Source organism: Rattus rattus, chromosome 1 (genome assembly GCF_011064425.1).
Source record: "Rattus rattus isolate New Zealand chromosome 1, Rrattus_CSIRO_v1, whole genome shotgun sequence".
Lineage (NCBI taxonomy): Eukaryota > Metazoa > Chordata > Mammalia > Rodentia > Muridae > Rattus > Rattus rattus.
The window spans coordinates 204466914-204539002 of record NC_046154.1 but is presented as its reverse complement, the minus strand read 5'-3'; the positions used below and the strand labels follow the sequence as shown (position 1 = coordinate 204539002).

Sequence of the window (72089 nt, the reverse complement as noted above, 5' to 3'; positions counted from 1 at the left end):
CATACAAATCAAAATTAAATACCTTCTTCAAGAGAAAGAAATCAGGGCACAGCCACAGTCTTGAACCAAGCAAAACTAAATTTCAACAGTATAATTCAGTTTGCAATGTCTGGAATCAACTCACGGTCTTTTGGGATCCTCCAAAGTGCCTGGGTCACGTCTCCAGCTCTGTCCTCTACAGCACACAGCTTGTCTTCTAGGCTGTAGCTGATTCCACTCCACTGCTGCTGCTCTTTTGGGTAATCACTCCATGGTACTGGCATTTCAAAAATGCTGGGTCTTCTGTAACTGGGCTGCACTTTCACCATTAGATCTCACAGGCTCTCTTCAGATTGTCAAGCCTCAACTTCTGTGCCATAACTCCTTTAGTCCTGGGTCTTCAACTGCTACTGAGGCTGCACCTTCACCTACCGCCTCTGCTGGGCTCTCACACTGCCAAGCCTCAGCTGTTCTCCATGACCCCTTCCTGCCTTGAAATCCAATACCAAGGTGATTATTTCACATTAGCAAGACTGGCTACCAGCATAAGGTACAACCTTAGCCACCCGTGGAACACAGCTTTTTTGTGCACTCAGGAAACACTTCTAAGATTTTACCTCAGTGATGCCAGTCTCTTCTTCTTCTTCTTCTTTTTTTTTTTTTTTTAATTAACTTGAGTATTTCTTATATACATTTCGAGAGTTATTCCTTTCGGTTTTCGGGCAAACATCTCCTCCACCCCTCCCTTCTTATGGATGTTCCCTCCACCCCTCCCCCATTGCGCCCTCCCCCAACAGTCTAGTTCACTGGGGGGGTTCAGTCTTAGCAGGACCCAGGGCTTCCCCTTCACTGGTGCTCTTACTAGGATATTCATTGCTACCTATGAGGTCAGAGTCCAGGGTCAGTCCAGGTATAGTCTTTAGGTAGTGGCTTAGTCCCTGGAAGCTCTGGTTGCTTGGCATTGTTGTACATATGGGGTCTCGAGCCCCTTCAATCTCTTCCAGTTCTTTCTCTGATTCCTTCAACGGGGGTCCTATTCTCAGTTCAGTGGTTTGCTGCTGGCATTCGCCTCTGTATTTGCTGTATTCTGGCTGTGTCTCTCAGGAGCAAGCTACATCCGGCTCCTGTCGGTCTGCACTTCTTTGCTTCATCCATCTTGTCTAATTGGGTGGCTGTATATGTATGGGCCACATGTGGGGCAGGCTCTGAATGGGTGATCCTTCAGTCTCTGTTTTAATCTTTGACTCTCTCTTCCCTGCCAAGGGTATTCTTATTCCCCTTTTAAAGAAGGAGTGAAGCATTCACATTTTGATCATCCGTCTTGAGTTTCATTTGTTCTAGGCATCTAGGGTAATTCAAGCATTTGGGCTAATAGCCACTTATCAATGAGTGCATACCATGTATGTCTTTCTGTGATTGGGTTAGCTCACTCAGGATGATATTTTCCAGTTCCAACCATTTGCCTACGAATTTCATAAAGTCGTTGTTTTTGATAGCTGAGTAATATTCCATTGTGTAGATGTACCACATTTTCTGTATCCATTCCTCTGTTGAAGGGCATCTGGGTTCTTTCCAGCTTCTGGCTATTATAAATAAGGCTGCAATGAACATAGTGGAGCACGTGTCTTTTTTATATGTTGGGGCATCTTTTGGGTATATGCCCAAGAGAGGTATAGCTGGATCCTCAGGCAGTTCAATGTCCAATTTTCTGAGGAACCTCCAGACTGATTTCCAGAATGGTTGTACCAGTCTGCAATGCCACCTACAATGGAGGAGTGTTCCTCTTTCTCCGCATCCTCGCCAGCATCTGCTGTCACCTGAGTTTTTGATCTTAGCCATTCTCACTGGTGTGAGGTGAAATCTCAGGGTTGTTTTGATTTGCATTTCCCTTATGACTAAAGATGTTGAACATTTCTCTAGGTGTTTCTCAGCCATTCAGCATTCCTCAGCTGTGAATTCTTTGTTTAGCTCTGAACCCAATTTTTTAATAGGGTTATTTGTCTCCCTGCGGTCTAACTTCTTGAGTTCTTTGTATATTTTGGATACAAGGCCTCTATCTGTTGTAGGATTGGTAAAGATCTTTTCCCAATCTGATGGTTGCCGTTTTGTCCTAACCACGGTGTCCTTTGCCTTACAGAAGCTTTGCAGTTTTATGAGATCCCATTTGTCGATTCTTGATCTTAGAGCATAAGCCATTGGTGTTTTGTTCAGGAAATTTTTTTTTCCAGTGCCCATGTGTTCCAGATGCTTCCCTAGTTTTTCTTCTATTAGTTTGAGTGTGTCTGGTTTGATGTGGAGGTCCTTGATCCACTTGGACTTAAGCTTTGTACAGGGTGATAAGCATGGATCGATCTGCATTCTTCTACATGTTGACCTCCAGTTGAACCAGCACCATTTGCTGAAAATGCTATCTTTTTTCCATTGGATGGTTTTGGCTCCTTTGTCAAAAATCAAGTGACCATAGGTGTGTGGGTTCATTTCTGGGTCTTCAATTCTATTCCATTGGTCTATCTGTCTGTCTCTGTACCAATACCATGCAGTTTTTATCACTATTGCTCTGTAATACTGCTTGAGTTCAGGGATAGTGATTCCCCTGAAGTCCTTTTATTGTTGAGGATAGCTTTAGCTATCCTGGGTTTTTGTTATTCCAGATGAATTTGCAAATTGTTCTGTCTAACTCTTTGAAGAATTGGATTGGTATTTTGATGGGGATTGCATTGAATCTGTAGATTGCTTTTGGTAAAATGGCCATTTTTACTATATTAATCCTGCCAATCCATGAGCATGGGAGATCTTTCCATCTTCTGAGGTCTTCTTCAATTTCTTTCTTCAGTGTCTTGAAGTTCTTATTGTACAGATCTTTTACTTGCTTGGTTAAAGTCACACCGAGGTACTTTATGTTATTTGGGTCTATTATGAAGGGTGTCGTTTCCCTAATTTCTTTCTCGGCTTGTTTCTCTTTTGTATAGAGGAAGGCAACCTTGATTTATTTGAGTTAATTTTATACCCAGCCACTTTGCTGAAGTTGTTTATCAGCTTTAGTAGTTCTCTGAATTGGAACTTTTGGGATCACTTAAATATACTATCATATCATCTGCAAATAGTGATATTTTGACTTCTTCTTTTCCGATCTGTATCCCTTGACCTCCTTTTTGTTGTCTGATTGCTCTGGCTAGAACTTCAAGAACTATATTGAATAAGTAGGAGAGAGGGCAGCCTTGTCTAGTCCCTGATTTTAGTGGGATTGCTTCAAGTTTCTCTCCATTTAGTTTAATGTTAGCAACTGGTTTGCTGTATATGGCTTTTACTATGTTTAGGTATGGGCCTTGAATTCCTATTCTTTCCAGGACTTTATCATGAAGGGTGTTGAATTTTGTCAAATGCTTTCTCAGCATCTAATGAAATGATCATGTGGTTTTGTTCTTTCAGTTTGTTTATATAATGGATCACGTTGATGGTTTTCCCTATATTAAACCATCCCTGCATGCCTGGGATGAAGCCTACTTGATCATGGTGGATGACTGTTTTGATGGGCTCTTGGATTCGGTTTGCCAGAATTTTGTTAAGTATTTTTGCATCGATGTTCATAAGGGAAATTGGTCTGAAGTTTTCTTTCTTTGTTGGGTCTTTGTGTGGTTTAGGTATAAGAGTAATTGTGGCTTCGTAGGAGGTATTCAGTAGTGATCCATCTGTTTCAATTTTGTGGAATAGTTTGGATAATATTGGTATGAGGTCTTCTATGAAGGTTTGATAGAATTCTGCACTAAACCCGTGTGGACCTGGGCTCTTTTTGGTTGGGAGACCTTTAATGACTGCTTCTATTTCCTTAGGAGTTATGGGATTGTTTAACTGGTTTATCTGTTCCTGATTTAACTTCGGTACCTGGTATCTGTCTAGGAAATTGTCCATTTCCTGAAGATTTTCAAGTTTTGTTGAATATAGGTTTTTATAGTAAGATCTGATGATTTTTTGAATTTCCTCTGAATCTGTAGTTATGTCTCCCTTTTCATTTCTGATTTTGTTAATTTGGATGCACTCTCTGTGTCCTCTCGTTAGTCTGGCTAAGGGTTTATCTATCTTGTTGATTTTCTCAAAGAACCAACTTTTGGTTCTGTTGATTCTTTCTATGGTCCTTTTTGTTTCTACTTGGTTGATTTCAGCTCTGAGTTTGATTATTTCCTGCCTTCTACTCCTCCTGGGTGTATTTGCTTCTTTTTGTTCTAGAGCTTTTAGGTGTGCTGTCAAGCTGCTGACATATGCTCTTTCCTGTTTCTTTCTGCAGGCACTCAGCGCTATGAGTTTTCCTCTTAGCACAGCTTTCATTGTGTCCCATAAGTTTGGGTATGTTGTACCTTCATTTTCATTAAATTCTAAAAAGTTTTAATTTCTTTCTTTATTTCTTCCTTGACCAGGTTATCATTGAGTAGAGCATTGTTCAATTTCCAAGTATATGTGGGCATTCTTCCTTGATTGTTATTGAAGACCAGTTTTAGGCTGTGGTGGTCCGATAGCACGCATGGGATTATTTCTATCTTTCTGTACCTGTTGAGGCCCGTTTTTTGACCAATTATATGGTCAGTTTTGGAGAAAGTACCATGAGGAGCTGAGAAGAAGGTATATCCTTTTGCTTTAGGATAGAATGTTCTATAAATATCCGTTAAGTCCATTTGGCTCATGACTTCTCTTAGTCTGTCTACATCTCTGTTTAATTTCTGTTTCCATGATCTGTCCATTGATGAGAGTGGGGTGTTGAAATCTCCTACTATTATTGTGTGAGGTGCAATGTGTGTTTTGAGCTTTAGTAAGGTTTCTTTTACGTATGTAGGTGCCCTTGTATTTGGGGCATAGATATTTAGGATTGAGAGTTCATCTTGGTGGATTTTTCCTTTGATGAATATGAAGTGTCCTTCCTTATCTTTTTTGATGACTTTTAGTTGAAAATTGATTTTATTTGATATTAGAATGGCTACTCCAGCTTGCTTCTTCCGACCATTTGCTTGGAAAGTTGTTTTCCAGCCTTTCACTCTGAGGTAGTGTCTGTCTTTGTCTCTGAGGTGTGTTTCCTGTAGGCAGCAGAATGCAGGGTCCTCGTTGTATCCAGTTTGTTAATCTATGTCTTTTTATTGGGGAGTTGAGGCCATTGATGTTGAGAGATATTAAGGAATAGTGATTATTGCTTCCTGTTATATTCATATTTGGATGTGAGGTTATGTTTGTGTGATTTCATTCTCTTTGTTTTGTTGCCAAGACGATTAGTTTCTTGCTTCTTCTAGGGTATAGCTTGCCTCCTTATGTTGGGCTTTACCATTTATTATCCTTTGTAGTGCTGGATTTGTAGAAAGATACTGTGTAAATTTGGTTTTGTCATGGAATATCTTGGTTTCTCCATCTATGTTAATTTGAGAGTTTTGCAGGATACAGTAACCTGGGCTGGCATTTGTGTTCTCTTAGGGTCTGTATGACATCAGTCCAGGATCTTCTGGCCTTCATAGTTTCTGGTGAGAAGTCTGGTGTGATTCTGATAGGTCTGCCTTTATATGTTACTTGACCTTTTCCCCTTACTGCTTTTAATATTCTTTCTTTATTTTGTGCGTTTGATGTTTTGACTATTATGTGACGGGAGGTGTTTCTTTTCTGGTCCAATCTATTTGGAGTTCTGTAGGCTTCTTGTATGCCTATGGGTATCTCTTTTTTAGGTTAGGGAAGTTTTCTTCTATGATTTTGTTGAAGATATTTACTGGTCCTTTGAGCTGGGAGTCTTCACTCTCTTCTATACCTATTATCCTTAGGTTTGATCTTCTCATTGAGTCCTGGATTTCCTGTATGTTTTGGACCAGTACCTTTTTCCACTTTACATTATCTTTGACAGTTGAGTCAATGATTTCTATGGAATCTTCTGCTCCTGAGATTCTCTCTTCCATCTCTTGTATTCTGTTGGTGAAGCTTGTATCTACAGCTCCTTGTCTCTTCTTTTGGTTTTCAATATCCAGGGTTGTTTCCATGTGTTCTTTCTTGATTGCTTCTATTTCCATTTTTAATTCCTTCAACTGTTTGACTGTGTTTTCCTGGAATTCTTTCAGGGATTTTTGTGTCTCCTCTCTATGGGCTTCTACTTGTTTATTTATGATTTCCTGATATTCTTTCAGGGATTTTTGTGTCTCCTCTCTATGGGCTTCTACTTGTTTATTTATGTTTTCCTGGAATTCTTTCAGGCATTTTTGCGATTCCTCTCTGTAGGCTTCTACTTGTTTATTAATGTTTTCCTGTGTCTCTCTAAGGGAGTTCTTCACGTCTTTCTTGAAGTCCTCCAGCATCATGATCAAATATGATTTTGAAACTAGATCTTGCTTTTCTGGTGTGTTTGGACATTCCATGTTTGTTTTGGTGGGAGAATTGGGCTCCGATGATGCCATGTAGTCTTGGTTTCTGTTGCTTGGGTTCCTGCGCTTGCCTCTCGCTATCAGATTATCTCTAGTGTTATTTTGTTCTGCTATTTCTGACAGTGGCTAGACTGTCCTATAAGCCTGTGTGTCAGGAGTGCTGTAGACCTGTTTTACTGTTTTCTTTCAGCCAGTTATGGGGACAGAGTGTTCTGCTTTCGTGCGTGTAGTTTTTCCTCTCTACAGGTCTTCAGCTGTTCCTGTGGGCCTGTGTCTTGAGTTCACCAGGCAGGTCACTTGCAGCAGACAAGTTGGTCTTACCTGTGGTCCCGAGGCTCAAGTTCGCTCTCGGGGTGCTGCCCACGGGCTCTCTGCGGCGGCAGCAACCAGGAAGATCTGCGCCGCCCCTTCTGGGAGCTTCAGTGCACCAGGGTTCCAGATGGCCTTTGGTGTTTTCCTCTGGCGTCCGAAATGTGTGTGCGTAGAGCAGTCTCTTCTGGTTTCCCAGGCTTGTCTGCCTCTCTGAAGGTTTAGCGCTCCCTCCCATGGGATTTGGGTGCAGAGAACTGTTTATCCGGTCTGTTTCCTTCAGGTTCCGGCGGTGTCTCAGGCAGGGCTCCTGCTGCTCCTGGGCCCTCCCCCACGGGAGCCCAGAGGCGTTATACAGTTTCCTCTTGGGCCAGGGATGTGGGCAGGGGTGGGCAGTGTTGGTGGTCTCTTCCGCTCTGCAGCCTCAGGAGTGCCCACCTGACCAGGCAGTGAGGTCTCTCTCCCCGCCAGTCTCTTCTTAATCACTGCTAATTTCATAGCTCCCGCTGACCAGCATCCATTGTCTCACTAACTCAAAGGTTTCTCTTCAATGGTACTGGTCTCTTGTTAATCAGAACTGATTGTTCAACCCAGCTGACCAGAACGATAGACTTAAAATAGCAAAGAGACCAGATAGAAAACTCAATCTGCCCTCTGAAATGTCACAAACCAAGCCTCCATCTTCTGCAATGCTCTCAACACTCTCATCTTCCAAGCTCCTGCAGAACATCCATCCCACTGAGGTCTCAACACTCAATGGTTCTTTAAGCCCCAAGTTCCAAAGTTCTTTTATAATCCTCCCTCAAACACAGTCAGGTCTGTCACAGCAATAACCTCACCATGCTGGTTCCAATTCGTCTTAGGTTTTCCGTTGTAATGAATCATCACAACTGAAAGAGCAAGTCGGTGAGGAAAGGGTTTACTCCATGTTGTAGTCCACTGAAGGAAGTCAGGACAGGAGCTCAAGCAGGGCAGGAAACCTGGAGGCAGGAGCTAATGCAGAGGCCATGGAGGGGTGCCGCTTAATGGCTTGCTCCTTGTGACTTGCTTACCTTGCTTTCTTATAGAACCCAGGCCTACCAGCCCAGGGATGGCATCACCCACAATGGGCTGGGCCCTCTCCCATGGATCACTGATTGAGAAAATGCCTTCCAGCTGGATCTCGTGGAAGCGTTTTCTTAACTGAGGCCCCTTCCTCTCTGACGGCTCTGTAATGTGTCAAGTTGACACAAAAGCAGCCAGTACAACAGCATAGCAAGATGAGATGTACCCCAGAATGTAAAAAACGAACATTTTGGGGCTGGAGAGGTGGTTCAGTGGTTAAGAGCACTGTCTGCTCTTACAGAGGCCCTGAGTTCAATTTCCACCATGACTACAGCCAAGCTACTCTCATAGGCATTTTCGATTTCCCTATGACTAACTGCTTTACAGATTTTTGGGCTCCATTTTTCTTGACTTCTTAGAAGGTTGCAGGTGGGCCGTGGTCAGTCCACACTCCTTGACACATTTTTTTCGTTGGTATTCTGAGTTCACCTAGGCTTCTCTCCTGCCTACCTACCAGCTCCTACTCACTCACCTAAGATAGACTTTTCACTGTTCAGATGTGTTGTTAGTGTGCCCCAGAGCCCAGACTTGCACCTCTCTCTCCCTCTCTCTCTCTCTCTCTCTCTCTCTCTCTCTCTCTCTCTCTCTCTCTCTCTCTCTGTCTCTCCTTCCTCCCTTAGTAAATAAGTTGATCCAAAGTCTTTCCATGATATCTTTATGCTAATAATTTCTGAGCGCATAAATTCATCCCAGATTCATATACCTGACTGCCAACCTGACATTTTCATTTGAGTATCACTCAGAATTCCTGAGTTGGTCTGAAGCTGAGCTGACATTCTCTATAATAAACCTCAGTGTTCTACCTTGTCCCCTGCCTGAAATTACACATCTTTCTATCATTAAAAGCAACCAGCTTACTTCCAATGCTGTCCATTTTACTCTGTTATTAAGACAGCCATGGAGTAACATGGTTAAATACAAACTTAATATACACAGGGCCTGGCTCATTCCCCAGAATTAAGCAAGTGGCTAATAATACATGTCTTCCCTTTGTTAAAAACACTTCAGGTATATTCACGTTGCACTGAGAAAAGACTAGATCACGGTCTTAGTTAGGGTTTCATTGCTGTGAAGAGACACCATGACCAAGGAAATTCATATAAAGGTAAACATTTAATGGGGGCTGGCTTACAGTTTCAGAGGTTCAGTCCATTAGCATCATGGTGGGAGCATGGCGGCTTCCAGGCAGACATGGTGCTGGAAGAGCCAAGAGTTCTACATCTTGTTCCAAAGGCAAACAGGAGGGTCTTTTTCTGCACTGAGCAGAGCTTCAGCACTAGGAGCCCTCAAAGCCCACCTACACAGCGACACACTTCCTCCCACAAGACCACACCTCCTAGTGGTGCCACTTCCCATGGGCCACACATATTCAATCCACCACCACTACCTCTCCTCAATGCCCTGTCATGGATTCCTGTGCTTCTACAACTTCTTGCTGCCTTGGCCACCAGCTGCCTGTTCCTACAACACTGTGTACTTACAGTTTGTCTTAAGTATTGAGTGGGGTCCCCTGACATGAACGCCTTTCTTAGGACATAGATAAAATCAGTTAATCTTTCCAGTCATTTTATGTAAAATTGCATTCCCTAGCGCTGATATCATAGCAGTTGTTACTTTGTAGCACACTATGTAACGTTCATTCGGCTCAATTTCTTTACTTCACAATATGTTGAGTGATGGAGGTAAGTTTTATTTATTTGGTCATTACATTTCTGCAGGTGGTACAGTACACATTAAAAAAGCACTCGGTGGACTTCAAATGAAGATTACGCAACTCAATACATTTTAAATCATAAGTTTCCTTTCACCCTGATGAGAAAGAAAGTTTTTTGGATCATTCCACCTCATCTGTGTCTCCTGCCCCTGCGTTCTCTTACCTGTATCTCTGTAAATACATAACCTCTCAAAGCAGACCCATTTTCCACAGAGTGCAGTGGTTCCCAACCTTCCAAAACGCTGTAACCTTTTGATAGAGTTCCTCATGCTGGGGTGATCCCCAACCATAAAATTATTTCATCGCTACTTCACAACTGTAATTTTGGCACTGTAATGGTATCTGATATGTGACTCCCAAAGGGGTCATGTTGCACAGGTTGTGAACCCCTGATCAAGTGGTTTTCTACCCTGTTCCTTAGGATTATTCTGCTTGGCAAATGGGTGAAAGTTGAGAATATCATCCTGAGTGAGGTAACCCAGAGCCAGAAAGATACACATAGTAGGTACCCACCTGTAAGTGGGCATTAGCCATAAAGTGTAAGATAACCATGCTATAATCCACAACCCCCAAAATGTGGGTAGGGGTTATGAAGGTGAAGATCAGGTGTGGAGGACAAGGGCGGGGAGAGCACAGAGATTGAGGGCCAAAAGTGCCCCCAGACACAGCAGGTAGTGAACCTGGGCTCACTGCATGAGACTGAGCACCAAAGCAGGCTCTATGGTTGTGGAAAGATCAGGAGAAAGAAGCAACCGCCAGCCAGGTCTAAGGCGTGTGCGAGCCCATAGGCATTCAGTGGTAGAGCCAGACCGACAGGACCCAAGTCAAGCTGGCAGCAGGTCTGTGACTGAACACGGCGTGTGCTCCACTTTCAGTTGCTAATATGAAAAAAGCTGACTCTAAATTCTATTTATTTTATGTGTAAGGGAGTTTTGCCTGCACGGGTGTGTCTAGCACCTTTGGAAGCTGGAAGGGAAGCATCAGACCCTTTGGAAATGTAGTCACAGACAGTTGTGGGCTGCCATATGGGTGCTGGAACTTGAACCTGGGTCTTCTCTGGAAGAGGAATAAGTGCTCTCAACCACTGAACCATCTCTCCGGCTCTGAAAGCCGATTCGAACCCCAAAGTGCAGTGACTTCACAAAATGATCACTAAATCTCTTTAAAAAAAAAAAAAAGGGATAAGTGACACAAAAAGAGAAAGAGGAAAACTTGTGAACACGAAGCCCAGTGCACAGAAGCAAATGCTAGGACAGACTTGACGAGGCCAACAAGTAGGGTGTTCACTGTTCTCGTGTGTTCTGCAAGGCCCCTCAGCTTTAAACCCAAACTATATCAGGTGATTTGTCATGTGACAGGAAGGTCACTAGTGGGGTGTCATATTAAGAAGGATACATTAAACAAAGTGACAAGGAAAACACCCTTCACTGTGGCAGCATATATCTACCTTGTAGTACCTGGAACTCTGAAGCAGAAGGATAATAAATTGAGACCAGCCTGGCTTCCCACCAAGACCCTCTCCTAAAATCTGGAACAGGAAGAAATCAGCGAACCTGGAGTCTAGCTGGAAGGAGTAGAGATGAACAAAGGACGTGCATTTTAAACAGAGCCCAGTCTGAGAGTAGGGTAGCTGGTGATTCTGGTAAAGCAGTTTCAACCGGATTTAAGCGTGCTTTGTAGATTGAAAAGGAACTGTGACTTTAAGAAGTTTGAGCGAGAAGGACATGAAGGAGGAGAGTGAAGAGGTGAGGTCTGGGAATGAGAGCTGTTGCCACATAGGATTCTGGTGACTACATTTATAGACAGAGCACATCAGTGACCTAAACACAGGAGCAGCAAATCTCAAGTGACGTCGTGTGGAGCCAACTTTTCCTAGGGGGCGAAAATAATGTCTGGACATATCTGTTTACCCCTGGTACATTGCACCTGAACTGAGCTTCCTGTAAGTGGGCCGTATCATCTAGAGCAGTGGTTCTCAGCCTCCCTAAGGCTGTGACCCTTTAATACAGTTCCTCATGCTGTGGCTAACCCCCAGCCATAAAATGATTTTTGTGAATACCACGTAACTCTAATTTTGCTGCCGTCATGGACTGTATGAATATCAGTGTTTTCGGATGGTTCTTTGACCCTCAACGGGTCAGGAGCCTCGGGTTGAGAATCACGGATCATCACTGAGCAAGCAGGCAGGGGTTTAGACCGTGTTGTGTTGCTATCTCGAAATACTGAAGCTGGGAACTTAGAAGAGCAGTTACCACGTGGTCTGGAAGCTGAAGGACAGAGTGCTGGCTCTGCTGAAGGTGGCAGATGGCAGCAAAGGCACCCGGTGTGGAGAGGGTCACAAGGCTACACAGGAAACCAGAGCACAGGGGTGGCCAGCCTGGCTCTTTCAAGTAACCCTCTCTGTGGTTACTTGAACAAGTCTCACAAGAGCTATTAAATTCCTTCTGAGGATGTCCCCAGTGACTCAGTTGTCTTGTACTGGGCCCCCACCTTGATAGACCCACCATCTGTCACCATATTCAATACTGTGCTTGCCACACAAAGGCCCCTGGGGACCATTCTACACCCGACTCATAACAATTCCACGTATTTATTTATTTTTGTAGAAACCGCCCTATTGGCGTACAGGTTGATTCTATTTAGTGTTCGCCATGCATCACGAATGGCTCCATGCACACTACTTTCTTGGGATTTTCTCCTGGTGGCTCAGGAGAGAGAGAGAGGAAAGCAGCTATTGTGGACATGGTAAAATCACAGGCTTGGTCCTGGAGAGGCTTGCCAAGGGAGCTGTGAGGAAAAGCAACATGACTGATAATTGTTTGCATTCACTTTGATTTGAGGATTTGAGGGAATCTTGATTGTAAGAATAAATATTTATTTGAGAATAAATATCACTCAGCTGATGAGATGGCCTTGCAGGGAAAGGCGGCGTCAACTTGCTGTCAAGCCTGACATCCTAATTCTATCTCCCAGCAAGCCTGGTGGGAGAAGAGAACCAGCTACTGTAAGTTGTCCTACGATAGCCACTCCTATTCTGTAGCACACATGTGCATGTGCACAAGCATACATACGCAGGCACATGCACATGTGCACACACACTCAAATGTAAAAAGAATAAGTGTTATGGTCATAGCATATAAGACAGCTCCTAGCTACAGGATGCGTGTTTTCTAAGACAACATGAAAACAGTACCCCCTGCACAAAGGCAGTCAGTGAACAGGCAGTGTGCTGAACGGTAGAGTTGAAAGGCTGAGAGTGCTGTGAGGATGGGGTGAGGGCATGGATCACCTAGTTATGCTGTAACTAGGATTTAAAGTTAGCTATGTGAGGATTTTAACAGGGACCTGAATCCCTTTGGATATGCATTAGAAAGCTATTTCTGGTCGTCACAAACACCATGCATAGTGTACAGAAAGGAATGAGACTTGCTGAGTCACTGCTGCAAAAGAAAGATAAGAGTGTGAACCACGGGATATCAGGGGACGTGGGGCAGACGTTGAGAACACAACGGGAATGGTGAGCGCTGACAGGTAAACAGGAGCTGGGATTGTTCTGCAATGCAGGTGGAGAACACAGATAAAACAGCTGAGGCAGCTCAAAGTTCATGTGACACTTCTGGGTTACTGGGTGAGGAAGCAAAGGTTTTTTTTAGACACAAAATTGGTGCTGGCCACGGAGGCTTACTGGGCCAGAGCATTAGCATGCAGCCGTGATAGCTAATGGAGAAACTCTTACTGTCTGCTGACTCTTCTGCTCATTTTCACGTCACCTGGGAAAAGTATACAGCCAAGAACATAAAGGATGCATGAGAGTAAATAAATGAGCTGCCCAAACCCAGCTCTGAACTGGAGACAGGCCCAAAAGGCCACATGTAGAAAGAAGAACAGATCATTACGAGCCTGGGGATGTAACTGTCTAGGTAAGTTCTCACATGTGTCTCAAAAACCCACAGCAAACCAAACAAGCAACTGACACAACAACAAAACCACTCTGCAAAACCATGATAAACAACAATAAATGTAAACAAACCAATTTCATGAAACCATGATAACGTGGCATGACAGTCGCTGTTGTCTTCCAAATGGAGCCCAAGACTTTAAGCCTGATAAATAAAGCAGTCACTCTTGAAGCCTAATGAAGATACGAAACAGAAAACTGGTTATAATTGTAGACAAAACCTAAGCACTGACTTGTAGCAGCTGTGAATTACCTTCATCCTTAAGGATCTTTAATAATGTAAATGCCATAAGAACTGCCTGAGTATTGGTTAACCTTTTCTCTGGATATCTAATATATGATATGGAATTGAGGACCAAGTGTCCTGATGCTTAGCATTAAATCAAATGAACAGGAAAGAAAATGAAACCAAAATTTGTACAACAATGAACTGATCAACTATGTAAAAATATAACATTTTTTAATCAATATTGGGTTTCTTAAAGGGAAAAAGTGACAAATGACTCCAGATAGTGGGATAATTCTGTATATGCACATGTACAAACCCTCTAGTCTATTAAAAGATTGTATCAACTGCTTTCAGGTCAGAACCTGTTGCCATACTTTTGTGTTAACAGACTTAAGGAAGGCCTTGTGAAGAGAAGCCCTGGTAAGTCGATATTTGTATTGAAATGAGTTAGGCCATGAATGGATGGGTCTCTCTTTGAAGACTGATCTTGTTTTGGAAGGATGGGGCTTGTATTCAATGTGTTAATATCATGCTGTCTTAAAATACATGTTCCAAATTGTCCTATTGCACCAATCTCATCAGGTCAGAGACAGAGGGAATAATCTGCAACGACCCTCCATTCTCAGTCTTCTGAAATGCGGCATCACAGCGCATCCGTTTAACACTAGCTACTTGTTATCTCTCACATTACCAAGACAGTACAGAGACTAACCAGGCCGCTTGGTGTTCTCTATCGCTACTCAAAAGGCACTGACCACCCAGCTCTGAGAAACAACTTGTGAGGTCTGTAGGAAGGCACTGAAAACCATATCTTAGTTTCTCTTAAAAGCATCAGCTGTCAATTATGAAAAGGCGACGGCCAATGAGCTGAGACAGGAAACAGGAAGTGGGACACTGGCAGGAAGTGAAAGGATTCTGGGAAATAGTGAGACTTAAAGGAGACACAGGGAGAGATGCAGAGGAAACCGGAAGGGAAGAATTGGGCGGGGACTGAAGAAGAAGTCCCACGTGGAAGGCATAGAATAAGAGCTAGTCAGGGAATAGCCTAGGCATTTATTAATAAATAAATAGTCTCGGAGTTGTCACTGTGGGAGCAGGGGCTGGGAAAGAGGAAAAAACGATTTACGTTTTTACACTGTGTATGTCACCATGGATGTTCATTACACTAATAGTGATTCCAAAATCTTAAACAGGTCAGGACTAATAAATGTCTCTAATGTCCACAGTGGGATGAAGAAAAATACTACAGTTCTGTGAACACTAATTAAGATATGTTTGTACGAGTTGAGGATTTTCTACCAGAAAACAAGAAGGCTAGGCTGAAAGTTAAGGATTTTACTTAGAAATAAACCAAATCTTAGGTCAGGATGTAGTAGCTCAGTGCGAACACATTTGTTTAGTCTTCAACATTACATGAGCAGAACAAGCGAATTAACTTGTTATTGATGTTTGCCTGTCCCTTACCTTGTTTTAGAAGGATCCGATGCCTGCATATTAGTTGTCCATTTCATAGGAAGCATCAACACAGTGTATACTTACTTGTCTTAGGGTTTACTGCTGTGAACGGACACCATGACCAAGGCAACTCTTATAAGGACAACATTTCATTGAGGCTGGCTTACAGGTTCAGAGAATCAGTCCATTATCAAGGCAGGAGCATGGCAGCATCCAGGCAGGAAGTGTGCAGGAGGAGCTGAGAGTTCTACATTTTCATCTGAAGGCTGCTAGCAGAATACTGACTTCTGGCAGCTAGGATGAGGGTCTTAGAGCCCACACCCACAGTGACACAACTACTCCAACAAGATCACACCTTCTAATAGTGCCACTCCCTGGGCTAAGCATATATGAACCATAACAATACTCTTCTTGCTGATGTCAAAGAGGTTGAATTTCTGTACTTTTTTATAGACAGATATGATTTATATCTGATCCACAACTTTGGGCACCCAGTATGGTAAAATCACATTGATGAATCCAGTGTTTCCTTTTGTTAGGGGATTTATTTTTATTTTATGTGAGTCTGTCCACAAGCAGGTCTGCGCATTGTGTGTGCATTTGGTGCCAGCAGAGGTGGTCGGAACTCCCTGGCCCTGGAGTTAGACCGTCGTGAGCCAACATACGGGTGATAGGAAATGAAGTTGGGGCCTCTATCAAACCATTCACGGCTGAGCCATCTTTCTGGCACTCAAATCCCGTGTTTCAGCCAAAGGTGCTGATTTAAACTTTTGTACTAAAGTTAGAAAAATATAGCTCCTTTAAAAAGGCGTTCCCAATTAAGAAGCCCACATTTGCAGTACTTGGGATGACAATGCAGATGAAGTCACAGTAAGATTTCGAAAATCTGACACTCTCATACAGCCTAAGCATGGGAAATCACTTTTCCTAGTCACTGGCAGTATCTCACACTTCCTGTCTTAGGCTCCGCTTTGGGCCCCTGGCTCTCAATAGAGACGGAGACGGCGAGGGAAAACCTTACCTCTAGCACATCCTTGCAGAAGATTCTGCTTTTCCAGGGGTTGTTTTCAGTTTACTTCCAGAAAACTGCAATGACTGAAATCTACCCGGTCAAGCGTTTTTGGTTTGGTTTGGTTTTGTTTTAAATTTAGTATGCTACACTAACTCCTGTCATGAGAATTTATCTTAGGCCAGAATGTTTTCTTTAAATGGCACATACACACAAGTGTCTCCCAAGAGCATATGCCCAGTTTTATCCCAAGAGTCTTTCAATGCAGTAAGTTTATCTAGTCTGTTGCTTGCAGCCATACTATACAGTGTTGACAATCTGCTTATTCATGTGGGCATGAGCTTGACATGTAATGTTTAATAATATTTAAAACTAACACCTTAAGGTATTGGAGTAACACGTTCAGCACCTTAAATTCCAACCAAGAGGAGCCAAAATGACAAAGTTAGGAAGCTATCCTCATTAAAAAAAATACTTCAGAGTACCTTCAAAACACTGTGTACCCTCCAGCCACATCGCTACCGTGCACCCACCACTGCTCGAGAAGACCAGTAACCAAGTCGCTAACCAGTATGCTCAGCATAGTGGGATAGCCTCCCAGAGCAACTGCAGGTGAGATTGATCTTCATAGTATCCCTTTCCACATCAGAGACAGGCACCAAAGAGCCCCACAGCCATAACACAAGCCGTGGTGAATGGGAAGCTCCTGTGATAGACCTGAGGGGGCCCACAGGGCATAAACTTCATTAAGGAGGCATGGATTGTGGAGTCACTTAAGCTAGAGTAGTGGCCAGACTGTAGCAGCAGATCTTTCTGTTTGTGAAGTTAGAAATAATGTTTCTGATGGCTGTGGGTGACTCTTGGCGGTGGACCACCGGATGTCGGTCTGTCAGCACAGCAATCTGGGGAGGCTGGTTAGATGGGCTGTTTCAGCTGTCCTTTAATATGCTAAATGTAACTTTAATTCATTTGCGATGTGATCATTTGAATGAGTTAGGTCTAAAATTCATTGGAAACTATTATTGTATAAAATGGGGTATGGCACCAAATGGCACATTTTAGTCACGTGACGTGCAGAATAGAAGAAAGGGAGCAAAGGGAGCAAGTGACCGCTACTCAGAAAAGAGTAGGATGAGATTGAAAAGGCTTCAGTACTCATACTCAATAAAAAGGAATCTGGCTTTATAAAAATACATAAAATAGTCATGGATTCATACCATTAATTTACATAAGATATTTTCATATAAAACAAAGTTATAAAATACTTTTAAGGATGCATTTTTTTTATATGAAAGTTATTCCCGGTATAAAATTTTTATAATGTTTTTGTAATTTTGGTTCATCTATATAAATAAAGCATCTTTTTTTCTTCTTTTTAAACTTTGTAAGTCTGTTTAAAAACATAGGATTCTGTGTCTTTTAAATAGAAGCCCAGCTGAGGTAGTATGTGGAAACTTTTCCTTGGTCCCCTCCAGTCTATGTGTCCGAATCACAAGGCTGTCGGTCTGGAGTCCTGTAAGTGTGCAATATCTGTTGATAAGTACACCTGTGATTTTCTTCCCGAAAATCTGTCCTTTCTTTTTCATCTTCTGACTCAGAGTCCAGCTCTGGTGGGGAAAGTGATTTCCCGTGACAGGGCCTTGGCTGACAGTCTGGTGGTTGTGCGAAGCTCGACAAGGCATCCAGTTGCGGTCTCCTCAGAGGTTTTCCGAAGGTTCCTGAAAGAAAAGAGACCCCATGAGCACATGGGTCCTTCTGCTAGCAGAGAAATGAACCCTGAGAGGGACAAGCATGTTCCCTTTAACACAATAAGCTTCCCTATAAGTCCCCATGCAGTGAAGTCCTCCCAGTGAAGGGATTATTTACAGAATACAGCACAGCTCAGCTGCACACCCATGTTTTTAAAACTATCAAATAAATGCTTCCATTTTCATCTTTCTCATGATCCCTAGGAACGTCAATCACTCAACAATGAAGTTCCTGAAGTCTGTCGACAGAAAAATGCCCCTGAACAGCCCTTGCTTGAGGAATTGTGAGCCCATGATTCTCCATGAAGGAGGACCTCATAGTAAGAAGCAGTACTGCCTGAATCCAATTGGCGCTCTCTCAAGACTCTGGCCCCGCCCTTTCAACTACAGCAAAACATCATCCAGTTAACTCAAATTCCTTCCCTAGATCTACAAAACATACTTCATTTTCTTCCCCTTCAGGGAGGTACATAAATAATCATACTGGGACAAAGGGTAAACACTCAAGTAGAATGGTCTGGAATTCTCCTTTAAAAACAAACCAAGAACACGAGAACACACCACGGCAGGTTGAGGCTTGTTTTTCCCTGATGGCTTCACTCCATAAAAAGAGCATCAGCTCTCTGTTCTTCCCCACAACGGTTGCCACACATGAGACCAAAAAATTCACACCCTACCCACGGTGCTGGCTGCTGTCTGGATGTGCTGGCTTGCACAACAGGCACCGCAGACCTTCTCTCTCGGCTGAAGGTCGTCCTGCTTGTCCGAAGCTAAGCTAGGTAGGATGTTGCTTTCCCCGGCCTGCACTGTGAGTTCAGTCAGAAGCCACGAGACATATGAAACCACAACCATGCAGAGTATACGGCTCCACCCCTCAGGCTGCCGGGACCCAAAACCACTTTTTCCACAGGGCTGACAAGCTCAGCTCCTAAGTCATTCTCCAAAGTCTTGTCTCCTCCATGCCACACACAGTATGATCCAGAAAGCTCCCAGGCTCAGGTACAGATGAAATACATAACCACACACAATTCCCACCCCAGGGCACTTCAGAGACTCGGAGGATTTATAGCTCACGGGATCTCACAGTGGCATCGGGAGGAATGAAGCCATTGACCAACGCTCTGAGTTTGAGTCAGAGAAGTGAGTTAATTCCCAGCTCGATAAACGTACCCATGAAAGAGTTACTTGAGGTAGCCAATCCTGGTTCCGGACTTGTACTAAAATCCACGGATGACTTGTTTAGACGCAGAGTCTGAACCGCAGGTCCCTCGTTCTGGAACGCGGAGTTCATGAGCTTTCTAGAATGTGGCCACGGGATGCTCTTGAGGCTCCGTTCACAGGGTTCCTCTGAGGGATGAGCACATGAGAAGCAGTCCTTCTTCGTGTAGCTCGACTCACAGTGGTCCATTAAAGCGATCCTCGGGTCAGAACTGCAACCTTTTCAAGTTGGGATCCACAACAAAAAAAGAGACGGAGTTAGCATGCCGAGAAGCCTTTCCGAGAAACAGCTGTGTTCAAGCAAGGTAAACCATACCTGGAAGATACACTTCAAATGGATCTGGGCCGTACAGATTCCCCTTCAGATACACAGGGCCTGAGGAGCTCACAAATGGGCAGAGAAATGGATCAGGGGCCGCTTCCACATCCGCTTCACTGCTGTCGTCAAAATGGCAGGTCCCTTTAAAACACAAGCCTCTGTCACTGAACCAGCGGTTGTCAACAGTCTCTCTGAGTCTGCACTTCCTGTACTTAGAGAGGCAAACTGTGCTGGAATGTGGTAAGAAGGAGAAAGTGGACACACACGAACACAGGAATTCTTCAAACTTCCTGAGGCCTGTGCATCTGGGCTCACAACAGCCTACTGATGCTACCCTTGGTTCAGAACTGTAAGTCCTTTGAGTTAGGATCCACCGGTTCAAGGCATCCAGACAGAGGCCCGATTCCCTATTGAGTTAGGTGTGTCAACCTTGCGGCTAGCCCCATTCCAGTTTTAAGGGAAATGGGTCTGTGTCTACAGCCAGGGTTCAAATCCTCAGGACTATTGCTTTCCTGTAAAATGTCACAACTGACTAGAACCAGGGACTGACATTTGGTTAGTCAGCTCTTAGTGCCCTACATCAAAGAGCCAAAAACAAAACAAAACCATCTCAGGGTAGTTCACTCAAACAACAGAATGAAACAACAGTCGGTAAGGAGTGGGAGGACTAGAAGGGGGACCACAGACAGGAGCTTACTGGAGTTGCCATGGCAACAAAGGATGGACGCTCTGTGGTCTCAGAGAGAAGCACACTGTAGCTCAGCAATGTTTGGAGGCCCTGGAGCTGCTCTGAGCCATTTCTATAGCACCGCCTGTCCCTTAAATGGTTTTATTCACGTGTTCTCAATTAGCCTCACTACCTGACTGGGGTTGGATCTCTGCTCTTTGCCAATCTTCACACTCTTCATGCTTGGACCTTGTCTATGTATCTGCTCTTACTGTCTTGCCAAGCACGTCTGCATAGTTGGTCTCCCTGTCTGCCTGCCTGTCTGTCTGTCTGTCTGTCGTCCCACCCCCAGCTGCCCTGTGAGCATCTGTCTCACCAGTGACTAACTAAAGCTGAGGGGAATCACACTTCCTTTCCAATCATACAGTCCAACATAGAGCAAATAGAAAGACTCAGTACAGGCCTGTGCTACACAGAAGGTGCTGAGAAAAGCCAGCAGCACTTTGTCAAAGCAGAGTCGGTGACATGTGCCAAGCATGTGTATGTTCCTTTAAGCCACCTCTCTGGGCAGTGTTGCAACCCCCTGTGCATGGAGGGAGTAATGCATGGGTGGAGACGCGACTACACCACGCTTCCTCCGCTGTTAGGCTCAGGTACATAAGGCACCTACAGTGGGGTGACATCTGCTTGCTGCTGTAGTCTTTAAGTGGCCTCGGACACCATGCAGGAGATGCCAACTGAGGACATTCAGTACCAACGAACATCACGATGGAAAGGAAATAGGACAGTCCTCTGAGAAACTAAATTTGACCGATTTGTCTACCTTCTTTAACCATAAAAAAAAAAAAGGTGCTTTTCAAGAATTTAAGAAAGGATAATGTGAGTGTGTGTGTGTGTGTGTGTGTGTGTGTCTGTGTAAACATAAAAGAGCAGATCCCCCCCCCCGGAACTGAAATTAGAGGCAGTTCTGAGCCACTGGGAAGCGAACCAAAGTCCTCCGGAGCAGCAGTAAGTGCTCTTAACAGCTGAGCCATCTCTCCAGGCCACAGGCATTGGAATTTTGTGGGGATTGCCACGAATCTGTAGATTGCTCCTGATGGTATAGCCATTTGCCTCAATATTGATTTTTCCAGTCCCCGAGCATGGGAGGTCTGTCCATTTTCTACTACTTCCTTCAGTTTCTTTGTCCTGCTTCTTACTTGTGTTAGTCTTTCGCTTTCTTGTTTAGATTTACTCTCTGAGCAGCTATAAAAGGGCCCTAGTCCTACTCAGAGCAGGTTGTCCTCTTTCTCTGAAAATTCACTTGCTGTGTGTCCGTCCACAGCATCCAGTCTTTAATAAAACTTTTATGTCCACTCTCAGAGAGCATGGGGATGGGGGTGGGGGGATTGTAGCTTTGCTTGTAACCTCAGGCCAGGCCATCATCACTGTTAACAATTCCTTCTGCAGATTACTATGTCACCCAGGACCCTTTCTGTGATCGCAGACATCTCAGACACTCACCAGCACTGTCGTGTTGTGGCAAGAAAAATCCACCTCCCGAAGAAGTGACGAACTGGTGGTGGCTTCCGTTCTCCGAGGAGATGTACCCATCCTGCCTGTCAGCTAATGTCCCCTGAGATGATAAATAACTAGGGATATCGGCGGGCAAGTTGGTCTCATCTGTAAACCGAACAATAGTATTTCATCAGCAGTTGTGCCTGCCATGGCTGGCGAGGGCAGTACAATACAGGCCATTCTGGTCTCTATAACATCAATGGGTCAGGGAAGATTTATTCCGGAAAACCCAGGAATGGCCCGTGACGGCTTTTCAGCTCTACTATCCTAGTTAATTTTTACTTCATTACCCAGCAGATACAGCCCTGCCCAAATTTCAACACGACATGTTAAGTAGGAAACGACTCAAAACCACAAACCCAGGGCCTTGACCACTCTGTTTCATCAATAGCAGTCTATCCTCATAACATACAAAATGCCGCGTGCACACGTGCACACATGTGCACACAGATCATGGGGCAGGGCTGCTGGAGAATGAGCTGACTCACAGGTGACTCCTGCCTCCCTAAGCCCATCCTGGAGAAGGGCTATTTCACTCTGCTTGGATTTTCTGTCTCGGACACCAGGATATTCTGATGAGGATTTAATAAAAAGGATTCACCTTTGTGCAATTCAGTCTTTCGGACTGGTTTCATTTTTTTAGCTGACCACATCCCTGCAGCTTGCAGTGAATGAGTCCACCTCCTGAGAGGGACTCAGACTGGGAGACGCGTTCTAGAAGAGAACGTCTATGAAACCACACACACACACACACACACACACACACACACACACACGCACACACACGACTTACGTTCTGAGTCATGCCCGTGTTTACACACCTGTGTTGGTAATGCTGCAGTCTTCGTTCCTCCGCCTTGTGTGGTATATAATGACCACCCATACGAGGGACGTGCCCACCACACAGCAAACCACGGCTATGATGACCACGCCCACGGTGGCCCACCCGTCACCGTCCAGCGACGGGGCAGTCATGTGAGGGGAGTCGCAGGTCGGAGTAGGGATCACACTGAGGCGAACATTGCCTCTCTCAGTACCGAGGGTATTGGACATCTCGCACGTGTATTTCCCCGCGTCACTGACGTCCGAGTCCACGATGATCAGCAGCTGATTGCCTGCTGCGAAAAAGTGCCTCTCGGTCACCACCAAAGGGCTGTCATCTTTTGTCCAGTTCAGCCGAGGGGGCGGGCTCCCTCCAGCAATGCACTGCAGGACTGCTGTTTCTCCCTTGGTGACAGTTCTGTCTAACAGGGGTCGCAAAAACGACGGTGTCTCTGAAAGCACAAGGTTTTAATTTCCTAAATAAGAGCGGGTTCCACGTAAGACCTAGCAGGTGAACTTACTTACATCGGATGCTCCTACAGCTCGCCGGACAAGTGTATTAAACAGACACCAAACAAAGCGACCTTGGGTCACATCACTACTCGCACCAGGTCAAATCGACTAATTTTTATCACGACCTCCCTCAGAGGTGCCAAGGTTAGCAAATTTTTTAAATCTAGAAAATGTATAAAAAAATAACTTGTCTCGGATGCTTTTAGAGATTTCCCTTTATTACTTTGTGTACTATGTGCATGTGGGTCTGTGTTTGGGAATGTGGAGGCCAGAGGTGACAGGCTCCGTGGAGCTGGAGTCAGAGGCCACTGTAAACCGTCCAGTGTGGGTGCTGGAACCAAGTGGTCCGCAACAGCACGCACTCTTACCTACAGAGCCATCTCTCCAGCCCCACACTTAATTCTTTTAAAACTAAGTTTCTCGTGCCAGACACCAAGGTCTGTATGAAAATCTTGGAACTGCTTCTATTATCTGGCATAATGTATCTTGGTGGCTTATTACAACCCAAGATACATCAATCATGAACATCTTCCCAATCTGACAAACAGGTGAGAAGAAGGACCTGAAATTCTCCAGAGACCTGGGAGAAGGAACAGGAGAACAGGTCTTCCCAATCTACCTATAGGTGCTTCCTTACACAGTCTTTACAACACCGAGGTGACCGATGGTTGGGAATAATCCCTGTGCACAAGGACAACCCTAGAGATTGTACTTGGAGTCAAGGGGGCAGATTCATCTCCCTGGCCACAGACATGAATGTGTCCTATGTCCCTGGGTTCAGAGCTACCCAGAGGCTGTTTAGTTTTCTGAAGGCAGAGCTCTCTGACTCTTCACCCCTACCGCCAGCAGCTTCTAGCATTTGGTGTGTGTGGGGTGGTGTCTCTGAGTGAGTTGGGGCATTCAAGATGACCTTGGAGTCTTAAGAAACTGCCTCACCTAGCACGGTCAGGGTTGCGTTTGCAGAGACGCTCCCCGCACTGTTTTGAGCCGTGCAGCTGTATACCCCGATGTCCTCAATCTTCACGTCCACGATGAAGAACACGTCATCCTCAGGCATCACGTGCATGCGTCTCTCCCGGGCAGCTGGGAAGTCTATACCTCCATCCTTCTGCCAGGCTATCTGCGGGGCCGGGTGTCCCACGGCAGCACACTCCAGGCGGGCCATGGCCCCAGCACGGATGGTGAGGTCCATGGGGGTCTTGGTAAAGGAAGGCAACACTGAAATCACAAAAACCAATGTATGTGTGAGGTAGGCAGTGCAGGTGCGACATCACTCCTCTTCCCAGGGGCTCACAGAGATAGCTGGCTCCCGTAAGGAAGGGTTCTTTCTACCTCAAAGACAGAGCTGTGGAAATGAAATGGCTCAGGGGTTACACAGGCGCAGGTGAAATGGGAGTCAGGATTACACAGGGTCCCAGGATCCCCTCATGAAGAGCCTCCTGGCATTCTCTGGCCACATTTGAGTTTTCTCAGGTATTTGTGAGATCTTGGGCAGATCAATGCCCTGTACTGTGACCATCTATTTCTTCCTGTCCTGCAGGACCTAAGTTTTGTGACTTTAATCCCGTTTTACACTCTAAATTCTCCTACATGCCAGGCCTTGGAAAGTGCCTGCTGAATGAATTCAATAATGAATCATCACCTAAATCTTCTACCAGGCAGACATTAACAGTTAAAATGATAAAGTGCAGAGCATCAAAAATACAATCTTTGAATTGTAGGACTGTATGCCTGCGGTACAAACGGTGCTACAGGACTACTGTCTATTAACAGTGGCTGCTATAAGTGCCTTCCTGAGCACTACCCAAATGACAAGGCACTCCACCAAGCCCCTGACACACGAATTATCTAATCTATGAATCATGACCTTTCTGTGAAGTGACACTTGGCATCTATATTTTATTTTTACGTGCACTTGTGTCTTGCCTGCACGTCTGTCCGTGTGAGGGAGTTACAGGCAGTTGTCGGCTGCTCTGTGGGTGGTGGGAATTGAGCACGGCTTCTTTAGAAGAGCAGCCAGTGCTCTTAACCTCTGAGCCATCCCTCCAGCCCCATCTCTTAAGATGAGAGATACAAGAAGGAGGGTAAGTCAGTTGCTAAGAGTCACATAACCATATACCAGGAGTGGCAGGATTCACACCCAGAGCTCAGTTAAAGTTCATATGCTTTAAAGATATATTCTGTGGCCCTTTACATGACAGTGTCCCAGAGAGTGGTGTCTGGTTCATTTTAATCCTGGTCCAACCTGCTACATTTAATGAGATATAAATAATCACCAACAGTGATTTTGTGATCAAGAGGCGGGGAAGGAGCTGGGTGGGAAACCATGAGAAAGGAAAGGGGGAGGGGTTGGGGAGGGAGAGTTGGGGAGGGCGGGGAGGGGTGGGGCAGAGGACAGGGAGCAGATAGACACTATTGCTGTCTGTAAACAGTGGCGGAGAGCGATCACTCACTGTTGATGGTGAGCCTGGCTTTGACGGAGTACGATGAACCGAAGTGGTTGGAGATGACGCACTGGTACTTCCCTTCGCTGGCGAATTCCACGTTGCGGAGCCTCAGGATGGTGGTGTACTCCATCAGCTCGCCTCCCTGGGCCCGGAGGTGCGCATAGTTCTCCATTTCAGCGTCCTGAAGCGCTTCGTTGTCTTTCTTCCAAGCGAACGTCATAGGGGAGTCGCTGCTGCTAGCGGCCGAGCAGGTGAAACTCACGTCGGAGCCCTTTATGGCTGACTGTGTTTCCGGCTGGACCGTGATCTGGGGTTTGGGAAAGTCATCTGTTTAAAACGGAAAGGAGGAAACAAATGTCATGAGGGACTGAGAGTGCACCGGCGTTCAGACACCAACACCAAGAAAGAGTCTACGGCTGCTAGGGTTTATCCCATGCCTGGGTTTTACAAACACAGAAGCTGACCCAGGAAGGAGCAACCACGAGAATGTGCATATGCTAACTGTCCAATGGCGACAAAATTTCCATCGTTATTTCCCTGAGAGAAGTGTTACCTTAAAATGATCGTAAAGGTTTATGCCACGTGTCTGGTGTTCTGCGTAAGCCCAGGAGGAGCAGATAAGAAGTCATGAGGGATACCCTAGCCCCTATTTAAATGAGTGAGGTAGTGGGTATCCCTGCCTGACAGCAATTACAGGGCTATTTCAGGAGCCTGTGGAGGGGATTTGCAATACTTCCAACACAAAGAAGTGGTTTAGTTTGATGATGGAGCCACCAGGTAGCCTGATCTCACCAGGTAGTACTGAACTGTCACAGTGTATCCCATGCACACATATAATTACGATATTAACTACCATTAAACATAAGAATAAATATATATACATTATACAGACATTCATGTGTGTGTGTGTATATATATATATATGTATATATATATATTCTTAAGTTTGGTTATGTATGTTATAGTACACATTATATATAATATATACATTCATATATCTTATATATAGATACACACATATATACATATATGTGGTATACATAGCATACATTTATGTTATATATACACATTATATACATATATATTATATATAATGTGTATGTATATACAATGCACGCACACATATATATTTGTTTTGTTTTTGGTTTTGTTTTGCTTTTCTTTAAGAAAAAGTGGGGTCTCACTATGTGGCTTTGGCTGTCCTGGAACTCGTTTAGCAGAGCAGGCTGACCTCAAATCCACAGAAATCCGCCTGCTATGCCTCTAGAGTGCTGGGATTAAAGGTGTTTGCCACCACCACCCAATAAGAGTATTTTTTTTTTTTAGGGAATACAGAAAAGCAGCTTAAACACCTTCAGGCTCACGATGATCTTTGAACGTTATTCTCAACAACTACAACCCTTGCCTAGGCTTGCCATCAAAAACATAAAGTAAAACAAACGCAAGCAAATAATCCTAACCCTACCATATCATCAAGACCGGTTGTGCCTACAGAGGGCCTGGGTTTGGTTGCCAGCACCTTCTAATGGTAACTCCAGCTCCTGGGGTCCTATTTCCTCTTCTGGCCCTATAGGCACTTGCATAGACATGGTGCACAGACAGACAGACAGGCACGCACATGCATAAACAAATTAAGAAAAGACAGCAATGAACAAAAAGCAAGCAAACAAGCGAAAAAGCCAAAATAAATAGAAGCAAATGGAAAAGCACGTGCAGGCTGGTGCTCTGCTAGGGCCTGAAGCGGGCCAGTCCATCAATCACCCTGCGGCACAGCATGTCAGGGATACATTGTAATTAAAACGGGGCAACTCTCATTCTACAGTTATTTTTAGCTCCCGGTTACTTTTCGGAAGAGTTACCTTTTTTGAACTTCAGTTTCTCAGAGATGGTCTACACAAACCCTGAAGGAAACTACCAGATCTCCCAACACAGACTTTTGGAGAACGGGTAATCAGAAAACACAAGCTTTCAGGGCCACGAGCTGAAGCAGGGTGCTGCTCTGACCACGGCTTGGCTGCCGGCTTCCTACCCTACGCCTGTGGGTTGTTAAATAGGATGGTTTCTCTGTGGATTTCCATCCCATACGTCAGTGTTCTGATTCACAACGGAGAAGAAAAGGAAAAGACAAAGGCTACAGGTGATGCCGATGGGTTTGTCTCACAGCACACAGAGTTCATATATCCAGGCCAAGGAACTGTGACACTGTGAGCTTAAAGTATAAAGAAGGAGTAACGTAGGCCCTTACGGATGATTGCCCAAAGCTTACTTGCATCCAAAACCCACATCAGAGGTTTTATTTCCAAAGAACTGCTGACACCATGAAATTCTGCAACCTAAAAATATATATTAATATATTATATGATGTATACAATATATTAATATATAATATGTGTTATATATAATATGCAATACATGATTATATACACATAACATTATACACACATTATTATATGTATATATAGGCAAAGCAGTGCTTAGTCACGTTTAAATGTCAGTATAAAATATGGGTCTGTAGTATCTTCTCACACGTGCTTCAATACAAGCAAATTTAAATTTTGTATTCTATACACACACTTATTTTTGTAAAGTTTTCCCTGTAAGTGAGGAGCAGTCTAGTGTATGTGACAGAAAGCTGAATCAGAGATGAAAACTGAATTTTATTTATTTATTTTTAACCCTGGTCTGCTCCTATCTTGCTACAGGAGCTCTGGGAGTTTTCAGATACTGAGATTCGTGATTGCCAAGGCAATGGATCTTTAAGTTATTTACAATAAATTCAAACCTGCCATTCCTCCTAATGCTTCACCCATGTCTCGGCAGCCCTAATTCCTTAGTTCCTTTTTTTCCCTATATAGCCTCTCAAAAAAACAAAACAAACAAAAAAACAAAACCAAACAAACAAAACACACGAACAAAACCAAGGGATAAAGAGCAGAAAGAAAACTGCCCCCAAAATACCACAAGACTGGGCCCATCGATATTTCTACCTTGGGTGTGGGAGGAGCTCATTGCTGCCCCTACCCGTCCTTGAGAGCTTTAGGCAGTTAATGGTTACTGAGGGGGGGAGAGTCACAAAGCTACACTGCATTGTCCTTTCACAAGTAAATAATTCACCCATCCCTGCTCGTGCAGACAACACTGATTAAACACAGTGGGCTGCCAAAAAGACACTTGGAGCTGGATCCTGGAAGAAGGGGGTTCGGGGTGGGGGAAGGGCTGAGAAAGAACAATTAGGGGTGTGTGTGTGTGTGTGTGTGTATGAATTTTTGTCTTTGTGAAAATAAATTTTAAAAGATAGCATACTGATTTTTCAAGGGGGGGGGCAAATAGCAATTAAGTTTTCAAGGTCCCTGGACTGGTAGCTCAGAGTTATGACCCCACCTACTTAGAAGGCTGGACTGTAGAGTTAGTTCTCACTGAGACCCCCACATTAAAAAGTTAAAAGCAAAAAACAAAAAACAAAAAAAAAAAAACAAAAACCGGTGAGGGGTGGGGAGCTGGTGGTGCGGCTCAGTGGTAGAGCACACACAAGACCCCAGGTATGATTGCCACTAACACAGAGACAAATGCAGCTCCCAGGTCTAGGGACCAGCTTTGAAAGCTACTACTAGGAACTGCAGTTTTCCATCTCTAAAACCAAGAGAGCAAGCCTCAATGTAGTATCCCAACAGACAAAGGTGTATATGCCATTTCCAGAAGCAATACCAAAACCCAGTAAAGCTCTCCACAGCCTGGGTGCAGGAAGGTGGGGGAAGTGAAGTATGGCAAGTCCGGCCTACTCAGCTCTTTCAAGCTCCAATTTCCTTCCTGCCAGCAAACCACGCTGATGCTAAAACAAATACGAAAACTCTACCGACATCTGTAAAACTTTAACGAGCAGCAGACTATAGATCCACTTCATCTACCTCAGCAGAAAAGGAAAAGCTTATTAAGAGAACACAGATCTCTTCAAAACAATTATTTGGACAAATGAGTGGGGAAAGAAAAGAATTAATAAAAATCAATGATGATGCTTTACTCACCACACACAAAGCCATCTGGGCTGACAGTAAAAATACTTCTCCCTTTCAGCGGCTGAGGGTGGGCGCAACTGGCGTTCACGAAGCTCTGAAAGTTGTTCTCTGCCACCCACTGTGGGAGCCATTTTAGCTGGCAATCACACAAAAGGCTTGATGTATTTAGATGCCTGAGGAGAGGAATTACGTTCAGTTTGTTTGGTATGAAATGCAGATTTCTAAAACGTAAATCAAACGTACGTAAATATGAGCCAAGTGGGGGATCTGGAAACCAAAGGCGTGATGCTATAAATATGCTATAGTCTACCGTAAATACAAGAAATGGAGCTAGCAGGGCCCTTGGTCTTTGCTGTTCTTACTGTCCTATTGAGGAATAAGTACCAATACATCAGAAATTCCTGGCTAATGGAAAAGGAGAACTATATTTAGGAACCATACTATATATGGTCTTACAAATTTAAGCTGCAAATTCAAAACAGAAAAAGAAATTCCAGTCGCAACCAACGGAACAAATGGCCCTCTCCCCTTGTTTCCCGGTATAACCATTAATAATGTTAAGAATGTGCTAGACACTTTTCGTAGAGGTCATATCACATGACTTTCCTCCTTGGGGCGGAAAAGGGAAAACTTACAGTTGCTGAAGTTTCTTCATTTGGGAAAACGCATTGCTTTGCAGAGACATGATGGCATTGCCACTGAGGTCACTGGAAAACAGCAAATCGAACCCGTCAGTGAACTTACGGCCAGGGTGTGTCCTTAAGGTCTGGGCCACACCCTACTACCCACCCCCATTCACCAACCAAATACTTCCCGTTGAAATGTGTGAATGGGACAAGCGCAGAGCAGCTTCTCACAGAGTTCTGACCAAGGCACCCAGCGACTGGTTCTGTCACAGGGTAGACGTTATTTTTGTCACCCTCCCAGGGCGACCACTCCTCAGGGCTCAGGCTGATCTGCCTGCTGTATCACTATATTTCTCATTATTCGAATTTGCCACTAATTAAGAGCACAACCTAGGAGACATGGTTGGTAGCGCCCTTTCTGTGAGTCGTGCTGTGTCGTGTGATTTAGAATACATCATTGCAGGTATTCCTAAAGCAACTCAGTTCAAGATGGCTTGACGGCGTAGCTTGGCACGAAAGGGGAAGGAGGTTGCTGAGCCCAGTATTTTCGAGTCCAGCCTAATTCTGTCCCACAGAGCTCACCACTGCTAAGGCAGCCATGTTCAGAGGGATGTACTTATTAGAGCAAATAATGTTTCATCTATGTCGATATCTATAAAATGAGAGGATGTTTTGTGTTGGCTTTATTTTTAACTGGGACTTTATAGCAGTTTGAATTAAACTACCAGCCACAATGGTTGCTTAACCATTAAAACCACCACCACCACCACCACCACCATCATCACGGTTCACAGAATACAAAGGGGATCTTGAATGAGACGCATAGAAATAGAAAAGGAAGACTAAAAGTGCCAGACTTGGATAGGGAACGAGTCTGGGAGACTCGGGGAAGGCTAAAAGAAAATTGAATCAGAGGTTAATACTCTGCTGATCCACTAATTCCACTTTCCCAGAAATGGAACGGGCCAGCTGACAAAACCCTTTGGCTAGTTTTCCTTTGAAAACAATCTGTTTCAATAACAGCAATCCTGGCTTGACTCTGTGGTGCTCAGTTCTGCAGACTCATTCTGCAGTTCCCACTGCTGCCCTGTCGTAGGTGGGGCTGGCAATCCATGTCTCCCTCCAAACGACCGGTACAGTGTCGGGAGAAGCCCGTAAGGTTGCCAACAGACAGATTACACCCGAATAGATTGTCCGGGTGAGGTACAACCCAAATGTTCACTTACATGATAACATGTGCCAAGCTAACACATAGGAAAACTTTTGGCTACAAGCATTCCTCAATAAAGCAAGGACACCCCAACCTACACTGTGACCCGACTATCCAAATAGGAAACTAATAGTTAGTTGGGTCAGCTGTCGTAATATTAAGTATCTTCTTTAAGTAGCTGAGAACCCTCCGCCTGGAAATCTATTTCAAAAATGTGGGTCAAAGGTGCCTGAGAGCGGCATGAGTTTGGGATGACGACCGGAGGGTTCGAGGGCTAAAGGGATATAGGATATAGGGGGAAAGGGGGATAAAGAGATCTAGGATCTCTGTGAAGCCAGAAAAAGGCTAACCCTGTGTTTCCCTGGCAGTCCGCAACTGATGAGTAGAGACCAGGAAACAGTAACAGAGAAAGCTAGGCTGTCCGTTTTACAGCAAGCAATTACAACTACAGAGGTTCTCAAGATACTGCCATCGACCTTCCACTCTCAAGGATAACTTCTTGAACTTTAAAATTCAAGTCATCTTAACTTAGAAACAATCAGAATCCATGAATCTTCGGGGATTCTAGATAACTTTTTAAAATGATAGCAACAGCTACTGAACAGTATTCTTGTTAAGTACTGGGTGGGTATGTATGTATATATATATATGTGTGTGTGTGTGTGTGTGTGTGTGTATGTATATATTCATTCTCCAGACTATATCCTAAGAAAGCACACAGGTAAACTACTGACGGCAGACAGAAAGCAAGATGATAAATGACAGGCAGATGTGTAAATGGCTTTCCCAGCATGGGGAGAATATTGGCACAACTGTTTTATAAACAGAAACCCTCTTGGACCACCCTTAGGGGAACTAAATTCCAGCTACTCACAGGTGTTCCAACGTGTCCAAACCAGCGAAGGCCTTTTTGGTAATAGATCGAATCCGGTTTCCCTGGAGAATTCTGGAGGGGTAGGAGGTGGAAGGAGATATAATCGCATTGTAGTTAATTGTAAAAAGCCATTTTAGGAGCAGAACTGTTATTAAAAAGGACTATTCTCATTTTCGAGCAATAGTGTTGTCTTAAATTAAACAATGTAACTTGCAATGTTGCTCTAAGCATCTTGTTCAGTAACATTCTCTAACAGGGGTTTCCAAGCACTCAACAGACAGCTCCCTGTAGGAGCTTGGACAGGAAATGCCCCAGTGAGCTCATGTATTTGGACATGTGGTCCCCAGCTGGACGTACTGCTATAGGAAGCTCTGGATACAAAGCCTTGCTGGAGTTAGCATGGGTTGGGCTTCGAGAGTTTACAGCCTGGCACTTCCAGTTCCTGTGTGTGCGGCAGAGATGTGGTCTCTCAACTTCCTGCTACCGACAGCCGCCATGGCGTTCCTACCACTGTGGACAGCTAGCTGTCTAGAGCCATAGGCCAAAATAAACTCTCAAGTTGCTTTTGGTGAGCTCTGATCACAGCAATAGAAGAGTCACAGTACACTCAGCAGACGCGGGTGCTACATAAGTTTCCCTGGGGATCACACAGCCCACCCCACCCAGTGCAGTTTGCTCCCCACTTCTCCGTAAATGCCCTTCTTCATCAACCGAAACCAGAACAATCTACAGGATCATCTCATTGCCAAACACAAGCTGTTTGCATCCCTCCTGGACCCTGATGCAGCGTAGGACTGATGGACAGTGTACTCATTTGAGAATTCACAACTATAGCATAGTGTGAAGCCCTTCAAAATGCTGGCATAAAGACAGTCGCTTCTACAGAGTGATCATTTCTGATGTGTAACAGTCAACACAATTTGCACGTGCTTATCTGGATATCAAAATGAGTAGTCAAACAAATTCCAGGATTGAATTTTCTTCCTTTCATCAAAGGAAGAGAGACAAGGTAACTAATATTCACAGGTCATGAACAATACCACTCGCTTGGAGGAAGGACCAAGGGCACAAACACATGTCATACCTACTCCTAACTCTATAACGTCAGCGGATGGATCTGACTTCAATTAAGACAATAATTTTAAGTCATAGAGGAGGCAAATTATACTCACAGTTGCCTCAGTTTGTCCAGCCCAGAGAATGCTCCATTCATGTCTTCGATGGTCCATGAAATTTCATTGTTCCTCAGATCCCTACAGAAAACACAGTATTCTCTTTAGAGACACTTTTCAGAAACCTCAGATGCTACCCAGGTGGCATGCCATTTATATCAGAAGCCTCCACCTTCTTTACCCACTTCAGAAGAAGAAACTCAGTTCTCCAAGGTGCCTCTCAACCTTTTAAAAACTTCCCCAAACCGAGATAGTAACCCTGGCCCTTCTATAAAGATGGCTAAACTCTTCGGTCTCGAATAACTTGAAAAATACATTAAAATTTAAAACCAAGTTCCCATCACAAAGACAGACACGAGCCAAAGCATAGAGCATGTCTTTCCACTCTGTAATGTTTCAGATGGAACAGAACGCAGATTTGTGAGTGCAAAATCCTGAAGCCCATGGCACAGCATTAAATTAACGTTGGAGAGATTTTTCAAAAGGTCAGTTAATTCAATACGTTTTTTTCCTTAGGACAGAAGTCAGGGGGTGGGAACCAGAAGAATAAACATTCAGCTCCCTTAAAGCCGTTCTACAGTCCTCTTTGCTCTGACTTATTTTTAATCTATATTTTATAAAGAAAAAAATTAGTGGACTTAAAATTTTTTTTTTTCTTCAGCAGTTCTGGACTTCCTAGCAAGGCTGTGAAGGAGGGAGGCTGCAATCACCGGGCAGGCTGATCAGCGTCCTTTCAAAATCCCTTTAAGAAACACACATGGATGAAATGGATCTATTCTAATCAGACTGCTCTGGGAAAGATTAAGAGCCCACTTTTGAGGCTGTACACATTTCCTCAACAACAAAGGAAATCTGTTGGGAGAAAAGTGGGCACATTTAGGAACCAATTAGGCTCGTGTACCAAGAGCAAAATGTGTAACTTACAAAGTCTTTAAACTGGAAAGCCCCCGGAAGGCACAATCAGCAATGTAGCTGACTTTGTTATTCCCAATGTGGAGGGCATTTAGTAGGCTTAGGCCAAGGAAGCTGGAATCGTCTAGCCTCGATAAGTGGTTGAAAGTCAGGTCTCTGCAAAGAACAACAACAACAACAACAAAAAGCTTTTATCTTTCCATTCAACATGCTAATCTGTTTTCTAAAGACATGTAATAAATGTAACTACAATAATCACATTTTAACATTCTGCCTTCCAGTATCCAGGTAAACATTACTTCTAATCCCAGTAATTAAAATTAGATAAATAGTCCATGAAACAATGACTTCTTTTGTCAACTTGACAAAGAGCAGCCTTGGTGTCATTGTATCACAACCGAAAATACAGTATCAAGGGCACCCAGGAAAGTCGCTGTCGCCTTGGCAACTTTGTTACCAAAATTTCACAGATGAGCGGTAAGAAACTCATGCTCCAGCAGGATCCCTGCTCTTGAACCTGAGGAGAATAAAAGGCAACTTACAGCTCACTGAGTTTCTGGCAGAACTCCCAGGCATCCGGGCTGATCCTGTTGATGGCATTCTGGCTCAGATGAAGCTCCCGTAGCATCAACAAGCCATAGAGCCAGCCTTTGGTAATCTCGGTTAGGTTGTTATGGTCCAGCTGCCTGCATGTACAGTGAGAACCAAAGGTGGGATTCAGAGTCCACTATCTACTCCTCTCTTCAAAGACATGCATGGCGGGCTGCACACAACTTACGACATAGCCCTAATGTCGTTAATGTCGTAATGTGTCTAGATATTTGACTTTGCTATAGAAGGAGATCAGCAAAAGATTTATGCAATTCACCTGAAACATAACTAAATGATTATGATTGTAGGGCATGAGGATTTAATGAGGCTCTTCAAAGGAGAGCTACCTAGTGTCCACGGAGGATTCGGGGGTCATTGTATCTGAGTTGGGAACCGCGAGAACCCACACTTACAGGATTTCCATGTTGCTCAGCCCCCAAAAAGCTCCATCCATGAGCTTAGTCACTCCATTTCTTTGCATTTTCAGGGACTTCAATGCGCCAAGCCCCTGGAATGTGAGTCCATCCACGTTCTTAATCTTGTTTCTGTTCAGTTCACTGTGTTGGACATTACAATGAAGCCGTTAATTCATGTGTCAATTAAATCCTAAAGGTAATAAAATGGGTCATACACTGCAATACATCTAACCCAGTCAGCGCTAAAGCTGCAAGAATGTTTTGAATTTCCCAGGCGTTTTATTGATAAGAATTTCATTTCTTTCCCCTCCAATGTATTACAGGGAGTGAATGTCTATGTAAAACACATGATATATATATATATTTGGAATAATACAGGAAACACGTTAGATTTTCACTTCTAAACTGTGGTCCACACAGGATAGCAGTTAACAAATTAATATTCGTCCTTCGTTGATGCAGAATGAGAGTGATAACCATTCCAGGAAAGCAGGAGGGCTACCCCGGAGTGGTGTAGAAACCCTGCTCTGTGTGTATGCAAAGCTGGTTAGCATCATTTCCAATTAAAGTTCAGTTCGGTACTTTCCTGTAGGCTACAACACTCTCTATTTCTGCTGAACACTAGAACCACCTAGGGAGCTTTAAAAGTTCCCGAAGCCCGAACTGCAAACCCCAGAGGTTTAAGTATAACTGGTGTAGGGTGCAGCCTGGGCTCTGGGGTTTTGAAAAGCTCCCCAAATCTCTGTAATGTGCAGCCAAGGTTGAAAAGTGCCGTTGCGGGAGCCTTTTCACAAACCATTCTACCATTCTTAACAAGACAGTTCTTTACAGCCACTTAGGCTATCAAAGCATCCCGGAGTTGGTCTTATTATTCTCATAAACCACAGCTATTGAGAGACGCTGTGGTTTCCCCAGGTCCACAATGGCACCTTTGTGAAGGGGCAACACGGTGATCACCCTGCTCCTTCATCCACAGTCTAACACATGTCCTGTCAGGCAGCGGCTGGCATGAGGTAATTGGCAAGCCTTTTCCTCATCAGGAGATTCCACCCTTGCGACATGAAAGGGAGAGCAGTCACCTGCTTGCCTCTAAACTTCTCTTGTCCCACTGTGGGCATCAGACAGAGACCCCAGAGGTTTAGAGGAAATAAGATATCCAAGAGGCCACATTCACTTACAGGTGCTGCAGCTGAGGCAATTTAAACATTTTGGGGGGGATGGCTGAGATGCGGTTCCTGTTCAGCTTCAGCACCAGGAGAGTGCTCCCCAAATTGTCAAAATACCCCGGTTCCATGGACGTAACTCGGTTGCTATTGATATACCTGTGGAGAGTTTGAAGGTTAGCAGAGGCTTACTCGGGCTTCTTGGGCACGTTAAATTCAATCTCCCCATTGCAGAGAGTCTCCAGAGAACCTGACCATAAGTGCACCCTTACAATTGTTACTACTGAGTTCCCCGTGAACAAATGAAGGTTTACACCTATGGGCTGGGATATGCGTCCGTGGCAGAGTGCTCACCTGGAATGTGTGAAGAAGCCCTGGGTTTCATATCCAGGACCAGAAAAATAGTAACTAAAAATAGGATTCATCCATTGTAGTTTTAATACGAAATGTCCCGTGTAGGCTCATGAGTTCCAACACTTACTGTCCAGCAGGTGGCACTCTTTCGGAAGGTTGTAGAACCTTTGGGAGGTAGGGCCTAGCTGGAAGTAGACCACAGAGGGCGGGACTTGGAGTTCTATAATCTGGCCTGACTTCCTGACCACAATGTGACAGGGCTGCCTGCCACTTCTCCCAGCATGCCCTCCCTGCCAGGGTAACACTGTGCCCTTGAACTGTCAGTCAGAATCAGCCCTCCTCCCCTCAAATGGCATCTTGTTAGGAATTGGATAAAGGCAGCAGGCAAAGTAACTAATACCCATATACAGACAGCAAAGACGGACAGACCTCTGAAGGAGACAAATATTTGTTACATATATATACTGCGTTATATATACTTTGTGTGGAATTTGTTACTAATGCCCTAGTTTGGGGCATTTTTAAAGATTGTGATACAAAATTGTAAGAAAGAAGATTGAACCTATTCAACCTATTCAAGTCGATAAGAAAGTTATATTCCAATCAACAGCAGTAAAATTGGGTTCCCTGAATCATAAGCACGCCCCCGCCCCAAGTTATAACAACGTTGTCACTGTGGGGGTAATTTTACTCACAGATACTTGAGTTGTAAGGGTGGAAATGCTGTTCTAAGTTCTGAAATGTTGTTGTTGCTCAGGTCCAAAGTCTCCAGGGACTGAAATGCTTCCAGCTGCTCAGGGAGGATTTTGTCAATGGCGTTCCCTGCCCTGTAATTAAAACACAATCCCAGCAACCGGTCACCAGTACGATCCAAAGGGAGAAGAAAAGCACCAATGCCTGACCTGTTCTTCAGAAGTGTGAAAAACTAACCGTACTTCTCAAACAGCAACATGGCCCTGCATGCTCTGAGGTCATACTAGAGCATATGAAGAACGTTCTTATACCAATCTGACAGGATAGTAAGCATATATAGTTGTTGTGCTTTTAAACACAACTAATGGATCTTTTTCTTTCAGATTATTTTTCTATGTCTTCCTGTTTTATTAGATAATAAAGGAACATCTAGCACAGAGTGGGCACACCAGGCTACACTCCCTCATTCCACATTCCATATGTATGTATGTATGTATGCATGCATATATTAGTCTTGCTCCATATATATATATGTATATATATGTATATATAATTATATATTATAGTCTCATTCCCCATTATACATAATATAATACAATGAGTATTTAAAGTACATATATGTACACCCATATATTTAAAGTTAGTACTATTAGTGGGATAGAGCTCACATGTGGAGATCAGAAGGGAACTTTGGGAAGTCAAGTTTGTCACTTCCACGTCTGTGTTTCCATGGGTTCTGGGGATCCTGGTCAGCTGGGTAGGCTTGTAGGCAGGCACATCTACCTTCAGAACCATCCAGCCAACTCTATTTCTTCTTGATACCTAGTCCGATTCTTTTTTAGATTGTACTCTCACACCACAGTGCCATCAGCTCCCAATCCTTACCACTCTGTGGCTGCTTTGGTTCCTGGCTAGAAAGAGCCCCTGTTTTTACAACAAGTTACTAAGCTGCCAGAGGCTTCCATACCAGAGAAAGAGCTACTGGGTCTTCTGTGTTACAAAGAAGAGCGACCAGCCTGAACAGTCCCTAATGACAGACAGATTAGGGCACACTTGATATTACCAGTCTGAACAACAGATGTGGAACAAAGTAGACCACAAGGATAGCAGTCACTGGCCACTGGCTACATACAGTTCTTTAAATGTACACACACACACACACACACACACACACACACACACACACACACACACACATACAGAGTACATGTCACAGAGTATGAAGGCACACACTTCTAATGCCACCACCATTCAGGATGCAGTGACAGATGTTCTGGGTCATCCCAGGTATATAAGAAGACTATGTCTCTACAATCAACAACAATAAATGCATCCCTTTATTATAACATCCATATTTCAAGAATATACCTGACAGCATCAAATGAGACAGAGCCGTCCCACCATTTTTCTACTGCATTTCAAATGGGGAAATGCCCAGCCATATTCTTACAGATAGGCATACGTACTAGGGCTGCTTAGTACTATTACTATGTAGCACTGTACTAATTTCTTAGTGACCGTCTTAGAAAGCGGGGACGAACTGAACATGCGAGCCAGCCCAACTGTCACCTAAGTTCAGGTAGCAAGGACATTTTGTTCCCATTAATTAATTTATTCACTTTATATCCCTATTGCCACCCTCCTCCTCTAGGCCCCCCCTCCCATGCTCCATTCTCCCTTCCCCCTCCCCTTCTCTGCTGGCCCCGCTGGGTATGCCCTCCATCATATCTAGTCACTGCCTAGGTGAGCCATCTCCCCCTTATACCCTAAGGAAAAGCCACGCAATCTGAAGGTTTTGCACAGGGCTCTGCACCTTACAACCACCTCACTCCACTAGTTCTGCAGTCTGCAGTGACTCTTCCCCCAAGGGAATTAGAAAGTTCACTTTCTATGTGTTCTCCTTATTTGGAAAATAGCCCCCATGTATGTATGTTGCTTACTAATAACTCGGACACGTCTCCCCATCTCAGAGGTTAGGTAGACCTCTTTCATGGGCTCCCAAATTTTACACTGCACCTTACTATAACATGCACATCACTAGTCTCTTCCAACTCCTTTGAGGCAGAAATTGGTGTTCACACCACTGAGTTGGAACATGGTGAAACCAGAAATAATGGTGCACACATTAGGTGTCAGTCAATACCTGCAATGGTGCACACATTAGGGGCCAAGACCTACAATGGTGCACACATTAGGTATCAGTCAATACCTGCAATGGTGCACACATTAGGTGCCAAGACCTACAATGGTGCAAAACATTAGGTATCAGTCAAGAACTACAATGGTGCACACATTAGGTATCAGTCAATACCTGCAATGGTGCACACATTAGGTGCCAAGACCTACAATGGTGCACACATTAGGTATCAGTCAAGAACTACAATGGTGCACACATTAGGTATCAGTCAATACCTGCAATGGTGCACACATTAGGTGCCAAGACCTACAATGGTGCACACATTAGGTATCAGTCAAGAACTACAATGGTGCACACATTAGGTATCAGTCAATACCTGCAATGGTGCACACATTAGGTGCCAAGACCTACAATGGTGCACACATTAGGTATCAGTCAAGACCTACAATGATGCACACATTAGGTGTCAAGACCTGCAATGGTGCACACATTAGGTATCAAGACTTACAATAGTGCACACATTAGGTGTCAAGAGCCACCATGATGCACACATTAGGTGTCAATCAAGACTTGCAATGGTGCACACATTAGGTGTCAAGGCCTACGTTAAACACGGTTCACAGATTACACCATCCACTCATGAAGTAATTTCTCTCTTACAAATATAATAGATAATCTAAAGTTGGGAAACTAGGGCTTTCTGCATAACCAGTCCAACCACTTCTGAGCCACCTCACAGAGCAAGTCTGGGTTGGTCCCAGTTGATCCCAGGTTTCTTTTACAGAACAGAAAGCATCAGTGGTATTCTGGCAATTAATTCTCTGGACACTTTCCTCAAAAGGATCTGCCACTTCTTACCCTGACCCCCCCGCCCCCCCAAAAAACAGCGCAGAGCTCAAACTCTGCAACTCTATTTTCAAACTCCCTGATCCATCATCACCGGGAAAAGCCAGGGGCCCTTGCAATCTTGCCATCTGTGCCTGCCCTTTTCTCCTGGAGGAGAGAGGACTCTAGAGATCTGTGTGCTCTGTACCCGTTCCAGTTAGAAGAAGGTTGGCTTCCCCAGACCACAGGGGCCAGGTGCTGCTTTCTCCACAGCAGTAAGGAGGACTCCAGAGACGCAGGCTGTGAACAACACTGTAAAGCCTCTCACGCTGCAGCTAAAACCCTTGGTCTATTCCCTTTCAGAATTTTAGGGTTATTGTCTGCTTGATCTTTAAGACCCAAATCATCAGAGAATGTACACACACACACACACACACACACACACACACAGAGAGAGAGAGAGAGAGAGAGAGAGAGAGAGAGAGAGAGAGAGAGAGAGAGAGAGAGATCCCAATTAAAGGTTTGACAGACACCTTAAAAGCTGAGATAAGGTAAAGTTCAAAAGGAAGAAAGTAAGTCAGCAGTTCTACATACAAGCCACAGATTCCCAAGTTCCTTGGATTCCCATAAAGTCTTACAGACTTTGTTTAGAGTCTAGTCATCCATGACCTCTGATTCTGACCATTTCCCACATCTGGATTTGCCAGAGCACAAACTCCTTGATCTAGCTGTGAGGTACAAGTGAGACAATTAGTCAATCTCTCGGTCCCGGAGATGGAGGCAGGCAATCCGAGCCAAGCCAAGAGGCCTTAGGGTCAGGGTATAAGGGATGAACAAAACCACAATTTGGGGGGCAGAAGTTTTCTCTTAAATACAGAGCCCAATGTTTCTATCAGCAGGATGTCCTCCTCCCAGCCACCCAGCAGCTGAAACGCCCAGACCCACCCCTGTCTATCTCACATCTCCCTTCAAGTCTGCACCTGGTTTGGGCCAGGCTGTCTGGGGCTCGACTAACCTAAAGTTAAATGCTCTTTTGCAACAACGACAGCAAAACAATAGTGTAGTGTTTGGTTTTGTTATTATTAGGATATTTTTGTTCCCTAATAAATGGTGCACATTAGTTTTCCTGAAGTAAGGAGAGGGAGACCCACCAGGTGTCTATCATATTGGTCAAATAAGGCTACAGGTTAGATAACAAGCCATTCAACCTTTGGTTTATATATTCGTTTGTTTATAAGGTAATTATGAACAAGGTATTAAAACTGCCAATTACTTGAGTGACGAATAAAATTTTCCTTGCAGTAAAAGTATGGTCCAGCCAAAGCCAGCAATTTCCTGAACTGCACAGCTCCTAAATTGTAGTGTGAAAGTGTTCTGCTCTAGATGGCGTGTGCACAGTGTGCTCTTTGTCAGCCTCTCTGCCCAGCACAAAAATCCCTTACATCCCGCCAGGATAATAGGCCCTGTATCACAAACATTTAAATCTGCCCTAATGGAACTGAATGAAATCCAAATTGGAGTTTCTTATTACCTTAGACTAACTGGCGAATTACCACCTGATAGGTACCAGTTTAAAACGAAAACAAACAAATAAAAAAAAAACCCACCTCACCTTATATCATGAAAGAGCGTTTTAAAGAGAGAAACGTAACTACATTTAAAAAAAAGAAAAGAAAAAAATTCTCATATCACCTGAAACTCTCAAAATAAATGTAAGTCGGTGATTGGGTCCTAAACAACTGCTTGCAGAAGACAAAGATCCAATTCAGGCGCAACTTCAGCTTCTCTCCGAAGAGGGATACATGCCAAAATTCATCAACGCACCGAAAAGCACCACAGCCGATTCAGACTGGGGCAGAATGTGTGCCGTGCTTGACTACAAACGAACTCCTTGTCCATCACTAAACATTACGTGCACAAGGCATCTTTCCATCGCCCAAATAACAAGGCCTGGAGGGTGTTTCAGCCCTGCACAAACCCATCGGAGACTAGGACTATTTAGTCCTCCATTTGTTGATGGTACAGAGAGTTCCACGGTCAAATCACTGCTGAGGTGACTTATAATTAGTCCCTTCAAGACAAACAGCCCTTTGGGGCATGGCTGGTGGGGAGACCGAGACGGCTGCATCCTTCCAGCTTCCAAAGAGGCCACAGGACAAACAGTAGCCTCGGGTATTTCAACCTTGGCTTCCGACATCCAAAAATAATGGCTTCACTTTGTCACCAATGCCATCTACCAGGAAACTTTGCCAAAACGAAGAGGCAAATATGGCACACCAATTTTCTCTGATGATATTTACTCAAGAGTGCTGGAGAGAAGGGGTTGGGGATTTAGCTCAGTGGTAGAGCACTTGCCTAGCAAGCGCAGGGCCCTGGGTTCGGTCCCCAGCTCCGGAAAAAAAAGAAAAGAAAAAAAAAAAAAAGAGTGCTGGAGAGAGACCTCATCATGAATAAGATCATGATGCCCTTGACTTCCCTGAAGCCTCAGGTCTAGCAGGGGAACTGAGAGACAGAGGTCGGTGGTAGGGTTGGTGCTATGAGAAGGAAGGTAGGGACAGCAGCAACACGCAGGTACCAAGACACCTCAAAGACAGTGGGAAGACCATGGCGAGGTCAGCAAAATTTGCCAAGGGAGTCACTGATGAGATTTCAGGGGTGCAGAATCAGCCTGGCAAGGGGGAGGGCAGCCCAGTGTTGCTGTGAACAAAAGCAGGGCCCCAGGTCAGCTGCTCAAACAGGAGAGAATGAAGCAGAGAGTCTTTTCAAGGAATTGGAGTGTGCCTGACTGGCCAAGATACAGTGCTCACAGCTATAGACAGAAAGGTAGACATTCAGGACCGAGCTAGCTGGGAGTGAAGACTCACAGGTTAAGGCCACTTGCTCCTCTCCCAGAGGATGTGAGTTTAGATCCAAGGACTCACAACCAAGGGATCACAATCTCCTGTAACTGGGGATCCTTGGCTCCAACACCCTATCCTGAGGACATCTGCACCCATGTGACATACACACGCAGATACGCACGTACACATAAATAAAAATAACAAATCTTCAATCAAAAAGAGTAGGGTAGCTATTGTGAAGGGTGTTGTTTCCCTGACTTCTTTCTCAGCCTGTTTATCCTTTGAGTAGAGGAAGGCTATTGATCTGTTTGAGTTAATTTTATATCCAGCCACTTTGCGGAAGTTGTTTATCAGGTTTAGGTGTTCTGTGGTGGATTTTTCGGGCGTCACTTAAGTATACTCTGATATCATCTGCAAATAGTGATATTTTTACTTCTTCCTTTCCAATTTGTATCCCTTTGACCTCTTTTTTGTTGTCTAATTGCTCTGGCTAGTATGTCAAGTACTATACTGATAAAGATGAGGATGCTTGCAGCTAATCATTGAACTGAGCATGGGACCCCAATGGAGGAGTTAGGGAAAGGACTGAAGGAGCTGAAGGGGTTTGCAACCCCATAGGGAGAACAATATCAACCAACCAGACCCCACCAGAGCTCCCAGGGACTAAACCACCAACCAAAGAGTACACATGGAGCGACCCATAGCTCCAGCTGCATATGTAGCAGAGGATGGCCTTGTTTGGCATCAATAGGAGGAAAAGCCCTTGGTCCTGTGAAGGCTCATTTCCCCAGTGTAGGGGAATGACAGGGTGTTGAGGTGGGAGTGGGAGCATCTTCATAGAAGCAGGGGGTGGGGGAGGGGATAACATTTAAAATGTAAATACAAAATATATCCAATAAGAATACACACACACACACACACACACACACACACACACACCCCAAAAAGAGTAGGGTGGCTGAGATGAGCCTAGGTCAGGTCAGACCCTAAGAATCAGGTCAAGCAATGGGATCTCCTGTAGGGAGAGGCCTGGGGCTTGCGAGTGACTGGGTGCAGTCATTGCTGGTGTCATACAATAGATACTTTGGCAGGAGTGGGTAAAAAACCAGCTGAAGGGCGGGCAAGAAGAGATGAGGGATGCCATGTGTGAAGCTTCCAAATCAATAGAGAGGACAGAAGATGACAGTGTGGTTCCATGGCAATGCTCTGCTTAGACGTTATGTTTGGGGGTCGTGTACCACCCCTCTGGCATTCTAGAGTGAAGCCAAGGCTTTGTTCCCTCCTGCACACAAGTTGGGGTTCCCCACTCTACAGCTCTGGGTCTCGGACCAAGTTCAACTCCAGAGGAGCTCCCATTCACTCTGTTACTCCTGTGTTTGGTGTCGGGTGTGAGGTACGAGGCTCCCTGTTGCACGGCAGGTATGAAGCATTTCGAATGGAAAGGACCAACAGCAACATTTCAGCATGCCCAGAGCTTGTGGGAAAACGGTGGCTCGCACTATCTCCACAAACTAGCAATGTGCTCCTTCAATCCCACACTCAGTAACCCAGGCGTAAACCCAGGCGGAGTCACTAACAGCAGATTACAACTGAGGCCAGGAAATGTACAATGGTCTCAGAAGCACTCAACACAAGCTGTGGAGTGGATTTAAATGCTGATTATTTACTTCCAGTGTAGAAAAGGGACTTTTAGAACGGAATCGTCTTTGTTGGTGAGGAGCAGGAATAGCAGGTGTTTTTTTTTCATACCGGAATTCCTGAACCAATCAAGCTCTTGCTCCTTGATAGGGAAGGAACCTCTGCCAATAGTTTCGACTGTCTCCAACCTATTGCGCCAGATGAAAGGCGGCTCAAGACCTCACAGGCCGAATGCGTCAGGGCGCGCCATCTTGGCTACGTAAGGAGGCTGTGCGCAGGAGGCTCTCTCCCTTTGAGAGGATGGGAAACTGTGTTTTAGATGTTGCAGGGACTCTCTACTTGGAATGTCTCACCTCACTTAAATCCCTCCAGTTCTATTTTTCTGCTGCCTCTAACAACTGCTGAACCTGTGGCCATTCCATGCAAACACCACCATGCAAGCACATTAAATATACAGACAGTCCAGCCTAGCCATGGGAAAACATTGATCTCCATGTACACTTATGAGCAACCAGCTTAACACCCTATATAAAGAAATCACAAGCTACTAATGAAAACACAGCATTGTCCAAAGACATTAAAGGGCATTTCCAACCTTACACACACACACACACTCCCTGCCCCACCATCCCCACCCCCTTTCAGGAAAGGTTTCCTTGAGCCTTCTTGAAAACTATTTTGGCTGAATCAACTAACTCCCCACAGGATCAGTCTTCTTTTAAAAGAAAACGTTGGCCGGCGAGATCTGAGTCTCTCCATACAGATGAAAATAAACAACAGCCTTTGCTCTGCCTCTGTGAACAAGATAACGAGGAAGTTTCATTAAGAGAACACACGTGTTCAGACTGGCCCGCTAGCACCGTGCCATCACGTAAGAGGGCCGACCAGTGGAAGCTTCTGGACAGAGTCTTGACTAAGAACCAATGCCGCTAACCAGCGAGGGAGCTGTGGTGTGAGGAGAAGACTGTCACTGCTTTTCAGCTAAGAGCCAGATCAACACGAAGTATAATTATCTTCTGGATCACGAGCGGGATAAAGATGGCTACAGCAAAGTATTTTAGCAGCGGTCCCACAATAATCAGCGCTGTGTAGGACTGCCAGGTATAACACACGTTAGGACGAAAAACAAAATCTGCGTCAAAAGCCCATTCACGCCACATACAACACAACCCTTCACTGGTCCCGGGTGTAAGCTCAGGTTGGTCCTCTGTGGGAACAGGAGTTGACAAGAGATTCTAAAAGAGGATGATGAAGGAGGAAGTTACTGCAAACTTGATTTAATGTGAAATAACTTAAGTGCAAAGTGCAATAAAGCCAATCCTGGGACCAGAGAGATGGCTCAGCAGGTAACAGCGCTTGTTGTCAAGCCTGGCTCTGAACCCTGGGACCCACATGGCTGCTCTCTAGTCCCCATACTGTTCCCTGACCTCCGCACACATGCTGTATGCATTCATGGGAAGAACAATCCATGCCTCAGTGCACCAGAAAATGCTCCACGCCCCTCTCTGTCCCCCAAGAGGGCAGGAAAGCAAACACACCCACGGTAACACATACGGAGCAACTGGCTCAAAGTTAAGGCCCTTTGATACAGCAATTCAAACTGTGGTGCCTGAGAGGACTTTAATCTCTTCCTGGTTCAATGTCTTGCTTTGCTGTACTTGGTGAACCCAGAGAGAAATGGAACGCAAAGATCTCACCCAGCCATCGCCAGCTGAAAAATCAAGATTTAGACGATGATGCACTGCGAACGACCAGGTTTGCTACAGAGGCTTCGGAAAAGACTCGCAGTGTCACCCAGCACTGTGTCTGGCTCCAGAGTCTTCTTTCACAATGTGCCCCTGTACCCCTGATCCTTACTGGTATCAGTTTATGCTCGCATTTTTCCCAGACCTCATCTCCCATTAGCTTCTCCACGTTTGGTAATGACGTGAGTCTGTCAGTTTGGTGGCACACTGTGTTCAGACAAGAAGCGGTTGTCCTTCAGGACCAGGAAGGCTCGGGGCTCACAGGAGGGGTGTTAGAAGCCAGGTCCCTTCACCCCAGTGTTGTTCAAACCTGAGCTAACATCAGAGCTGGAAGAGGGTCTTCTTGAGGCAGGGTGGTAGAGTTCTACACCACTGGGGTTCTATTCAGTGTGTGTGTGCAGGGGAAGATGGCTCTAAGAGTCTGTGTTTCTACCATGTTCTCAGGAGTGTCCTGCTGCTAGGAGTCCTGAGGCAGGACGACGGTCAGTCATCTTGAGAGGCCCTCCCTTCAAGCTTCCCTCCTCTCAGAGCTTCTTGTCACAGTCCCAACATGTTGAAATTTTACAGCAAGGTTCCACTGGAAGCCTTTTATCTTTATCTGGCACACAGTTTCACTGTGCTGGCACACAGTAGGCCCTGTGCTGGCACACAGTAGGCCCTTTCAAGAGATCTATGCTGCTTCTCAGTTCTCATTTTGGTTTTTTGGTTTTTTTGTTTTGTTTGTTTTTTTGTTTTTGTTTTGTTTTTTTGTTTTTGGTTTTTTGCTTTTTTGTTTTTTTTTTTGTTGTTTTTTTTTTTTTTTTTTTTTTTTTTTGTTTGTTTTTTTTTGGCCTATATCTTTCGTAAATCTCTTCCGTTCAATGTCTACCAATGTCTTTTGGTGGAACCCAACGCACAGAGGAGCAGTGCTTCCTTGGGCAGTATTCCCAACCTTCTCGATCCTCCAGCCTGCTCTATCCACACCTTTGTCCTTCGGTTCCCTCTCCCAGCACGATTATTTCTCTGTTAAAATGACTCTGTACTCTTACCTTCAATTTTACAGCCTGGTGAGTATTTGCACTTTCAACCTCCCGAGCGTTCTATCCTTGCATGTTTTCACCAGGTTCCTCTGTCTGTGGTGGATCTGGTTCCCCCGCTAGCGTGCCCACCTCCCTTCTTTCCACTTACTTTCAGACTCTAACTTTCAAAAGCAGCAGATATTCGTTCCTATTTCCTATATCCGTTCTTTTAAAAGAAAAAAAAAGACCTTACTAAAACCAGGCAGGGCAGAAGGCCCATGTCCTCCTAGCATTCGGGAGGCTGAGGCAGAAGACATTGGGTTCAGAAGCCGTTCTGAGCTATTCAGCAAGAACTTATCTCAAAACCAAAAACCAAACCAAACTAAAACAAAACAAAGTCAAAAGGGGGTTGGGTGTGGCTGTAGCTAAGGTGGCAGAGTTCTTGCCTCACAAGCACCATCTCTGGATCTGGTCTCCAGAACCACATACATAAAGCACAGTGGCACCCTCCATTAATCCCAGTTCTCAGAAGAAGAAAGCAGGACGATCAGAAGTTCAAAGTCATCCTCTGACAGCTAGGAAGGGCATCGAGGACATGAGAGCCTGTCTCATAAAGAAAGTAGGGAATATAAGCTCACTAAAGACTTCAGGTAGACATGTTGTTGAACGGTAAGCATCCACATAGGTGACACAGAGGAGCCATTTCCCGCTGGGGTGCCCTTGAGGGAGGTTTTCTTAGCAATCCTCCAGCCTGAGGATTATTACGGGTATAAGCATGATTGTCGCCTGAGAAAGCGAATGGAAGAGGAAACAATGTAACGTCAGCATTCATGTTTGACTCAGTTTCCCTGACTAAGACAAAGCCCTCCATCCCAAACTCTACACTCTGCTCAAGTTGTTCTGGACATAAACTTCCAATCCTGTGTTGTCAGATGCAGGGCAGTCGCTGGGCTGTGAGCCGGGAATGAGAATGCGGAGATCAGGTTACTTCTTATAAATATGAGTTTTAGCTTAATTGTCTTTTCAGTCATATGGTGCACCTCTACCTTTATAGGCTTTGAATCTCTGAAATATCCTGAGGATCAGTAGCACATGCACATGTGTGTACACACACATGAACACACGTGTGCACACACACATGCATTCTCACACACAAGAACACATGTACGTGTATATGTGTGTGTACACATGCATGTGCACATATATCACACGCACACATATCACACACACACACACACACACACACACACACACACACACACACACACACACACAGAGTAGCTCTCACTTTCTCCCTACTTAAGTCTACGATTTATCCATTTGCTTGCAAACTTTTTGTGATATTTTCATTTAGCCTGTTATCTTCTCTTTGTTCCTGTTGGTTTTTACTTTGGCTGTTTTCTTTTCTTTCTTTTTATTCCTCTCATTTTTAGATGGCTACATGAGGGAACAGAGCAGAGTAGATGTGCTTGGTGTAACATTCTTAACACACAAACTCAATCTACTCAGTAACACGATATTTACATTGTCCTTATCAGTGAGCAAATGATAGACCGCTAACTCTGCTTCCCGAACAAACTGCTTTATTGGCTGGTACAAGGGACTGTCACTTAATAATAAAAACAAAAGAGTGCCCCTGTTTGAAATGACAAGCCAATAACCAGGCATCATAGAGAGATTCAGTGTACATGTATACACCAGGCTAAATTAATTCTATTTTATTTTCTGATTTGGTTCACAAAGAAACAGGCAGAGTGTCTGGCTCTCAGAGGTCCCTCTGAGCAGACACAGAAAATGTGTTTGTGACCCCAGAGGCAGGCATGCTCACACCCCTGTTCTGCGTTCATACTGATAGTGAGCTCAGGGATACTTATCCTCACAGAGGCCCTCCTGAGCAGGACTGGCCAAGCCTGGAAGTCATGCAAGAAAGAGGCATGAGAAATTTAAGACTAGACATAGAAGGAGCCATGAACATAGGGATGCCTATTGTCTGGCACTGAGAAACTGAGGCAGGGGAACTAGGAGAGAGCTGGGTCTACAGAGTGAGACCCTGTTCCAACAAACAAACAATAGCACAAGGAACAATGACGGACAGAGGCGGTATAAAAATAAACAAGCAAACAACAAAACAAACTTACATTTAAAAGCATCAAATGCCCACCACAGAGAGGTAAGTTCTAGCAATCACAACCACAGAGTCTACCTCTCTGGAAATGGTGCTTACCAGAACATGCCTCCGCCCAAGATGATTTTAGGGGCTTCATGGAAAGATCCAAGAATTTCTCTTTCAGGGATTCTTTTATTCCCATAAAGAAAAGTGCCTCTTCCGGTTCCAAGTTATTACAATTGTGCAAGACATTAATAGAAAATTTTAAAAATGGGTTCCAACAGTTATATAACATATAAACCTGTTTCTAACTCTTTGCAAATTCTCTTTGATAATATACAGCATAGGGGGAAAGGAAAAAGAATAACTCAATGAACTGACTACCTGCCCAATTCTGTAAGCATATTTTCATCTTGCAAGAATCTTGCCACCTATTCTAGGCCGATGTTATGTGTGGGATTACAAAGAAAAAAAGTAACCAAATTCAAAGCCCCTCTTCTGTGACAGATAGACGTGCACATATACATACACATATATGTGTGCTCATATATATGTATATGTGTGTATTCGTTTTGACTATTGTACATTATATTTCTTTGCTATGAAAAATGTAAACTGCGCATACGTAACAAATTTGACAGTTCATGAATAAACACTAAACCTATTCTATGCTCTAAAGTACCTGAGGTGTGACTATTCCCTTAAAATCTCATTCAACCTTAGTCTACGGAGCCTTCTATATCCTGGCTGAAGACACACAGCAAGGGAATGAGACAGTCAGGCAGGTGGTATTAAGCGGTAGAAAGGAGGTGTTTGCATTTATAATTGCCTTCCCTTTCATGTTTTGAATTTTGTATTTAAGCAATTTTCATCCCAAAGAAAGAAGAGGCAGGCACTGTTGGTTACAACACTGTCTGATTGTTTTGGTCTCCAGCAAACAAGAGTCCTGAACCTTTGGCCTTCGGAAGCCATCACAGAAGCTGAGGTAAGAAAATGAAGAGGCGAAAGTAACCAGACCAGAATGGAGCCGCATGTTGAATCTTGCCACCCAATCAAGCAAAGCTCACTGGCTGGAACTTTGTTTTGTCTGTCTTGGCAGAACAAGTCTCACTTGGCATAGAGATGCTTCCTGGTAGAAGCCATCTCACTGCTTCAAAGCAGCACTTGAAATGGCTAACCCAAAGTGGGGAGGAATGAGAAAAGGAGGCAGGCTGTGGCAGCACAGAGCACTGTCGAAAGCGTTCTGTAGGGCATACTCAAGGGAGTGGAAGTCGATTCTAGGGGCTTCACCATAGACCACTGGGGAAAGATCGCCCAATAGGTCACTGCTGCCAAATCTAAAACTCTTGTTTTGAAGGGAGAAAAAGCAAGTTGAATAAGGAAAGACAAAATTCTGAGGTGGAAGACCAGAAAAGCTAACTGTACGGCTAACGAGGAGCAAGTCATCCATTCAGATCTCTATCCATCCAACAAACGTGTCCTACCGTGCACACCGTGTCATAATGGATATAAAAGTAGAACTGATATCAGTAGGGGGTCCATTTTGAAGGGAATAACAGAAATATAAATCATAAATACAGCAAGGAGAAATATATTTTCAGACACACTTAAAAATGTAAACAGTGGCTGGGTATGGTGAAACAGGCCTTTATCCCCACCCTCAGGAGACATAAGCAGACAGATCTCTCAGAGTTCTCAGCAAGCTGGGTCCACATACTGGATTCCAGAAGAGCCAAGGCTATGCAGTGAGACCCTCACTCAAAACAAAGAAGCAAACAAACAAACTCCCACAAAGGTGGTTCCTACGCTGAGGAATGGCAGGCAGCAAAGTGATCATCATGTGCAGGGTAAAGCAATGTAAAGACTCCTGGGGCTGGAACAACGAGGCCCATCCTTGGATCTAAGGGATGACTCCAGAGAGTGTCCAGTTTGATGAGAGCTCACAGAGCACTGTACATCTAGACGAAGATTCTGAGCTTGACCTACCACGCTGGGAAAGACTCTGAAAGCCCTTAAAAGCCATGTGACAATGAAAGACACACATTTTCAAATTCAGTCATTCTAAGCAGAGAATTGAAAATCCAGTTAAGCTTGGATTCTGGGGACAGGTTAGTTTAATGTGCAAAAGTGAGGGTAAACTCACGCTGTGGTTACCAATACAGCTCTGTGCACAGTAAATTCTTCTATGTACACGCTGTATGTAAACCCTTTAAAGCCCAATGGAAGAATTCCACATAAGGTATCGAGATGCTTATGTGTTTACTTTGTTGGGCTTTCCCTCCAGGAACACAACAGTACCTGGTTTCCACGCAGGAAAGAAGGGCAGGGGCCTCTAAAGCAAGCCTCCCTGCACAGGAAGACACCGGTCCATTTGTACATCAGCAGGACAGCGCCAGCTTGGGAGGAATTTTACAGTTGAGTTGGTCAAATTCCATCGTCTCCTCCGCAGCCAGATGTGGGCAAGCACTGGGTATGGTTTGTGCCCACCTAATCAAAACAAAGCTGTTGGCTTGACTCCCCTCAGAAACCTATGTTTTACTCTTGGCTACAGTTGATCCTCAAGTCTGTTAATTAATACGACAAACTAGCAACCTCTCTTCAAATATTGACTCAACGAGGGTTTTGGTTAAAACAACTATTTGTGTCTTTACTACCTAGGTATAAAATTATTCAGGTATGTTACTACTTGAAATTTTTATAATGGTTTGCCTTCCATACGTGACTTGATTTCTGAGCTATGAACCTATTAAAATCACTAACACTGTATTTAAAAGCTACAAAGTAAGCCCGATGAAGTCTTCAGATAAACTCGGTATCATATGGCCAAGCAACAGTATTTCAAGTGAACCCCAAACTAATCCAGGAGTCTGATTTTTGGAATGCATGAGAATGTGTAGTTAATATGGGTTGTTTTCACTATATAAATAACGGAACCTATGTTTCTCCAGACTTAAGATAGCATGACATCCCAGTGAAAACATCAGGTGTGGAAATATTCTAAGATTAAAAATGCAGTTAACAGCAAACCTAACCTACTGGCCATCCAAGCTTAGGCTAAACCTGTCTTAAAGCCGCTCAAACATATATTCACCTCTCACTACAGAGAGGCAAAACCATCTCACAGAAAACCTACCTTACAACTAGGTGTTGTCTCGTGTAACTTATTATATGCACTAAATGCAGAAAGCAGGACCGATGTTGGAGTGCACTCTTGAACCACTGTCCAGGCTAAATACTGAGCTGAAACACTAAGTTAGGGAGAAACTGTACTTCAATCTCAATTTGCTCCACTCTGGGCACAATCCAGAAGCCAATGCTCTGTGTCACTCCCAGAGAAGAACAAGCTCCGTATGGGCCTCTAACATACCCTAGGGCTTGGAATACAGAACAGCCATATGATCTGTGGGTGACAGGTAGGTCACAACTGTTGGTTCTCAAAGCCACGTATGATACTTGATTTTGAAAATGAACAGTATGTTGACTATCTAAAAAAGAGAGAGAAGAGAGAGAGAGAGAGAGAGAGAGAGAGAGAGAGAGAGAGAGAGCCCTAGAGTGAGAGGGAGGGAGAGGAGGGAAAGGGGGAGGAGAGAGAGGAGGGGGAGGAGGGGGAAGAAGAGGGGGAGAAGAAGGGGAGGAGAAGGAGGAGGGGACAAGTCCTACACTGTAGCCTTCCATTCTGCTGCTTAAAAAACAAGAAGTTAAGAACTCATCCTTGACTCCGTCCAAACCAGCCAATAAGACAGAACCTCCATGAGCTCATCCTCCCAACTCATCCACATTTTCTCCCTGACATTAATGTCTTGTCCAGGTAGCAATCTCTGCCCTAGAAGCCTGGGGTGCCCACAACTCCCTGGACATAACCCCCTCTCTTTGATGGTCTTTTACCAGCTTTCCTTTCTACTGCTCAGAGCCACTGCAGCGCACACACCAGACACTCTTTCCTTGCTCTCACTTATTACACAATTGACTTTGTTATTAGGGGATCATCCAATAAACAAACTTCAGTCATAAAAGTTATTACTGTCATCTTGTGCTTTATTCTGACCATGGCAAGAAGGCTCCAGATTCACTGTTAGTTCACTCTAAATATAAAGCACATCCTCTCTCTCCCTCGTCTACGGCTGCCAAGACAGTCCTTAAATCCCACCTTCCTCCTGTGGCCCTCGTGCTCAGGAATCCATGTTGGCCCACCGCCCTAGGCCTCTGCCCTGCAGCTGAGCCCACGCTGCACTGCAAGTGGTGGGTCTGTGCTGCTGGGGTTCCCCGAGGCCTTTCAAGTGAGGAATGCCATTTGATCCTCTGCGGGAACAGAGGAGATGGATGAGCAGACATCGCTGACTGCTTGTACTGATAAACAAAGAGGAATTAATTAAGTCTGCCTGAGGTCAGACAGGCCCTTCCTGTGAGCCAGACACAAACCTGTGCCTCCCAGCTCCAGCCCTAGTCACTCCTACCTCAGAAGGCTCTCTGTGTCTCATCCACTCGGAGTCTACCCAAATGGGACTTCCCTGGGCTGCTATAAGGACTGAGACCTCAGATGTGAGTCAGAGTCCTACACTGGTGTGAGATGTGACAGGTGCTACTAGGCTTCACAGACGATAAACTTGTAAGATGATGGTGGTGGTGGTGATGGTGGTGGTGGTGATGATGATGATGCTGATGATGCTGATGATGATAATTTTAAAAATCTCTGTGATGGATGGCTAATCTCACTAGTCATTAGTCAATCTGAATGGACTGGTAAATGCCTTGGAGGTTAGTGAGGAACACCTCGAGCTACATCTGAGAGGATGTCTGCAGGATTAACTTGGGAAGAACACCTGGCCCTGGGGCCCACAAAGAATGCAATGGAAACAGAGAAAACCTCTCTAGTGCTTCCCGGCCATCAACAGATTACCTGGCCCTCTCTGACATGTCGGACCCAAACCTCAAAACCCGAGTCAAAGGCGAGGACCTTGCTTCCTTGTCTTTGGGCGGCAAACAATTCTGTTACAGAGGCAAGAGAAGCTGGCTGACAATCTCCCTTCCGAGCAGTCTAGAGAACTCAAAGTCCCTGCCCCCCATGTCAAGGACCAACACTCCCCGGCACACTGTAGTGTTTTCTGTAGTTGTCTCTGCTGCCTAAGTCCCCACACCAAAAGAAAGTGTGTTTCTCACACCTTTCTGTGCCTCCAACACATCTCAGGTTCAATAGGACACATGATGGGATCTAACCGCTCATTACCCATGGCGGTTCGGAGGCCAGCAGTGGGAGTGGCCATCAGCACAGTCCTTAAACACAGTGAGGACTTTGGACAGAGTCTCTCTTCCTTGACCCAGGAATCCAATATGATTAAGTTTTTTTTTTCCCCCAGAATGAGACAGTTCAATTTTGTGGGATGTGTGTGTGTTTTATCTCTGCTGTGGCTTTCCAACTTGGAACTTGAGTGAGAGGCACAGTCACCACAAAAAACCTGTGTGTGACTTACAAAGGCAAAAGAGGAAGCCACAGAGTTCCACGTGCTACTTACTCTCCAACAGGCTCTCACCGAAGAAGAGTCGCATAATGAATCCTCAGCTACTTAAATTGCTTCTCTTATTCTTTTTAATTTGGTCTTTTTAATTAGCGTTATTGCTGTTGGTATAATTTATTATTATTACTTTACCAAGTATGCACAGTTGAACGCTATAAATATTTAGCCACAGGTTTAGACTATGTGTATACAAGGTCTGTCTGAATTATGCTAGTACAGGTGGCTTTCTATAAATATTCCCTAATTCATATGTTAATTAAGCACTAACTATACACCGTATACCTGTAGTAAGACATCGGCCACACAAGTCTCCTAACACGGAGAACAATAGAAACAAGATTATTGGATAACTAGGTAACAGATAGATCCACAAGGTGGGCAGGGTGGGGAGGGTCAGGGTGAGGCGGGGCAGGTTGAAGGATGAGCCCCAGACTCCAGCATACACTGTGAGGCCCTCACTCAAGTCTCACCTTCTCACTCAAGTCTCACCTTCTCAGTGAGCTCTTTTCTCTCTCTATCCCTTTACATTTTTACGGTTTATTTATTTATTTATTGTGGTGGTGGTGGGACTGTGCCACAGTCAGCCACAGTGTACTATGGGAAGTCATGGGACACCTTAAGGGAGTTGGTTCTTCTCTTCTATCCTGTAGGGTGTGGGGAATGAACTGAAGTTCTCAAGCTTGGCTACTGGCCTCCTCTTTAAACTGTCAATTTTCTTTGGCCACACCCACTTCTCAGACCCTTTCCTGCTTGAGTTTTCTCTCCAGGATCTACCCCGCTCTGTGGACAACTCCACATTTTTAGCCTGATCCCATGAGAAGGGGAGACATTCCTGCTAAGAGGGCAAAAATGTTTGTCTGTTTTGTTCATTGCTGGTCTCTGACCTTAGGGAACTGTAACCTGACACATAGTGGGTCTCTGTCAATATTGGCCTTTCCTGACCACATCAAAGGTCAGCTGCCAGGACTCACTAATCACACCTATATCAGAAGCCAAAGCCACCTTTTCCTTTGAAGCTGGCTTACCTATTGGTTTTTCTCTCACTCCTCAATGGAATGAAGTTCCACCATAAAAGAAAGGTTTTTGGGCTCTTCACTTGAAAGAGAGCCTGGCAGATAACATATATCCACTGCATTCTAGGTCAATGAATCACCTCCCTCCCCAACACCCATCACCAGGGGTATACCAGATGTCTTTCCCCGGCTTCTCTCCACAAATCCTCACAATGACTCTGGGAGACAGGTACTGCTATCATTCTCATTTTAAAGAAGAAAGAGGGCGGGCGGGCAGGCAGGCACACACACACACACACACACACACACACACACACACACACACACACACACCACAGTGGGTAGGGCCAGCAATGAATCCCAGGTCATTTGATTTGAGTTTTGCCAAGCATGAAGGGCCTTGCACAAGGCCGGCCAGCACTCCCAGCCTCAAGCTGTGCTTTTAACAACTATTCTAGTGGCACGACCCTCCACGGATCTCCAAGGCACCTTCCACACCAAAGATGGACTAATGTTTTCTTTTTTTTCTTTTCTTTTCTTTTTTTCCTTTTTGATGTTTTCACACATTACAATTAATCATCGAACTGTTAACATGTCTTCAACAGCTCTCTACTGAAGCCGGTGTTTCAAAGTGTTACCAACAAAGTTAACCAGTACCTATAAACACGGCAAAGGGATAGCTCAGTCAGGAAAGCGCTGGACAAGAAGATCTCAAAACTTGACAACCAGCCAAGTTCACCAGCTGAATTACTCCGGGCAACTCTAGACCACTCATCTCAAATGATGACGATGACGATGATGATGATGATGATGATGATGATGGATGGTGGTGGTGATGATGATGATGATGTGCAGGATGAGGGAGATACCAATACTGCCCTCAGGTTTCCACGTGTGTGTGTGTGTGTGTGTGTGTGTGTGTGTGTGTGTGTGTATGTGGGCACACACACACCGCTGCACATAAGAACTCGTAAAAAGATGACAATGTCCTCTTAATTGCAACACTGATCTGACTCTTATTTCAGAAATATGTATGTCATAACTGATTAGAATCCAGAGGACAGATGTGTTATGACAGACGTTCCTAACCCTGTCCCACCAAATGGGGTCAGAGAATGTCCATTTTAACTCCAGGGGCACCTCTGACAGCCAGTGAGTTAACAGTTTCCATCTCTCGGACACGTGGCAAATGTCTTCAGGTCAGGCAAAACTATTTAAGCCATCAGCATCAAGACTTGAGCAGCCCTGTTTAAACACTGTGATGCACAAATCAAATCTCCCTCGCTCATGTTTCAAAAGGGCTTAGAACATGGATAAGTCACACCATGCCACATGAAGCAGAGACGAGCACGAGGTCAACACTTTTACTCCAAGGTGTACTCAAGTTGAGAATTATTACATTTCTAAAAACCAAACCAATCCTGCCACAGCTATGTAATGATTTGAGGAAGAGAGAAATCAATGAACACACACACACACACACACACACACACACACACACACACACACACACGGCACATGCTTGCCCCAGCATATCGCTGTGATCTGAGCAGTCTAGTTAGTCTTTTGCATTCTAAAAGATCTGATATCATGGTGGAGATAAGCTATGTTAAGAGGATGTTCAGGGACTCTCCAGCCAGCATCCCCTGTTACTCATATCATACCAGGTTTCTGAAGAGAATGAGTTTGCCTTTGCACATGGGAGGCCATTGGATCCAGCATTAGCTCTTGTCTCCTCCAACTCCAAACAGAGACAAATATTTTACCAGTTAATCACCTCCGAAGCCAGCTACCCCAACTGGAAAGGTCCCATGGCACCGAGAATAACAGTATGAAGCTGGAGTATTAAATCTGTGTTCTTAAGATGTATAATATACAAAGATGATAATATAAAATATATATCACAAATATGATTTTATGCAAAGATTGTGAGATCCTTAGACCTACGGCTTAGCTTAAGACTCCAACTATTTTTTTTTCTTTTTATATCATATAAATAGCCTAGAAAAATGTTTTCTTCCCCAAAAAAATGTAGGAAAAAAAAGGGGGGGAAAAAGTAACAAAGGTCAAACAGTTTTAGAAACTACTTTGAAAAATGCAGTTTAAATATAGAGCTAAGGCAAGTACTAAAACTGAGTCACATCGTGTGGTTTAATGCTTTTTGGTTTTTTTTGGTTTTTTTTTTTACAATTTCAGAAATGTATTTAACACTTAGCTGAGATTACTTTCAAGGGTTTCTCTATAAAGGAAAATGTTCTATCTATACAATGTGATGCAGAGGATATTAATGCTTTAGAAATAACTATATATTGCAATATTCAGAAGAGCCCTCAGGAGAAAAATAAAACCTTTTGTTAAAAAGAAACCACCAAAGAGGTAAAGTCTTCAAGACTTTTCTTCATGGGCATAAAGACTCCTTTTCAGTCTCCATATTGTATGAGCAGGCTCCTCACATAAATCACCACCCACAGGGGTTTCCTAAGCTAAGCAATAATTGGGCCTCTCATTATGTGAGAACAAAACTTTGGCTGCCCAGATGTACTATGACCAACAGGAGGGAAAGGAAGTGAGATTATTGAGGCTAATTTGACACACAGCCTCACTAACGCCAAACACATACAGAAACAGCATGTGGAAGATTCGTAACTTTCTGGCTTCATTCTGCCCTCTAGTTTTCTAGCTACACGTGATGGTATTCAAGTTGCTACTTAGTTCCAAGATGTAACTAACGTCCTTGCCTGATCTTTGGCTTCGGAACTTAAGCCATGCTAAACTACAGGCTGTTACCCTACCCTAGCAGAGCAAAAAAATAAAAATAAAAACCAACCCACACTGCCGACCCCCCCCCCACGCCCCAGCCACCACTGTGCCAGGCTCTTGAGCATGTTGATAGAATCTGCCAAAACACAAGACAGAGATGACAGGATAGAGGGATTCTGAAGGGCCCCCTTGGTCAAAAATAACTCCGATGCTGCAAGATTTCTTCCACTCCCATGCCAATAAAACGTGAAGAAAATAGGTACTAATACTAATACGAAAGCTTTGCTTTCCTTTTTCTTTTTTAATTCAGTGTTTATTTGACAAATACCAAGTGCCTTTTCTTTCCTTCGTCTCTGGTTCTGATCCGTGGTGAAACCACATCAGTATCAAATGCCACTTAGTTCTTACTCAAACAGAAGACAGCAGACAGGGCGGCTGCAGGGTGACTTGGCTGACCTGGGCCTTCAGTAAAAACAAACCACTATAAATCACCAGATGGAAGCAATTGGAGAGTGATCACTTTAATTGATTGACCAGCCCGCCAGAAATTTACTATATAACTCCAACCCTCCCAACACCCTTTACTAGGGGAAAAAAAAGAAAGAAAGAATAGTGGTTTTTATCAAATCACATAAAGAACATGTTTTAACTTTAGAGACAAGGAAAAATTTTAATGACTTAGGCTCAAAATGGGAAATGGCTTGATTTTAGAAATTAGACCTGGAACATACGAAATGCTACTTCTAAATGTTGCAAAGACAAGATGGTCCCAAAACTGACCTCAAATGCATGAATTTATATCTGCACTGAAAATACAGAAAATTTGACGAAATTTCAATTTTATCAGAAAACTTTGCAAACTAACATTTGACTTCACTTACTGATCTAACTACCGTTGTCCACATTTTCAGCTGTGATTTCTAACCCTGATTCCAACACCAAGAGCCAGGCTTAAGAGGTGGTTCAAGGTGGCTCAATTCCCAGCACTCACACCCGGCAGCTGGTAACGGACCCAGGGCACCTGGTGCCTTCTTTTGGAATCTAAGGTCCCTTGTACTCACATTTGCACAAATACACATTCACACATTGCTAAAAGTAAAGATGCCTCAATGGCATATAACCAACTCCCATGGTCCTCATGCAGTAAGTCTGATCATTCTTTACAAACGTTACTGTAATGCACAGTTGCTATGCCAACCACTACGCAATGGCGGAATTTAAGTTCTGGTCTACAGACTATAAACCAAGCTCAGAGTAGCCCTTCTGAATCCTCGAAGTCAAGTTAGCACATATAAAGTGTAAAGTATTTTTTTGTTGGAAGGATGTTTGAGGGAGTTGTAGTTTAATGGGCTGCCTAGCAAGCAAGACTCTCTGGGTCCCATCCCCAGCATCATAACTAAGTGTATAAACAAACAAACAAACAAATGCTTGAGATTTAGAATTGGAAATAAGTTAACCTATAGAGGTCTTCTTTGTTCTGCCTTGGGAAGAGTATTCAAAGTTTGCTTATAAGAACTGCATTAGTCCACACAGATTAGTAGTTCTAAACCCTGTAATGCTGCAACCATTTCTTAGAGCTCCTCATACGGTGGTGACTCCTCCCCCAAACATAAAATGACTTCATTGGTACTTCATAGCTGCAATTTGCTACTGTTATGAATCACAATGTCTGTATCTGATACGCAGGATATCTGATATATGACACCCCTCCCGCACACAAAGGGGTCGAGACCCACAGGTTGAGAACCACTGATCTAGAGAGACTGGCCGCTCTTAGAAACATACAGGAATGATGCTGGATTCACTTACAAGGACAGCTGTCTAATGTTCGCAGAAACTGGTCCCAGGTTTGGGATGGTCTCTAATTCATTGTTGTTCAGCTTCCTGCAGATGCCAAAAGAACAGAAAAAGCCAATTAGATCATCTGAAATCCAGATATGCAAACATCTTACAATATTTAAAGACATCACCCAAGGTAAAAGTTTGAAGGACCGTTCTTATCATCCAAAGGCTCGTCCCATGAAATGGTCCCGGGGGAAACACTTTATGCAACCCTCAAGAGAGAGATAAGTAGGACTCACACTTCTTGAAGGCTTTGAAGGTGGCTCAGGGAACTCGCTTGGATAAAAGATAATCTGTTGTGACTCAGGTCCCTGTAAGAAAACAAAAGTCATTATTACAAGTAGTTTCTTAAATGTCACTGACATCATTTAATGACCCACTAGGCAGAGTGGGGGCTTTGTATTCTATCAACACCAGTGACAAGCAGAGAAATAATTGGACCATTCTGTCCACAAATTAAATGGCAACCAAATGCCAAAGTCAAAAAACGACAAACTCTGAGGACAGAATTAGTTTAAGAGGCTGGCAGATTCAAGTCCTTGAAGCCCACAAACATTTTAGGAGATGTTTTCTGGCATTTGGTGAACAGATCTTTTGTGAACTGTGCTTTGCTTCATCCTCTCCCCCTTCCCCCTCCCAACCTGATACAGTGACATCATAGACTATGAAAAGTGGCTAATTAGGCAGGTTTCTGAAACAAGGACTCCGAAGAAACACGTTTATTATCACAAAATTAAGTACCAATGTCCCAACTGCAGTCAAAGAGAACAGAGGTTGACATCCTCCGGTATTTACTTGTTTCAGTGTGTTAAAGGGCTAGATTCTTGGTGGAGTGTGTGTGTGTGTGTGTGTGTGTGTGTACACGCCCTTGAAAATACATGCTCAAAAGAATAGTCCACAGCCTGAATCCTCTCTTTCTAGAATTTGGATGTAAACACCCAGCAATGCAGCACACTAACTAACCATCTAATAATGCCTGGCCAATGCTACAAGCATCCTGTGGACATATTTTAGACATTAAAAGAAATGTGCTTCTTACCCAGGCTCAGTCAAACTTAGTTAACAATTCCCACAGCCAACCAAACACTAAAAGTAGCAAACTCCTGTCTATTGTTCTGGGCTGGAAAGTCTACTCAGCACCAAGATCCGAAACAAGGAACAAAATCCAACAAATGCTTCAACACCCTGCCTGCAGGCCGCTGCCAAACTCGAACACTGGAGATGAAATGGGCAGAAGAGCTGCTGGAAACCAGGCTCCAAAGCGTGGCCGGAAGCTCCTCTCAGGAAGCCGAGAACTGATCCTAAGTTAATTCTTCAGTGTTTAAAATAAAGATTTTTTTTTTAAATAACCAGAGTGTTAGGTAATTAAAGTTAGTTGCTGACAAGCGCCAGCCATGTAACGTACATCAGAACGCGCTCCCACAAACAACAGGAAAACAGAAATCACACACTCTGAGAAATAATGTTCCTTTTTGCTTAGTCGACAATTCAAAATTAAGGATACTGTCATTCTCCAAGTTTTTTGTTTTGGGAGAAAGCCCTGATTTCTGTATTTCACCTTAAAACAAAATAAAAAAGAACTTGCAAAGATTTTATTTAAGCCCTGTTTGCCTAAAGACCTACCAGACAGTAACAGACATGAGTAGATTTGTTCTGGTGGAGTTATAACATGAAGGGGGGAAAATCTGGCTCAGTTTTAAACTATAAAAATCCTGCAATTACAACCACTGCTGTGCACGCTCACCACGCTGGCTGGAGCCAGACACTTTCCCTCACAGGCCAACCCAAGTCCATCTGGAGTTCATCAAGGAAGCCGTGAGCCCAACAACTCACGTAAGCAGTCAAACAAAACCTGTGTGCTTTAGCACCCCAGACAGTCACAGATTGCCCACAAGCTTTAAAACACAACCAAGAAAAGAGCCCTCCACCTGGGACTTCGGCCTCCCTGCACAGACAGTCATTTGGAGCCACTCAGCTCAAGAATGCTGAGCCCGCCCCCACCCAGCATTGTTTCCTCCGTAGGAAAGCACAGGGGGACCGATCTGGTATTTACATTTAATACAGCTAATTTTCTTTTAAATTAAAAGAAAGAAAAGGAAAGCTAAGGACTGCCCTCTGCTCCCTGGAAGGATTATTTCACAGGGAGACACTGGGAGAAATGAGATTTGTGTGCTCTTAAGTTTTCCACCAGTAACGGGGTTGAGATTCCCGAAACAAAAGACCTTTGAACTGGGAGCAGGCCTTGAGTCCAGTGCACATTCTGGGGACACTGGTTGCATGTGTGTCGTGTGCCCCCTCCCCCCGAAGATGCTGGCAGCTGTATGTATCTCAGCTATTGCAAATGCTTCCCTCCTGAGCTCTGTGTGCTATTACAGCCACATTATATGTGGGAGAAAAAAATGCTTCTAAAGTGACTTTTACTGCTAAACGCTTAAAGCCACGAAACTTTTAACTTACCTAAATTTAGATTTTAAAGTAATATACGTTTCAGAAACAATTACCCTCCTTTTAGAGGCTAGCACGTCTCCCTACATCTTCCCTATATTGTTATGACTGGAGCTCTAAAGAGAGATGTGGAGATACAATGTTTCCAGTGTGTCCTTGAACCCAGGAAAGTAACTGGTCAGTAGATTATCCTTAGATGAAGCTCCGTGAAAGAACATCTTCTACAGGAAACTTTAAAAAAGTCAATAGATAGGAAAGGTGGGGAGGCGCTAACTATTTACCCAGAAAGCCATGGGGCATAGGCCTAGAAAAATCAAACCCTCCTGTATATTGTAGAGTCACTCTCCATTTTATCAAGTCAAGGAGCATATGTGAAAATTGTTAATTTTACAACATTTGGTTCTAGCTATCATTTTCTTTTTTCTAAGCATTTGGACATATGACTTCCCAATTCAAATTTGAAAACACAAATACAGCGTAGCTTCTTAATCAATCCCACAGGGGCCTGCCAAGCTGCTAACTCAGCAGAAATATGGAAAGCCGAAAAAACAAAGAGGCAGGCTGTAGCTGCTTTAAAACACCGATCCAAAGCGACTCATAAATCAGCCTGCTATGCTCCAGTTTTGGTCTGGAAAATATAGAGAAACAGCTGTGGAAAACATAAGGTCTACTACTCCCTCCCCACCCCCCACAGTACCCTGTTCCCGAAGATTCCTAACAGGCAACACCAAAGAAGTCACAGGAGTACGAACTACCTTTCGGACTTTCTCCTCAGCCCTGTTAAGAGCTCCAACATTTCTGCGTGATAAGATAAATCAACTGAGACTCCAGCTAGAATTTAGTAACACTTGAGGTTCCAGTTGGCAATCAAACAATTCGCCCCCCTTTGGCTAAATAACGTTATTTTAACAACCCCCTTCTTTGGCTTCAGAGCTCTGGAGAGGCACAAGGCTCTTTGAGTGAGGCTCCAGCAGTAACTTTTTTAACAGCGACTTTCATTAAAGAACTGCAGGTTCCCTCTGAAAGCAGAAGCAAGTACAGAGTTATTATTGTTTAGCTCCAACTTCTCAGCTTTCCACACAAGGCTCTCCTATGGCAATAATGGACAACTGGGTGGCACACAGTGCGCGCATGTGCACACACACACACACACACACACACACACACACACACACACACACACACACACACACACCACACACACCACACACACACACACACCACACACACACACACACACACACACACCACACACACACACACACACACCACACACACACCCCACACACACACACCACCCACACACACACACACACACACCACACACACACCACACACACTCCCCACACACACACACACACACACACACACACACACACACACCACACACACACACACCACACACACCACACACATACCCCACCACACACACATCCCACACACACACCCCACACACACACCCACTCCCCCCCACACACACCACACACAACACACAGAACACACACCACAACACACACACCACACCACACATTACATACATACACCATACAACACACACCACACACATTACACACACATACATCACACACACACATTACACACATACACCACATACATCACACACACACTCAATACACACACATCACATACATCACACACAAACCACCACCCCCTCTCTCTCAGCACAGACATTTCCTAACTTGTAGATTCAACAAAGGAAACAAAAGACCACAGCATATTCTTCTGAACTTTCTCAGAAACTCTTCCAAAGACAAACGTCTGCTATTTTAATAACCCAAGGAAGGAGGGCTGCAGTGAACAACTGCATTTTCTTTTCACTCCCCGGTCTCGGAAGCCATTTACTTAAGGGCTTTTGTAATCATGTAAGATTTAACTAGGAGCAACTCACACCTCCGAGGGCAATACACAAAATAACAGGGGAGAAGGACTGCATGTTTTGCCTTTTTTACTCTTCTCTGAGGTGGGGAACAGGCCTCTGAGAGTAAACAAAGGAAACACTGACAATAAAGAACCAAAGACCACATGGCTTGGTGATGCCTCCAAACATGGTCAGAAGTCACAGAAGTCACAGGAGTACAAGGATGGAAAGGCTGTTTGATGAGCGATCACAGCGGGGCTTCTGACAAGAGACCCAGCGCTTATTTATACAAGTGGAACGTATTTTCACATACGTTTAAGGAATGCAGACGTGTATTGAGACAATTTACTACTGGCGGAAATGTAATTAAAGACTGTGCTAACCAAATAAACTGTAATTTGTTTTTAGTGTGCCACCAAATTATCTGCAAAACAAAATCCTAATTAGGTCAGCTCCCTTTAAGAACGTTTAAATAGGTATTGAATCCTCCTTTTGATTCAACTCAACTTCCAATCAAGGTCCACACAGTTCTCTGAACTCCATCTACATTCAGTGGGCCACCTGTCATTGAGAAACTACTGGGTAAAGTCAGCCTTAGTAAGTATTTCTAAAGGCACTGCAGGTCTTAGCTTTCTAAAGGCACTCCAGGGAGACAAGGTCTTGGGATTCCCCCCTCACCCCCTCTCTCATCCATAGATGCCCACCTCCAGGCATTCAAATACTTGATTCCATGGGCTGTCAGTAGAACTATCCCCATTGCCTTTCACGAACTCAGCGGCATGACCCCCCACCCGGCAAGAGGCAATTGAATGGAATTAGCCACAACTAATTGAAAGTCTTCCTGCTTCAGGCTCAAGCCTTTATCTCCCCCTTTCACGAGTAATAAAAGCTGCTACATCAGACATTCCATAATCAGCCATTAAATATCAATCCAGTTCTCGTTAATTCTATTTCCTTATTAAACTCCCTTTTAAGAGAGCGTGTCGTTTGATGGTCAACAGTTTATAACTGATGGAAGAATTTAGGTTGGGACACTGGGTCAAAACCACGATTTCTTAAGCCGCTCGGCCACTATTATCAAGACCTACGATTGTTTAACAGCTGAGAAGGTCTGCTAGGCCTAAATTTGAGAATCTTAAGTATGAAGTGATCTGATTTCTCTTAAACGGGACAACTTTTTTTTTTTAAGTACAACTTTTGCTTTTTTGCTTATGGCTTAAACGCCCCCTCCAATTTTAACAAAATTAGGGGTTGGGAGAGAATAAAGAGAGCTGACATTTGTAAGGACTCGCATTTCCAAGTAAATTATATTTTCTTCCGTGTTCTTCCACACAGTTGGCAGCGACTTCGGGTTTTCTGGCTTCCCAGCTAAAATCCTCCAAACAGTACTCAGCACCGGCTCTAAACTTCCCCGAGATCTCGGTTCAGAAAACCTATTTCCCTTGCTTATCTACCCAATCAGTCTTCGCACCCAACTTCTCACCGGAACCAAGACGCATTCCAAAGTGGCCCAGGAGCGAGGCTGATGGTCTGCTAATGTGAAGTTAAGCACAGCGGAGAGAAAAGTCTGTGCACCTTAGCTTCAGCAAGGGTTTCTAAGAGAAAGGCGCGCCTGCAGTGACTGTCTCGGGACAGGCAGGGACCCTAACTACTGAGAAGTTACAATTGGGTCAGTTTCCTACATAAACTCAGAATACTTCAAAGTACGGGGTCTCGCAGACTGGCTCCTGCGGCCGCAGGAGTCGGGTCTGCAGGCCGGCAAGTGGCGAGCCAACAACCCACCTGCGCGGAAGCCGAGGGAGACAGAGTCTCTCCACGGGGCTCCGCTGGAGGCCTGGGCGCTGCACCGTGCGCCCTGAGCCATGGGCCTCGGCGGACTCTTCTCGTCCCGCACCCCTGGCGGACCTGTCCCCTCCACCCCACCGGAATGATACTGATACTCACAGCCGTGTGACCCAGGACGGGAGAGGATCGGGAAGGCGAATCAGCCGCCGGCGGCTGCAGTCCAGCAGATCCCCGAGGCAGTGGCAGGCGGCTGGGCACGGGCGCCGCGTAGCTTCGTCCGAGAGCTGCCCGGGCGCCCCGTGGCCTCCGCTCCCTGCCGGGCCCGCGCGCCCCAGCCCCGCGCAGAGCAGCAGTCCCAGCGCCGCAGCTGCCGCTCGGAGCCCGGGAGCACCCATCGCCCCGCGCCCCGCCGCCTCCGGTTCGGCCGGGAGCTCTGCAGCCTCGAGTACCTCCAAAAGCACCGACTCACAGACCGGGCTGGACACGCCGATCACCGCCTCGTGTTCCTGGCCGCTCAGACCCGGCACGGAAGGCCTCTCATGCCTGTGCACAGCGGAAGAGCTAGCAGCGGAGGATCGGCAGCCACGGTGAGAAGGCAGCCCGAGCGGCGTCCGAAAGCGCGATCGCACGCTGAGAAACTTTTCCGCCTGCGGCGGCGGCCGGGCGCGAGGTCCCGGCACGGCGGAACGGCAAGGCGGGGCGCGGAGGCGGGCGCGCGCCCATTGGCCCGCCAGGCACCCGCGGCCACGTGACAATAACAAGGCTCCAGCCCCCGGGCCGGCGCCCGGGAGAAAGTGGCGCTGAGATTGTAGGAAATTCCGAGTTACATTTTCCAGCGTCTGCAGCCAGCAGTCTCCGCTATGTCCTGGGAACCATAGATCAGATGGAATGGGAGGGCAAGAGCGAGCCAGCGAAGGATTGAGCTGGCTGCTGCTTAGAGCTGCAGTTACTTAGGGGAGACTTTAGGGGATACAGTTAAAGTAGTTGTGGTGTTCGGAGGCCTTTCAACTCCTAGCGAGAGAACTGTGTCGATCGTTGTACTATTGGCCGATGAAACAGTGGCTTTGATGAAAACAGTTTAATATCGGTACCAGTGGAGTCTTTTATGCGCATAAATTAGATATATGTAAGGTATATGTGTGTGTGTTTGTATATGATGTACATTCATTGCCTGTCAGCCCAGCACTGAAAGACAGGCTGGCGGATCTATGAGTTTCTGGCCAACCAGGACAATACAGTGAGACCCTGTCTCAAATGTAGGTGCCTATGGAAGGATGGATGGATGGATGGATGGATGGATGATGAACAGACAGAAAACATGATTTTGAATATGGTAGTTTGGTTTATAATGGATGGAGCTGGAAGGAGGTGATAATAAATTAATAAATAATTAAATAAATTAATAAGAGAGATAGTAAATTAATAAATCCAAGTTGGCAATCAGGTTCCAAGCAATAGCTAAGAGGAATAAAAGCAGCCACACTAATATATACTAAGACCTTGAAAGAAAAACAACACACACACACACACACTCTCTCTCTCTCTCTCTCTCTCTCTCTCTCTCTCTCTCTTACCTTGGTCTACCTGGCTTTTGAATGATGACAGTTCCTGACCGAAAAGGCTATCAGACAAATATACTTGCCAGTCTGTGGGGTACATTGAGGGAGGTGGTAGAGTCAAACTACCAGTAGCCCAGTGAAGCCTGTCTGGACATACTCTGCCTGCTACCTGGGCAGAAATGTGTTAAAGTGATAGAGACCTCACAGTCGCTCTGCTAACCCCCAGGGAAAATAGGCCCCCGAAGAGATACCTAATACTTTGTGGGGTGACATAAACTAATTTTAAGGCTTCCTTTCTATAGGCTGTTTGCTGCATGGTATCTGCCCAAACATGTCTGTGACAGGGGCTACTCAAGCAGCCAGAAGATGCAGGATGAGATAGCTGGTGGAATTGAGACTTTAACCCCGTGCCCATTGATTTGCACTGTGGCATTCACCTGTGTAAGCACGGCCATTCATGGAGAAATAAAAGACTGGGGTTGACACACCCTAGTTTATGTAAGATAGCCCCTCCCCTTCTTTCCGCCTGCCTGTAGCTCTGCTCTGTTGTAGAACGATCTACAAGAAGTAGTTCTAATTACGGGACTTCCGTTACGATTCACTACAGTCGGTCTGTGGATTTTTTTCAGGTTAGTCTTGCTTGACTCATTCACATAAGGAAAACCAGGTTTGCCACTCTCAAGTTTTTGAAAACAAGAGTGAAGTCCGTACACACATGCCCACGCTGTTTTGTGGCATGGGTGCCTTGACTTGCTCCTGAGATGTCAGAGACAATAGAAGTCTGTCACCGTTTGGCAATGCTGGGCTCACTTTTCCCAGGTACACTCAGTTTTGCTTTCGTCATGAACTAAATTTACACTTCTATGCTTGTATTCACATTTCATCCTGGTATCCTGATTTCTAGTTTAGAACTTTCTCCTAAATCACACACAATCACACACACACACACACACACACACACACACACACACACACACACACACTATACCACCACATTCAAATGTGATGCATCCAGAATCATGTTTCAGCATCCCTGAACCTCACTCCTTTCTTCCTGTGTTTACTGTCTCAAAGAAGGATGCTTCACTTCATCCAGGTAGAAACCCTAGACCCTAAAATGACAACCTGCATCCTTAGCACCGTCTCCATAACCAACCTCATGCTGTTAAAGCCAACCTAGAGATTAGGTACCTATCTCCATCCCCTCAGATGTCATGCAAACAAGGGCCCCATGGATCAGGACATCTCCTTCCTCCCCTCTGGCACTCCAGTTCTCTCCCTACAGTGCAAAGAAAGCTCAAACCAGGGCCTAGGATCCCACTGCCTGATTACCCTCATGGGTTCCATTGGCCTTAAAGTAAAGTTTCAAATTCTGATTAGACATGTACCATTTGGCCTCCAGTAGCCTCTTTAGCTCATTCTACATCCCTCACCCCATAACCTACAAACTCCCCCATTTCCTGTGAAGCTACATGTTTTCATGCTCCTTCAATAGCTGTCCAGATCACTCGGCCCCTCCTTAGCCTGGTTTGTATATCAGGAATCCTTTCCAAACACACTTCCCTAAGATCTGCTTAGCTTCCCTCTACCCCACCCCCCATTCATTAGGTTAAGTTTCTTAATCAGCAAGTTGGGAATACAATCAAGTCTTCTTTTTTATCAGGCTCCCCTCTATCTGCTCCTTGGATAAGTCCCTGTCACCCTCTGTCCTCTCTGTAATGCTGGCTGACTGTGGCCTAGACCTCCGCTGGAGGCTACCAAGTCCTCCCTGTTATGCTCTTCATGTGTGGGCCCCTGACAGTTAGTACCTGATCCTTAGTAGGTCCAGGCAGGTTTGTGTTTATAATTATACAGTGAAATTAAGCATTGAGTTAACCAGATAAATAGGAGTGTAACAGGAAGAAACACACTCATTTTTTTTTTTTATGCTAACAGCCTGGGAACATCGGAAACATCCTTTAAGGGTAACCAACTACTAAAGCAACGTCATCAAGTTAGACTAGAAAAGACTACCATTGTAAAAATGGGAAGGAGGCGCTTAGCTCACTGAATGCTCCTGTAACAAAACACCTGATACTGGGAAACTTATAACAAAGAAAGTCAGCATGCACAAGACTCACATCTAGAGAGGACCTTCCTGGAGCACCATCCCACAGCAAAAGACACATAAGAGAGGAAGAGGGGAACAGAGAGGAGAGGATGAGGGAAAGGCAGCATTAGTCCTTTCGGCAGGAACCTGCTACAGCCAAAAGTCATCCATCAACAGCCCTCGTTAGGGTCAAGCCTGAAGGACAGGGCACAGAGGACAACACATCATGGGGCATGTTCAGAGAGGGACACATTCTACCGAGGGCATTCTGGGTCTTTAGGATCTTCATCACAGTGGGAGTGCATTTCCTACTCTGAGGATAGTTTGTTGCAAGGTCAAGTTTGGCCCCCTTTCCCTCTTTCTCTCTCTTCCCCTTGCTCCTTCCTTTCTGCCTCTGCTTCCGGATGACAGAACGGAAAGTCGTTCCAAGATGTGGGGACCTTGACCTCGGATGTTCCAGCTTCAACCATTGTGAAAGATACATCTGTTTCTTTGCAAATGGCCAGGTCTCGGGGAATCTGTTACAGTGGTACAAAGATGAACTAACAATTCTGTCAGTTGCCCAGCATTTAGGAGTAAACAGCAGAAACACCTAGAACGGCCTTAGTGAAATTGCTTTCCGTTCCTCTTAGGTTAATATTCTTTTATATAGACATGCTGCGCCTATGGCTGGCTGAGTTGCTGTGGCTAATGTCTCATCCACAGGGCATTCAGTAGGAGGCTGTCACATTCACTTCGACTGGAGTCACCTCGAATTTCAATTAAAATGAAAAGTGTTAGGTTTCTTCTTCCTTCTAAGAGTCAATAGTTGAAAATGAAAGCTGACTTCCCTGTGGAAACTGCCTACATCACACTGGTTTCTCATTTAGAACTTTTTCTCTGGTGAGTGGTAAGTCCTGACTATTTTTTAAAATGCCTGCTACAGACCATTCGGTGGTTAGTACGTCCCAGAGCCAGAGCTGCTTTAGGGTGGGACTTTTGTTGTTTTTTTCTTTTGCCTCTGTTAAGTGTGTGATTCAGATACACACTAGTTCTCTCCCTCTGCCTCTCCCCCTCCCCCCCCCCCCCCCTACCCACACACACACACACACACACACACACACACACACACACACACACACACCTGGCAAGTGAGAGACTTTCTTATCTCCAGTGCTGGCAAGGCCACTGACTCAGAGATAAGGAGTAATAGAGGTGCTAGATTGTCAGTTTTAACATCCAAGGACAAGCGTGGAGTTGAATTGCTCAGTCCTTGCCTTATCATTACAATGAATGACATGGTTTGTGTACCTGTGAACTGTGAAAAGGGGGGAAAGATAAGGCAGGGGAGAATGAGGAGTGCGAAAGTTCCAGCTAGAGTTGCCGAAAGGAAAATGTCCCCGCTCAGTAACCTAACCCGGGCGTCCCCTCATTGTGGCATTAGGGCAGATAGACCGCACTCACCCCAGCCTCACGCTCATAC

General features: G+C 44.7%; 1 protein-coding gene across 1 annotated transcript; it reads right to left on the bottom strand.

The window, feature by feature from the left end:
- Positions 1 to 17297: 17297 nt before the first annotated feature.
- On the bottom strand, positions 17298 to 68098 carry Lrig3 (leucine rich repeats and immunoglobulin like domains 3). Its single transcript, XM_032913386.1, has 19 exons — positions 67139 to 68098; positions 61110 to 61181; positions 60838 to 60912; positions 37455 to 37586; positions 36421 to 36564; positions 35240 to 35383; positions 34778 to 34921; positions 34248 to 34391; positions 33324 to 33404; positions 32152 to 32223; positions 30077 to 30148; positions 29451 to 29614; positions 25435 to 25755; positions 23918 to 24199; positions 22468 to 22920; positions 21593 to 21751; positions 19420 to 19563; positions 19056 to 19322; positions 17298 to 17855 (listed from the first exon to the last, which is right to left on the bottom strand). Exons 1-19 carry the CDS (start codon positions 67372 to 67374, stop codon positions 17614 to 17616), a joined length of 3348 nt encoding a protein of 1115 aa, XP_032769277.1. The 5' UTR covers positions 67375 to 68098; the 3' UTR covers positions 17298 to 17613.
- Between the last annotated feature and the right edge of the window lie 3991 nt (positions 68099 to 72089).

What these genes read in the sequence shown, in the direction of transcription:
- Lrig3 (XM_032913386.1), bottom strand. Translation starts at nt 67,374, where the DNA reads ATGGGTGCTCCCGGGCTCCGAGCGGCAGCTGCGGCGCTGGGACTGCTG. An exon ending in CCGTCCTGGGTCACACGGCT is followed by an intron (nt 61,182 to 67,138) that starts GTGAGTATCAGT and finishes GTTTTCTTACAG; the next exon opens with GGACCTGAGTCACAACAGAT. An exon ending in CGCAACCCTGACCGTGCTAG is followed by an intron (nt 22,921 to 23,917) that starts GTGAGGCAGTTT and finishes TTGTGCTTTCAG; the next exon opens with AGACACCGTCGTTTTTGCGA.